At 39.3% G+C, this 71,555-nt stretch overlaps 1 protein-coding gene across 1 annotated transcript; it reads left to right on the forward strand.

Annotated features, from left to right (window-relative positions):
• The first annotated feature begins 204 nt into the window (after window positions 1-204).
• Window positions 205-28,390, forward strand: LOC120528864 (asialoglycoprotein receptor 1-like). Its single transcript, XM_039752942.1, has 6 exons — window positions 205-342; window positions 6,584-6,707; window positions 18,587-18,697; window positions 25,679-25,885; window positions 25,970-26,124; window positions 28,216-28,390. Exons 1-6 carry the CDS (start codon window positions 205-207, stop codon window positions 28,339-28,341), a joined length of 861 nt encoding a protein of 286 aa, XP_039608876.1. The 3' UTR covers window positions 28,342-28,390.
• Window positions 28,391-71,555: the final 43,165 nt, after the last annotated feature.

Raw genomic sequence — 71,555 nt, forward strand, 5'->3', positions numbered from 1 at the left:
TACCACATGTAGTAAAGACAGCCACTATAGTCAGACAGGCAGAATATGCTTCAGGAGTCTCAAATATGAGCTAATAAGAAGAAGAAGAATAACCTTACAAACCTATAAAAATTCATGTGAAGCTCAAAGCCGTGCTCTTCTGCATTAGTTTGGGCATCTGATTAGAATTCCTCCTGGACACGTTGCTGCGGAGGTGTTTCTGGAATGTCCAACCAGGAAGAAACCTCTAAGCTGGCCTGGGAACACCTTGGAATCCCTGCCCCCAGAGGAGTTGGAGGAGGTGGGAACAAAGAACATCTGGGCATCTATACTCAGACTCCTGACTCCCAACCCCACCGACCTGTAAGAGGATAAGCGACAGAAATGGATAGATAGATGGATGAATAGTGAATGCTGTGTGAGGAACAGTGACACTGTGGTTAGTACTGCTGTGTCACAGATCCAGTGCCATGGATTTGAATCTTTCTTCGTATTGTTGTCTCTGTAAAAGTGACATGTTCTCTGTGTATCTCTATGGAGTTTTTTCTGGGTACTGCAGTTTTTCTCCTTTATTTCAACACTACACATGACAGTAAAGTTCAACTCAACCTTATTTGATTAACTGGAAGTTCTAAAACTGGACTGGTGTGTGAATAAGCAGGCCCTATGATGGACTGGTGCCTTCACAAAGGTTAGCTCTCGTCTTGGACCTGATATGCTGGTTGGGTAAGCTCTAAACCCCAGAACTGTGTAAATGACTTTGAGAATGTTACATTTTTTCTTTCCTTTATATGTAGACACACAGGATCCTTATTTTCCTGTATTGTTATGCAGCGTCAACACAAGCTGATCTAGTCATTCACACTGCAATCACACTACAAACCACAGGAGAGTATTGAACTGGCAAATGTATGGTTTAAGGCCAAAGACCTTTGTGTAACAATGGCACAGCATAATTGTACTTTAATGGGATGTTACAAAACCACCAATAATGAATCCCTAGAATTCTATACACTATATGTGCAAAATTCACAGTGTTAAGGTTAAGCTGTGTACAAATTTTAGATTGGACTGAAGTAGCAGAGCAGTGGTTATAAGGCTCAGTCTTGTAGGACCGTGGTGACTGGAAATTTGCATTCCAACAAACTTCTGCTGTTAACTGGAATACAAATTGAATTAATCATACTGTTATGTCTGACTTACTTCCTTTTTTGTGAATGACAATTCACAGGTATTACAAACTTGATAGGGTAAACTCTATAGGATTATATGAAGCATTTCTGTGTAACGCAGGCATGTTTGCTTAATTTTACCTTTCAATCAATCAATCAATCAACATTTATTTATATAGCACATATTCATACAAAAAAATGTAGCTCAAAGTGCTTTACAAAATGAATAGAAAAATAGAAGACACAATAAAAAATAAACATAAGTCAACATTAATTAACATAGAATAAGTAAGGTCCGATGGCCAGGGTGGACAGAAAAAACAAAAAAACTCCAAAAGCTGGAGAAAAAAAATAAAATCTGTAGGGGTTCCAGACCAAGAGACCGCCCAGTCCCCTCTGGGCAATCTACCTAACATAAGTCAAACAGTCCTCTTTGTATTTAGGTTTCATGGAAGGACCTGATGATGGTCACGTAGACTTCTGGCTTTCAGTCCATCAATGTTGGAGCATCATGATGCTTTGAGTAGGTGGAGGTGGCGCAGGTCGCCACCACAAAGAAACCGGAAAAAGAAACAGAAGAGAGAGTAGGGGTCAGTACGGATTTTAGAGCCACTATGAATAGTTATTATGATGAATTGAATATACAGAGTATCAGGATTAAGTTAAAGTGAAGTTATGAGAAGGCCATGTTAAAGTAATGTGTTTTCAGCAGTGTTTTAAAGTGCTAAACTGTATTAGCCTGGCGAATTCCTATTGGCAGGCTATTCCAGATTTTAGGTGCATAACAGCAGAAGGTCGCCTCACCACTTCTTTTAAGTTTAGCTTTTGGAATTATAAGGAGACACTCATTTGAAGATCTAAGGTTACGATTTGGAATATAACGTGTCAGGCATTCCGATATATAAGATGGAGCGAGATTATTTAAGGCTTTATAAACCATAAGCAGTATTTTAAAGTCAATCCTGAATGACACAGGTAACCAGTGTAGTGACATCAAAACTGGAGAGATGTGTTCGGATTTTCTTTTCCTAGTTAGGATTCTGGCAGCTGCATTCTGCACTCGTTGCAAGTGATTTATGTCTTTTTTGGGTAGTCCTGAGAGGAGTGCATTACAGTAATCTAGTCGACTGAAAACAAAAGCGTGAATTAATTTCTCAGCATCTTTCAATGATATAAGAGGTCTAACTTTTGCTATGTTTCTTAAGTGAAAAATGCTGTCCTAGTGGTCTGGTGAATATGCGATTTAAAATTCAGATTACCGTCAACAGTTACCCCTAAGTTTTTTACTTCCGTCTTAACTTTTAATCCTGGTGCATCAAGCTTATTTCTGATAACCTCATTGAATCCATTATTGCCAATTACTAAGATTTCAGTTTTCTCTTTATTTAGTTTGAGAAAATTACTATTAATCCATTCTGATATACCAGTAAGACATTGTGTTAGTGAATCGAGAGAGTCGGAGTCATCAGGTGCTATTGATAAGTACAGCTGTGTGTCATCAGCATAGCTGTGGTAACTCACGTTGTAACCTGAGATAATCTGACCTAACGGAAGCATATAGATTGAGAAAAGCAGCGGACCCAGGATAGAGCCTTGTGGAACACCATACAGAATATCATGTGTCTTTGAGTTATGATTACCACAACTCACAAAGAATTTTCTACCTGCCAGGTAGGATTCAAACCAATTTAAGACACTGCCAGAGAGGCCCACCCATTGACTAAGGCGATTTCTAAGAATATTATGATCAATGGTGTCAAATGCAGCACTCAGATCTAAGAGGATGAGAACAGATAAATGGCCTCTGTCTGCATTTACCCACAAGTCATTTACTACTTTAACGAGTGCAGTTTCTGTGCTGTGATTTGTTCTGAAACCTGACTGAAATTTATCAAGAATAGCAGGTTTATTGAGGTGGTCATTTAATTGCAAAATGTCTGCACGAGTAAAACTGTAATCCGGAGGCGCAGATTCGATTAAAACAGCCGCGCCATTTGAGTTAAGCCATGTTTCATTTAGTGCAATAAAATCAATCTTTCTATCACTAATAAGATCGAGTGCAGAATGCAGCTGCTAGAATCCTAACTGGGAAAAGAAAATCCGAACACATTTCTCCAGTTTTGATGTCACTACACTGGTTGCCTGTGTCATTCAGGATTGACTTTAAAATACTGCTTATGGTTTATAAAGCCTTAAATAATCTCGCCCCATCTTATATATCGGAATGCCTGACACGTTATATTCCAAATCGTAACCTTAGATCTTCAAATGAGTGTCTCCTTATAATTCCAAAAGCTAAACTTAAAAGAAGTGGTGAGGCGGCCTTCTGCTGCTATGCACCTAAAATCTGGAATAGCCTGCCAATAGGAATTCGCCAGGCAAATACAGTGGAACACTTTAAAACACTGCTGAAAACACATTACTTTAACATGGCCTTTTTATAACTTCACTTTAACATAATCCTGATACTCTGTATGTTCAATTATTTATAATAACTATTCATGGTGGCTCTAAAATCCATACTGACCCCTACTCTCTCTTCTGTTTCTTTTTCCGGTTTCTTTGTGGTGGCGACCTGCGCCACCACCACCTACTCAAAGCATCATGATGCTCCAACAATGATGGACTGAAAGCCAGAAGTCTACGTGACCATCATCATCAGGTCCTTCCATGAAAATATGATGATTTATGTTAGGTAGAATGCCCAGAGGGGACTGGGCGGTCTCTTGGTCTGGAACCCCTACAGATTTTATTTTTTCTCCAGCCTTTGGAGTTTTTTTGTTTTTCTGTCCACCCTGGCCATCGGACCTTACTCTTATTCTATGTTAATTAATGTTGACTTATGTTTATCTTTTATTGTGTCTTCTATTTCTCTATTCATTTTGTAAAGCACTTTGAGCTACATTTTTTTTGTATGAATATGTGCTATATAAATAAATGTTGATTGATTGATTGATGGTTTATAAAAAATATCTTGTTAGTTAAAGCTCTAACATTTAATAGTGCCATATTTAATGTTTCTGAAGGTCAGAGCTGAATTTTATGCGTGTTATTGGTAATCGGAACAAAAATTAAGTTATTTTTGTTAACGCCTCTGTGTGTACTTTTATGTAATCTACAATCCGTTTTTATAGTCTTAATGCAGTGTTGATCTGAAGTAGTAATTTCAATTAAATTATTGGTGTTTATGCCGCACTGCCTAGATTTTTTACGTGCATTAAGATTTGTTATTAGATTATTAATGTTGTGCACTTTAACGGAAGACTCTGTTAAGCCATTATGTCCTATCAAAGCAGTAGCAATACGTAAGGGGTTAAAAGTAGAAGTAGACGGTCAAGATAGACGAATTACCTTAGCGATGTTTTCGGAGAGGACCCGGGCGCCAAATCTATTCGGATGCAGTCCATCCCACTTGAAGAAGCGCGGCCTTTCCCAAAAAAGATCCCAGTTGTCTATAAACCCGATGTCTTGATTCTCGCAGAAGCCTCTCAGCCAGTTGTTTAAACCCAGTAGACGACTGTAGTATTCTTTGAAACTTTGCTGTTGTATAATTTGAGGCTTTTATGTTAGCCTTTCTTTATTAGGGACCACATAAGTGAAGATGATACTTCCCTGTAACATTTCTGCCCTTTTCATTTTTCTTAGTTGTTTGTATAAGGAAAAAATTAAAGGTAATTAAAGTAAATGTCCCACTATTTCTCCTCTCTGAATATTCAATATCGACACTCAAGCGGCCTGTTAATTCAACAATGAGATGCAATAAAAGTAAGAACGACCCACTAAATTAAACCTTGCTGACAGAAGGTGCTGTGGTGTGAAATTTTACATGCAAGTTGATACATATTTTGTACAGTATGTCTTTATTTGTAATTTGGGCAAAGCAATGTAATATTAGTATTTAATTAGAGAGACGCATTCATGTTTACCACCTAACCAGCCTCCTAGAGTTAGGATAGTCAATGTTATGACAGGTTTGGGGGAGTCCCTCAAACAAGTTTGGTAAATGTTTCTCTGCTGGAGTCTCTCAGTCAACCCCCACATGAAAGCCAGACTGCCTAGCTGGCAACCTTCACCTTAACACATGGGTTTGGGGGCAGGTGTGAAGGTATTCTCTGCCCCATTGGTCTAAAGTATTGCTGTTTGGAATTGGCTAGAATCAGAAGCCTTTAAGTAACATGTCGCCCTATTGGCTGTAGGGTGTGGACAGAGAATCTATAAATTTACTTGATTTACCCCTCCCTAGCTCCTCTCCCTCTTACACTATACTGATGAAATGTGTGATATCATCTACTGTTAAATTCTGCTCTGTACTTGTAAAATTTTTATTTTTATACTATATTCAGGATTTTTCCTATTCTATGTATTGTACTGTATTGTATTGACCCCCTTCATTTTGACACCCACTGCAGGCCCAACCTACATGGAAAGGGGTCTTTTTTTAACTGCCTTTCCCAAGGTTTCTTCCATTTTTACCCTACTGGGGTTTTTTTGGGAGTTTTTTTTTTTGTCTTCTTAGAGAGTCAAGGCTGGGAGGCTGTCAAGAGGTAGGGCCTGTTAAAGCCCATTGTGGCACTTCTCGTGTGATTTTGTGCTATACAAAAATAATTTATATTGTATTGTATGAAAGAGCATCTCAAACACCATAAACTGTGAGATTTGAGGCATTCTGGAAAAGGCTACACATTAAAAATGCAAAAGGAGAAAGTAGAGTAATATATTACTCTACCAAGACAAAACAGTCTTTCCAGTACTGAAGTACAATAGAGAATGCACTCTTGTAGTCACTCCTGAAAACTTCAATGGCCCTGATTGTGGCCTTCTGCCTTTCTTTTGCTGTACTAATATAAAATCAATAATGAAACATGATGAGGGGAGAAGTTAAATAAAGAAAGAAAATGATTGAAATACTTGTTGGGCAGCATGGTGGCGCAGTGGTAGTGCTGCTGCCTTGCAGTTAGGAGACCCGGGTTCACTTCCTGGGTTCTCCCCTGTGTCTGTGTGAGTTTCCTTCCACAGTCCAAAGACATGCAGGTGTTAGGTGCATTGGCAATCCTAAATTGTCCCTAGTGTGTGCTTGGTGTGTGGGTTTGTTTCCTGCCTTGCGCCCTGTGTTGGCTGGGATTGGCTCCAGCAGACCCCCGTGACCCTGTAGTTAGGATATAGCGGGTTGGATAATGGATGGATGGATGAAATACTTGTTAGTGAGGAGGAGGCTGAACCGTGACTTTCATGTTGGTACAGTTATAATATGAGAATTGAATAGCAACAATATACGGTTTGAATGTGTGATCTGTGTGCTTTTAAATAGTGAATTAGGACCCAACTTCCTTGACAGTTTCTTCTATAAATATGTGAGACATTGTGAGCATAACCACAAACAAAAAAAAACTCATACAAAAATCGAAACAAATGAGCTTCCTCCATCTCCACAGCTCAGTTACTTTTTAGAAGCAGCAGTGATGCAGATGAATAATTATACTTTGCCTATAAATAATGAAAGCATCTATGAAAATGTTGACAATTTCTCTCAGAAAAAACCTGAAGGACAACAAGAAGGTAGGCTAACACAATTTTGCAAAATTCTAAAGATGACAAAAACTTATTTAGCTAAGACCTGTTTGATGGTACCAGTGAGCTGAAGCAAAATTCAGCAATTGCCTTACCTTTGGCAAAGTAAAGACGTATGAAAAACAGATTTTTGTTTGTTAAATAAAGACTAATCTTCATACATTATTTATTGTGGAGTTTACACCAAGACTGTCCCAGAGTAGTGAATGCAGAACAGCCCTGGAAAATTACATTCTTAAAAAGTGTAACACACCATGTTCTGTTGAAGACAGATTGTAATAAAAATCAAACACAAAATCAAATGCAACGAAAGTCCAAAGTCTAACAAAAGAGAAAAGCAGAAAGGATTTAGAATCAAAACATGCTGATGTTTCTGTGAAGCTCTCCTTTGACCAGTTTCCATACATATTGCTGTGGTCTTGTTGAAACCTTAACTCTAACTGTAACTCTTCCTAATTTGAAACGTTTTAATCGTGCCATTTCTTAATCACCTTTTGCTTAAATTAAAAAGGTTCAGCACCTTCCGTTTCTCCTCATAGCTCATACTTTATGTTCCTGGAATCAGCTTTGCTGCTCTTCTCCGGACTTTCTCTTGTGCCTCTGCATTTTTCTGACCAAAACAGAACACAGTACTCCAGGTGCGGCCTCACTAGTGATTTAAATAACTGAAGCAGACTTGACTTGACCGTGACTTGTATTCCATGTATAGAGCTGTATGACCTAACATCTTATTAAACTTATTTGGCCAAAATTTGCTTTTCTGACATTAAAGGGTTTTAATTATTTAAATAGCTCTGCTTAAACACTGTGAAGTGTATTGAATTATGGTTCGCAGATCCTAATGTTTTAGTCACCTTTTAATCTGAAATTTGTATTGATTTTTATTAAACAACAAATCTCTTGATCCTTCAAGATAATGCATTCAAAAATATAGTTATTGATGATATATGAAATTCTGTTCTTGTTCTCCGCTATTTTTAAAGTTAGCTCAGTTAATATTTGGGTACTTTAACTTGCTCATGACTATAATGTCTCCCTCTAAACTTGCTTTTTAAATTGTTTAACCACATGCATATTGATAACGTTGTGTCATTTGGTGCTGGAGGGGAAGTTCTATAATGTACCCTGATACCAGGCCTCTACCCTAATTCTTTCTGATCATATCCAAATAACCTCACTACAATAAGGCCGCTCGCCCATTTGGCACACACATTCAAATTCTGTTTTATATAAATGGCTAATCTCCCAACATCTTTTCTAAAAATGTCTACTTGTTGATGTAACGCTCATCCTCATCTCTCTGATCTAGCCAGGTTTCCTGTTATTACAATGATGTTTTATTTATATTTACTTATAACATCATATATATGTGCAGCTACCATGCAGCTCCAACTTACTAGCATCCTAGCATTGGAGCTCCTGGAATTATGACAAGCAATATTTCATGTATTTTACACATTTTACTTTGTCTTTTTTATTATAGGCCTGAAATTTCACTTGTCTTTTATATTTGCAATTAGTACTACTGTCCAGTCCATTATGTAAAGTTCTAAATTTGGCCTGTCCTAAACTCCCTGCCCGCCATTCCCAAGTTTAAACAACCCTCAACTAACCAATTCATATGCATCCCCAATTCATTTACTTTGAAATCATTAACCAGTTGAACTCTGAATCTTCTCCAAATCTGTGAAAGGGCTCCCTTGCAATCGTTTCGTCTACTATTCTCTCTAAAACCTTTCTTCAACTCTCACAGCATGATGCTCCTGCCACCAGAATTTTTTTCAGGAATGGTGCCCAGTTTGGCCAACACAGAGTACATTCTGTTTTAGCTAAACTCCATAGTCTTATTCTCTTCTAACCATAAAAGTCATTTCCCATTATGCAGATAATTCAGTTTTGTCTGATTGGGTGAACACCAAATTAGATGATTCTTTTTATCTTCCACCTTTACAGACCAGTGTCCTGCATAGACAGTTGATAAGTGCTCTTTTATTGCAGATCTTCTGAGATGATTGTTCAGTGCGGAAATTTAGGGCCAATTCTGGCCAATATGCTGAAACTTCCATTTCTTCGTTACACCCCAATACACCCAGCTTATATTATAATGGAAAAAGAAGTAAAGAGTGACACCCAGAGTGCCTCGAAAATATAGAATAATGAAATCACTGAAGCATCTACAGCACTAGTTTTTAGGCTGACATAAAAGTTAATCACATAAATGCCATTCCTTAGAATAAATAGGAGAAACAGAAGTTTGGTAGTATATATGCATGTAGCTACTATTTGTGTATGTGTGTTTGCGTGTGTGTGTGTGTGTGTGTGTGTGTCTGATTCCTTCCGAGCAATTTGATTGTTCAGTCTAGCATTGGTGGATCAATGGTAGGGATGAAGACCCAATACTTTAGGGATGGGAAGTTTAATTCCTTATTGTGACCATTTTTTTTCCATGACAACAAAGCTAATAACTTACTGAACAACATTGAGTCACTGAGTACTAACAGGCTGCAACACGAGTTGCCTTCAAAGATGAAAAGTGCTCAAAAGGATACGAGTGATGTTTTCACAACAGGTAATTGTGTCAAAAATCACATAGGAAGAGAGTAAAGTGTCTTAAAATGGCAGAGTCTGAGCAGCAGGCTTTACAGAAGTGTGACGAAGATACCAATGAAAGGCATAGAAGGAATGCTGAGGTCACACGAAAGGCAAAAAGGTCAAATATGTTCACATTTTTAGGCATAGCTGGTAAATGTATAATCAGTCAGAAGTATGATATATGAAAATATGACAACAGTAACAGCTAAAAATCATATATAAATAGATAGCTAGTGAAGGGCACTACATTCAATCCATTAGATGGATCGCTAGAATTTGACAGGTCCCAAATATAAACTTGATTTTTTTAGAGCCTCAAGAAATATTTTTTTTTTCTAGATTAGATTAGATTCGGTTAGATAAACTGTATTAATCCCAAGGGAAAATTCAAATGCATACTGCAGCAGAAACAAAAAACAAGAATACAGAGTCACAGGACAGATGATATGTCCAATGACTCAATCAATAAGCAAACAAATAAAAATAAACGTGACAAGTACCTCAGGTGGAAGCTTTGAATGGAGCACATTTTAATGCACAGGATGTACCGAAGCTCAAAGCACTCAAAGTGCTTTTCAATATAGCTATGAAAAATCTATAGCTAAAATAACAACTACAACCCCTTTGCAAAAAATGCATTGAAAAATTCAGTGAAGGACTGAGCACGGAGGTACATCAGCAGTAATTCAAATGTAATAATAATAGTTCATATTTAGTATATTTTTTATTTTAACCGATTATGAAAAATAAGTTTCATAATTTGGATGAGGGCAGTCAACAAAAACAAATATCTTGAACAGAGATCTCCACATCGTAAACAGTGAGTGCGTGAAGATTTTTTTGATGTCTCAGACTAATGATTGTTGACCTAACTCTTCCATTGCTCCTGCACACTGGGCCCAAGTGTGCAGCTGAGCATCAACACTGAGACATATTGGAACCAATGTTACAGTTATGACCATCTGATATGTGCTGATTCCTTGGATACTCCAGCAGACCTTTTAACAAAAACACAGGACAAAAAGCTGGCAACAAATACGCCAGCACAAGTGTGTGGTGGAAAAATACACTCACTGACAAATACACACACCTGGTGTACACCCCTTGGTGGTGCTAAATTCTGTCCATTACATATTACTGTAAATTTAATTTCAATTCTGTTATACAAGACTTTCATGAATTATAATTTTACCACTGAAAAGAAATGACAATCAAACCTTCATATTCTCAAGGGTCAGGGGTGGAAAATTTGTGAATGATGCTTGGACACCCTTATTGTGGTTTAATTGATTGATTGTTTTTAGGTTGTTTTTTACATGCTGAAATGAAATGTCCAGATCTGTTGACTGACTAAAGGAACAGTGAAGGTGGAGGGTTGCTGGCATAGATCCCATAGTTCTTCTTTACCAAAAAATAATTTGATATAGTATGCATTTACACAAACAGAGATGTGATGTTTGCTCTGAGGGTGCTGATGGAGAAGTATAGAGAAGCTCAGAAGGAGTTGCAGTGCGTCTTTGTGGACCTGGAGAAAGCATATGACAGGGTGTCTCGAGAGGAGTTGTGGTATTGTTTGAGAAAGTCAGGAGTGGCAGAGAAATATGTGACAGTTGTACAGGATATGTACAAGGGAAATGCAACAGTGGTGAGGTCTGTAGTAGGAGTGATGGATTCATTCAAGGTGGGGGTGAGATTGCATCAGGGATCAGCTCTGAGCCCTTTCTTATTCACAATGGTGATGAAAAGATTAACAGACGAGATTAGACAGGAGTTCTCATGGACTATGATGTTTGCTGATGACATTGTGATCTGTAGCGATAGTAGAGAGCAGGTTGAGGAGACCCTGGAGAGGTGGAGATATGCTCTAGAGAGGAGAGGACTGTAGGAACAAGACAGAATACATGTGTGTAAATTAGAGGGAGGTCAGTGGAATGGTGAGGACGCAGGGAGTAGAGTTGGCGAAGGTGGATGAGTTTAAATACTTGGGATCAACAATACAGAGTAATGGGGATTGTGGAAGAGAGGCGAAAAAGAGAGTACAGGCAGGGTGGAATGGTTGGAGAAGAGTGTCAGGAGTGATTTGTGACAGACGGGTATCAGCAAGAGTGAAAGGGAAGGCCTACCGGATGGTAGTGAGACCAGCTATGTTATATGAACTGGAGATGGTGGCACTGACCAGAAAACCGGAGACAGAGCTGGAGGTGGCAGAGTTAAAGATGCTAAGATTTGCATTCGGTGTGACGAAGATGGACAAGATTAGAAATGAGGGTATTAGAGGGTCAGCTCAAGTTGGATGGTTGGGAGACAAATTCAGAGAGGTGAGATTTGGACATGTGCAGAGGAGAGATGAGGTGTATATTGGGAAAAGGATGCTAAGGATTGAGCTGCCAGGGAAGAGGGAAAGAGGAAGGCCTAAGAGAAGGTTTATGGATGTGGTGAGAGAGGACATGCAGGTGGTGCATGTAACAGAGCAAGATTTTATGTGATACAAACCATTTTCAGTATTGTTTATATATTTTTGTCATCCACAAGTTTCTGCAGTCTTTTGGCAAGTTCCAAAAATATTCCCTCTAATTGTCCATGCCCAACTCTCAAATAACCAAAGGTGCGAAGTGCCAGATTCATGGGTCTGTAAGGGCGTCATTTTTTTTTTAATTATAAAAACAATATCAATTAGACACCAAAAATGTGACAAATCAAAATGTATAAAGCCAGTAGAATCACCATACACAAAAGGAGAGAAAATTATGTTAATCAAAGGTTAACTGTATGTGCAATTTATAGTGCCACATTCTATAAAATTTCTAGCAAAAAGTCTAAATTTAGCACCCGACTACTCATATATGTCAGCATTTACCGTTTCAGACAGCCACTAAGATGGGCATACTGTATCTTGGACTGGTCATCCCTTTGTCTAGCAGGAAAGTATCCTCAAATGCTTTAAAAGTAGTGGGCTTAGCATCACAAGGCAAAACACTTAAAGCAAATAACATTTTAACATGTAGGAGAACCTTTTCTTCATTTTAGGAATTGTCCACTAAATTACATTTCTATATTTTTCTACTCTGTGTCTTTCCAAGATGGAAAGAAGAAGCCATTAACTGTACACATTCTTCCTGCACACTCATGTCATGCCAACCTCTGGCCGTATCTGTCCAGAAAGTTCCACACATCTGAGCACACACAGCTACATATATGTGACTCACCTGCTGTAGTGTTTCATCACACCTGCGGTGCTATATTTAGAAATCTTGTCACAGCCTGTACTATATGTTCTAAAATATAAGCAACTCATTTTGTAACCATATAAGAATCTGTAAGAGGAAAAAGCTGTATGTTATAAACAAAAAAAGGCAAACTAGTAAAAGGAAAATAAGTGTAATCCATGCAGTCTAAGCCAAAAAGAATATCCATATTTTCTTTACAAAAAATAAGAAAATGCCATTTATTTTAAATCTAGAACATATTTATGTTTATTATGAATCATTTTTCTTCTTTTATTCTCCTTACAAATACTACATTTATCTTCTTACATGTTAGAAAAAGCTGCTCACTGTTCTTTTTACTTATCTAACAGGAAATGCTTCAAACAGAAGGGCGTGATGGTAGGATTCACACTCAATACAAGACCTGCATAGCAAAAAAAACAAAAAACAACAAAATCTGCAGGGGTTCAGGGCCAAACCACCAGCCCCCATTCTACCTAACGTAACTGCACTTAAATCATTCCTTACTGCTTTGTTGGCTTTATTCTAGACACAATGGGTCTCATCAACAGCTGGAATATCCACTTATGTCCCAAAATCACAGGACTTTTATTAGGCAGTGGTGGCATGGAACACCACCAAAAAATAACAAAAAAAAATATATATAGATTAGTTATGACTGGAAATCCCTGAGGAAAACTATAATTCTAGATATGTATATTCTAGTAGGAATACAACTAAAACATAGTAAAAAATAATGAAAAACAGTGTTTTTAGGAGTTTTTTTTAATACTCCATACCAGAAAGTTGCCTGACCACTTCTTTCATGCTTGGCTCTTGTATAATAAGCAGATCACAATGAGAAGATCGAAGGTTACAACATGGAGTGTAGGGGGGCAGGTATTCCAAATTATAGGAAGGAACAAGATCATTAAAGCTTTATATAGTATATTATTGATAGTATTTTAAAACCAATTCTAAAAGACACCGGTAACCAGTAATAATAATAATAATAATAATAATAATAATAATAATCCATCCATCCATCCATCCTCTTCCGCTTATCCGAGGTCGGATCGCAGGTGCAGCAGCTTGAGCAGAGATGCCCAGACTTCCCTCTCCCCAGCCACTTCTTCTAGCTCTTCCGGGGGAATCCCGAGGCATTCCCTGGCCAGCCTCGAGACATAGTCCCTCCAGCGTGCCCTGGGTCTTCCCCCGGGGCTTCCTCTCATTTGGACGTGCCCGGAACATCTCGCCAGGGAGGCGTCCAGAAGGCATCCTGATCAGATGCCCGAGCCACCTCATCTGACTCCTCTCGATGCGGAGGAGTAGCGGCTCTACTCTGAGCCCCTCCTGGATGACTGAGCTTCTCACCCTACCTTTAAGGGAAAGCCCAGACACCCTGCAGAGGAAACTCATTTCAGCCGCTTGTATTCACGATCTCGTTCTTTCGGTCACTACCCATAGCTCTTCACCATAGGTGAGGGTAGGAACGTAGATCGACTGGTAAATTGAGGGCTTTGCCTTACGGCTCAGCTCCTTTTTCACTACGACAGACCGATGCAGAACCCGCATCACTAGGGACACCGCACCGATCCGCCTGTTTCACGCTCTATTCTTCCCTCACTCTTGAACAAGACCCAGAGATACTTCTACTCCTCCACTTGGGGCAGGATCTCACTCCCAACCCTAAGAGGGCACTCCACCCTTTTCCGGCTGAGGACCATGGTCTTGGATTTGGAGGTGCTGATTCTTATCCCAGCCACTTCACACTCAGCTGCGAACCGATCCAGAGAGAGCTGAAGATCACGACCTGATGAAGCAAACAGGACAACATCATCTGCAAAAAGCAGTGACCCAATCCTGAGCCCACCAAACCGGACCCCCTCAACACCTTGGTTGAACCCGCATTCCGCTTGGCCTGCCGGTACCTATTAGCTGCCTCTAGAGTCCCACAGGACAAAAGGGTCCAGTAGGACTCCTTCTTCGGCTTGACGGCATTCCTCACCGCTGGTGTCCACCAACGGGTTCGGGGATTGCCTCCATGACAGCCGCCTCAACAATAGAGGCACGGAACATGGCCCATTCAGACTCGATGTCCCCCACCTCCCTCGGGATGTGGTCGAAGTTCTGACCGGCATCCTCCCCCACCATCGAAGCCTACTCACCACCGGGTGGTGATCAGCTGACAGCTCCACCCCTCTTTTCACCCGAGTGTCCAAGACATGTGGCCGCAAGTCCGACGACATGACCACAAACTCGATCATTGAACTGAGGCCTAGGGTGTCCTGGTGCCAAGTGCACATATGAACACCCCTATGCCTGAACTTGGTGTTCGTTATGGACATTCTGTGATGAACACAGAAGTCCAATAACAAAACACTGCTCAGGTTCAGATCGGGGGGGCCACCGGAGTAAACCCCAATGAACAGGCTGCAAGTCGGGGGACAATAAGTATGCCCACATCCGCTTGACGCCTCATGTCTCCAGAGTGGTAGAGAATCCAGCCCCTCTCAAGGAGATTCCAAGCTGTGCGTCGAGGTGATGCACTATATCTAGCCGGAACCTCTCAACCTCACGTACTAGCTCAGGTTCCCTCCCCTTCAGGGAGGTGACATTCCACATCCCAAGAGCCAGCTTCTGTAGCCGAGGATCAGACCGCCAAGGTCCCCCTTCGGCCACCACCCAACTCACACTACACCTGACCTCCTTGGCCCCTCCTACAGGTGGTGAGCCCATGGTAAGGGTGACCCACGTTGTCTCTTCGGGCTGTGCCCGGCCAAGCCCCATGTATTTAATTTGCCATCGAGCCCTAACTCCAGAGGCAGGCCCCGGTGACCCACATCCGGGCGAGGGAAAACGTTGTCCAAGGTTTTTATTTTTCATAGGAGGTTTGGATGAATAATAATAATAATGATAAAAATAATACATTTTATTTATCTAGCACCTTTCTCTTGCTTGGTGTAACATAGCTAAGATTGGAGAGAGAAATGTTCTGGTTATATATTCACATGTTTCATGTCACATATGTTCTAATCATACACCAGAAAATTGTAAAATTTAATATGAGCAAAAAATTCTGATTTGGCAGTCACAGTCACAGAATATAAAGACATCACTAGGGCTTCCACTTCAATTTCGGGTGGTGATGTGACTCCACCACTCCTGTCACGACTTCACATTCTGAACTTTCCTACACAGTCTTCTGTTTAAATCTGCTATAACTGATATAAGGCATACCACTTCATATACCAGTGTAGCAGATCCTCTCCATGTCTGCTGGATGTCAGTCCGGTCTTATTCCTATATCTACTGTACGGTTTTTCACTCTAATTCCAATTTCAGTTTATTTTCTTACAGGGTTCTGCATTAAGTTCATGTTCAAGATGCTTTCACAAATAAATAAAGTATAAAGGCTCCTCAGTAGCATTCATTGACTCACTTCTGCTGAATAATTTGTTGGCTGTAAGTCCTAAGTGTTGATGTTTCAGAGAGAGGATGTGCAGGATTCACTCTTAAAAACAAAGACGCCACAGTGGGTCTTTAGATGCCAAAGGAGAACCATTTTTGGGAGAACCCAACAGACCACTCAAATGAAGTTAACAGTAAGAACTTTGATTTATTTAGATCCATACAATAAATAACCATGGACAAATTGTAGCAGATTTGTGAAATATCAATGGCTCATGAGTTTAAAAGAACTCTTTCTGTATACAATAACACAGGATAACTCCAAGCTTTCTTAATCTGTTTGTGTCTTGCAAGGTCCAGAGTGTGCCCCATTACTGAACCTGCCCTTTAATTTAGCTTGTTGATTCGGTGAGCCTCTCCTGAAGTGACATTATCAGCCCAGCACACCACAGCACAGAAAATCACACTGACCACCACAGAGATATAAAAGGTGTGAAAGATGTCACTTCTTACATTTAAGGACTGCAGTCTCTTAAGGAAAAAGTGCTTTCGCTACCCTTTCATTTGAGATCAGTCCAACAGTTTATTAATATGGACCCACCAAGATCTTGTAGGAGTCCATTCCCTGAACAGTGACCGGACATATAGAGGCTCTTTGGTGTGGTGAAAGTCAATAACCAGTTCGCTGGTTTTGCTGATGTTAAGTTGCAGATTATTTTCTTTGCACCAAAAAACAAAACTTTCGTCTAGTTGTTTAAATTAGATTGCCTTACCTGGCTTACCTGTGACTCTGTGGAATTCCTCTTTGATGTGAGTTATTTATTAGGAAGACAGACCAAGTGTGTGTGTGTGTGTGTGTGTGTGTGTGTGTGTGTGCAGACACTGCTTCAGAGTTACAAACATTTGTATCGACCGTGTCATATTTTAGAATGTTGCTCAGATATATTAAAGTCTCAGATGTAAAACAGTAAATTTCAAACCAATCTCTGATTGGGTTCTAATTACATTTCTCCTGAAAGAATGTGGTGAAAAAGTTGTGTTTCTATGTCAATTGTTCATTCCGAAAGTGCCATGACTTTTTCAACATTTCATCATGTTTTTCTGCTTCTTTAATAGTGTGGCTGGGATCAGCATTTCTGACTGGACATTTCTAACCTTTGGTTTAATGATTGGATGCTCTACTCTTTCATTTTTGCGACCTCAAAGCATTGATCAATCATATTAAAGCTGATCTTTTGCAGGTTAGTTTCATGGCATTAGTTGACCCAGTTACTAATTATGATTTCACCAGATCGTTCCTTCTGGAGCAGACAAATCCTCAGATCATTCCAGAAAGCAGGATTAGGAAATTAACTGCATCTTCCACCTCAAGGATAATATCATTCTAGCTTAGTCTCTTCCAGAAATGCAGGTTTGAGTAAATCCAGGTGTTATGGAATGGACTTACTTTAACCAGATTTCACACTAATTCTGCATTCTGGAACAGACCCCAGGAGGTGGCTTTAATGCCAGATTTTTTTCTTATCTCTTCTTCTATTCTATTACATCCTTACATCTCATGAGCAAACTGACAGAAATTCCTATGACATGGTAATAGGAGGGGAGATCAATAATTTGTCTACCTGAGTGTCATGTATTTGTCTTATAAATCTCATTTTGTCACTAATGATCAAGACAGGTCTTGGCATGCCGCTCACGTAGTTTAAGGCCATTTCATATCAAGCACTCAGAAAGAGAGGAAGGCAAGCATATCTACCTGTGAGTCTAAGAAGGAATGGATAGATTGGGCGCATGTTCTGCCACTAAATTCCTTACAAAGGAAGGTAAGAAGTCAAAGGAAACTCAAGAGAAGTTGAATGCTGTGCATGGTGATGATGAACATTTTTTGTATAAAGTGAGTTTCTGATTGGTTCCTCGAAATGCTGACACTGGATCAGGAGAGCATGTTGCCAGAAAGCCAGTCACAAGAACCTGGACCTTCTAAGAGAAAGCCCCACTGACTTTTTCTTATGGAGTGTTACTGGGTATGAAATATGGGTTTATTATTATGACCCTGAAACTAAACAAGAATCAGCTGTAAAAGTCATGGAGATGGTTTTCTGGGATAGAAAAGATGTAGATTTCCTAGGCATTCTACACAATGCCTAATTTCAAACATTGATGGTAACATATATACTTTTTTACAGTTCATGTACTTTAATGTTATGCATATTTTCTTTATTACTTACAGAACTTACTCACATCACATTGACTTATAAAACTTATGTTTTCATGCTTAACAATCAACAGATCATGAATTATAATGAATGCTCCCTAATTTTAAACAGCATCTCTTGCAGTTTTGTTGACCTTTGCCAAACGATGAGCCAGAGTATACAGAAGTGGTTTGAAGTCCCAGATATCTGACACTGGGTCACACTGAGTAAGAAAGCAACTGACATCTTTTGCCATATTCTCAGTTTTACCTGCAAAAACTGAATTTAATAATCTACTTTTCATAAGTCAAGAACCCCAAGATAACCAAAACAGAGGATGACATCTACTATATCGCAAATGAGCCACAAATTCTGGTGAAATCACACCAGAAAGTGGTCAGAACTTCTTTTTGTTAAGTATTTCCCCTCTATTTTGACTCATCCTTATTTCTTCTCTTATCAGATCTAAAACGTCCTGTGAATAGAGACAACAAACTGCATCTGTTCAAGACGTTGTCGCTGCTGCTTCTGTGTGCTGTGCTAGTGATTGCCATCATCTTCTTGACAGTGTACCGTAAGTGTCTTATAAAACTGAGCTAATGTGATAGCGTGGACAGCATTAAAATGTACTCACCTTGTCTTCTTTCTTTATTTTTTTTTTCTCATTTTTATTTTTGAAAACCAGAACATTACAATAATATTCTACTAATCAAACAAATAGTAATATACCAGATAAATCAATTTACTTCAAATGAAATACAATAAAAACAAATGGAAACGTGAGATTCAGAAAAAGGAAAAAAGCAGAGGTTTACATCTGAAATGAATTATCATTCAGAAGACCCTAAAGTTATCTTCTGATTTACCATTTGATGGATTTGCTTAATGAGCCCAATGATAAAGACATGGTGTGCTAATCTCCTTCTCACTCCATTAATATACTAATAGGTTAATATATACCAACAGAGTTTATTTGGTAGGCTTAATCATTTTTGATTTACTGATTTATAATGTTTATATATGTTAAGATTAATTTACACAAGTATAGATACAGATTTAATTCTGATCATCTGTATTACAGTGCGTAAAATAATAAAGTGTTATTAATTCAATAATAAACCCTTAACCCAGCCCTAACCACTTGTAAAAATACAGAATATTTAAGAAAACTTTTCTCTAGAATGATTGTCACTGAGGATTTGGATTGTCAAAATGGTCCGGGACCTCTGCTTTTAAACATGTTCACCAAGGTTGACTCTGCAAGGAGTATAGAAAGTTTAAAGGTTTATCGCCACTTACAAACCTTATCACTGCAACCAGGATGCAATATAATAGAGGGTTGTGGTCTTCTCATTCAGTTAACAGCTTGGTTATGTTTGATTTGTATGAGTCTGGTTGCTTGGATTATATGGAAGTTTTTACCACGTTGCTTTGTCATATTACTTGAAGTATTACATCATCAGGCAAAATGTATGGAAGTGTCAACACAGCTGAAAGTAACATTGGTCAATGAACAAAGGGCAGGAAATAATAATATCATATTCATGGAGATACTACTATAATAGGTTCAAAATTAAGCAGCAATAACATATATCATGTTATTGCTCAAGCGCGTGCAGAAGGAACTCCGAGTCCAGCTCAGGGCGGCGAAAGAGCAGTACAGGAGAAAGCTGGAGCAGAAGTTGCAGAACAACAGCATGAAGGAAGTGTGGGATGGGATGAAGATTATCACTGGCTGCAGCTCGAAGTGGGGTGCCGCCATCGAGACAGACATGGAGAGAGAAAACCAAATGAACAACTTCTTTAATAGGTTTGATCACAGTAACCCACTCTCACCTCGGTGTACTGCATCCTCCAACCATCCTTCTGCTGATACCAGCATAGGTGAGACATTCCCACCCACAATTACAGCAGCCCATGTGAGCAGAGAGCTAGGAAACTAGGAAAAGAAAATCCGAACACATTTCTCCTGTTTTGATGTCGCTACACTGGTTACCTGTGTCTTTCAGAATTGACTTTAAAATTCTGCTTATAGTTTACAAAGCCTTAAATAATCTCGCTCCATCTTATATATCGGAATGTCTGACACGTTATATTCCAAATCGTAATCTTAGATCATCAAATGAGTGTCTCCTTACAATTCCAAAAGCTAAACTTAAAAGAAGTGGTGAGGCGGCCTTCTGCTTCTATGCACCTAAAATCTGGAATGGCCTGCCGATAGGAGTTCGCCAGGCTAATACAGTAGAGCACTTTAAAACACTCCTGAAAACACATTACTTTAATATGGCCTTTTCATAACTTCACTTTAACTTAATCCTGATACTCTGTATGTTCAATTCATCATAATAACTATTCATGGTGGCTCTAAAATCCGTACTGACCCCTACTCTCTCTTCTGTTTCTTTGTCCGGTTTCTCTGTGGTGGTGGCCTGCGCCACCACCAACCTACTCAAAGCATCATGATGCTCCAACATTGATGGACTAAAAGCCAGAAGTCCATGTGATCATCATCATCATCATCAAGTCCTTCCGTGAAAACCATAAATACAAAGATGACTGTTTAATTTATGTTAGGTAGATTGCCCAGAGGGGACTGGGCGGTCTCATGGCCTGGAATCCCTGCAGATTTTATAGTTTTTCTCCGGCCGTCTGGAGTTTTTTTTTTGTTTTTTCTGTCACCCCTGGCCATTGGACCTTACTCTTATTCTATGTTAATTAATGTTGACTTATTTTATTTTCTTACTGTGTCTCTTATTTTTCTATTCTTCATTATGTAAAGCACTTTGAGCTACATTTTTTTTGTATGAAAATGTGCTATATAAATAAATGTTGTTGTTGTTGTTGAGAGCTGAAAAGACTTCGTGCCAGCAAAGCAGCGGGTCCAGATGGTGTATCGCCACGACTGCTGAAGGACGCCTGTGCGTTGGAACTGGGGAGTCCTCTACAGCACATCTTCAACCTGAGCCTGGAACAGGGGAGAGTCCCAATGCTTTTGAAAACATCTTGTATCACCCCAGTCCCAAAGGTATCACGTCCTAGTGAGCTGAATGACTTCCGGCCTGTTGCTCTAACTTCACATCTGATGAAGACCATGGAGCGGCTGCTGCTTCACCACCTGAGGCCACAGATCCGCCACACCCTCGACCCTCTGCAGTTTGCATACCAGGAGAAGGTGGGAGCGGAGGATGCCATCATCTATATGCTACACCGATCCCTCTCCTACCTGGACAGAGGCAGTGGTGCTGTAAGAATTATGTTTTTGGACTTCTCTAGCGCCTTCAACACCATCCAACCTCTGCTCCTTAGAGACAAGCTGACTGAGATGGGAGTAGACTCACACCTGGTGGCATGGATTGTGGACTATCTTACAGACAGACCTCAATATGTGCGTCTTGGGAACTGCAGGTCTGACATTGTGTTCAGCAATACAGGGGCGCCGCAGGGGACTGTACTTTCTCCGGTCCTGTTCAATCTATATACATCAGACTTCCAATATGACTCAGAGTCCTGCCACGTGCAAAAGTTTGCTGATGACACTGCTATTGTGGGCTGCATCAGGAGTGGGCAGGAGGAGGAGTACAGAAAGTTAATCAAAGACTTTGTTAAATGGTGCGACTCAAACCACTTACATCTTAACACCAGCAAAACCAAGGAGCTGGTGGTGGATTTTAGGAGGCCCAGGCCCCTCATGGACCTTGTGATCATCAGAGGTGACTGTGTGCAGAGGGTGCAGACCTTTAAATATCTGGGAGTGCAGCTGGATGACAAATTGGACTGGACTGCCAATACTGATGCTCTGTGTAAGATAGGTCAGAGCAGACTATACTTTCTGAGAAGGTTGGCATCCTTCAACATCTGCAGTAAGATGCTGCAGATGTTCTACCAGACGGTTGTGGCGAGTGCCCTCTTCTACGCGGTGGTGTGCTGGGGTGGCAGCATAAAGATGAAAGACGCCTCACACCTGGACAAACTTTGGTAAGGCAGGCTGTATTGTAGGAGTTAAGTTGGACAGTTTGACATCTGTGGCAGAGCGACGGACATTAAGCAAACTCCTGTCAATCATGGAGAATCCACTGCATCCACTGAACAGTGTCATCTCCAGGCAGAGGAGTAGCTTCAGTGACAGACTTTTGTCACCGTCCTGCTCCACTGACAGACTGAGGAGATCGTTCCTCCCCCACACTATGCGACTCTTTAATTCCACCCGGGGGAGTAAATACTAACATTACTCTTATTGTCTTTTTTAATTTTAATTTTTTTCATTTTATTACTATTTAATTTAATATTGTTTCTTTGTATCAGTATACTGCTGCTGGATTATGTGAATTTCCCCTTGGGATTAATAAAGTATCTATCTATCTATCTATCTATCTATCTATCTATCTATCTATCTATCTATCTATCTATCTATCTATCTATCTATCTATCTATCTATCTATCTATCTATCTATCATGTATATATGAGGTAATGAGACAATATATTGGCTTTAGCATTTACACACAAAAAAAAGAAAATTTTCATAATCATTTTGAACTCTGTTTTTGTTATTCAATTCAAATTTTATTTGCTCTCAAACGTGGTAGAACTTATCTATGAATAGGGCAGCATAGTGGCATAGTGGTTTACGCTGCTAACTCACAGGTCCAAAGTAATGGGTGATGCAAGCACTGTCTGTTTAGATTTGTTTTGTACCCGCATGGGGTTTTGTCCAGGTGTTCTGGTTTTCCTCCCACACCAAAGACACACAGATAGTTTAACTGATGATTTTACATTGAGTTTGGAAGTGTTCAATAATGTGACCAGTTAAGAATAGCCTTGACCTGAATAAAAAATAATAAATCAAGAAATGATCTATTTATGACATTTCACACTTATGAGAGAGGTGCAAACAATCATTTTATCAAAAGAAAAGAAATGAGATGTGTCATTAGTGAAGACATCAGGACAGATGAGTATCCCTTGTAGTTATTGCACAATCAATGCAATTAATACATCTTTATTGGTGTGCATTTTCTCAAAGAGGCCTGAGCTGAATTTTGATTACTAAAAATCAGATCGATGTCCAATTTAAACTTCATTTTTAAAATCTCACACAAACTCAAAACTACAATGAACTCTTACCTTTAAAACACCAATCATAATGATTGCCTGTTCTCTATTATAATAAATATTTTAATAAAAAAATAAGTAAAATAAAACCTTGGTCTTCATAAAAAATTGAAGATGGGTTTTGCATAACTCACGGTACTTATGTGGTCTTATCTAATATCTCTGATTTGGGTGGGATATGCTATAATTATGCTTTTAATGATTATTTTGGAATATGTCTGTTTACTCACAGTTTCTTTCATAATGTTTGGGACAATTGGCGTCACAAGTGTTTGTGATTTGACAGGTAGATTTCATGGATTCATAAGATACCTCGGCTTTCTTCTACCCCTTGTACTCTGTAGGTGCCACTGTTCAGTATGATAGCTGTGTCAATGAAAGTCAAAGTAGCTATAAAACAAAAATAAGTCTATCCAAGACATCAGTCAAACCTTAGGATCCCCTAAATCCACCAAACTGTCTGGAATAGCATTAAGAAGAAAGAACACACTAGTGAGCTCAGCAATCACAAAGGGACTGGTAGGCCACGGAAGACCTGCTAATGACAAAAGAAACCTCACTACGGTAAAGAAAACCCCCAAACACATGTCTGACAGATCATCACAGTCTTCAGGAGGCAGATGTGTGTGTGTCATAGATGACTATCTGCAGGAGACTTCATTAACAAAAATACAGAGGCCACATGCACTGCAAGATGCAAACACTAGTTGGCCACCAAACAAGATGGCCAGATTACAGTTTGGAGAAAAAGAACTTCAAGGACCCTGCAGAACTCTGGAAAAAGATCTTGTGAATAGATACAGATTAGACAAGGAACTGGCCAAGATCCAAAACAGACCACCTTATTTGTTAAACATGGTGGTGGGGATGAGCTTGGTCACGTGTGGCTGCCATAGGTACTGACACACTTCTCTTTATTGATGATGGAATTGCTGGCAGCAGTGGCACGATGATGTGTATAAGTGTATAGAAACATCTGATCTGCTCAAATTCCAGTAAATGCCTCCAAACTCACTGGACGGCGCTTCATCCTACAAAAAGATAATGTTCCAAACATACTGCTGAGGAAAGACAGAAATTTTTAAAGCTAAAAAATGTAAAATTCTAAAATTTAAATCCAATTGAGCAGGCCTTCCATATGCTGAAGAGAAAACTGAAGGGGACAAGTCCCTGAAACAAGCAGGAGGTGAAGATGGATGTGTTAGGGCTTTGGTAGAGCAAAAGAGTCGATCCTCAGCACCTGGTGATGACTATGACTCGCAGACTTTAAGCAGTCATTGCATGCAAGGGATACACGACAAAAAGCTAAATATGACTGCTTTAATATACCTGCCATAGCAGTGGTGCCCTGAAATGAGGCGACCATATATGAAAAGTGTTGTCATTTCTACATGGTGTGACCAAAATGTGTGCAAATCCCCTTAAATGAAAGTGTGCAATGTGCACTTTAATCACATCGGACTTTGTCATTTTAAACTGTGGAGTGGAGGGGGACATCAAGGAAAAATGGGTCTTTGTCCAAAACATTATATACTGTAAATGTTGACTTGCCATCCTTACTGTAATCTTTGTATTGAATTATTTTGTATTTGAATTTTATATATATATATAAAAATTAATCACAAAAATTATTCTTTTAAAGTTAAATGCATTTATTGACACTGCTTATCATGAAATGGTGCTGAGGTGTCACCCACCGCACTCGAATCCCAATCCGGGTGGTTCGTCGTGTGGTGGTGTGGCATTTCACTGTAATCAGCGCATGGTCCCAGCTTCCTCCACCTTATCATGATATTACATTATAGAGTAAACAAATTCAAGTGTTTGATAAATAAAAAAGAAAATCTTTTCTAATAGTGCTAAAGTACCATTTCTGACATATCATTTTTGAATGTGATATTTTAAATTAATCACTTAAAGGGTTACTTTGCCAATCAGAGGCAATGATTGACCTGTGATCTTTTTGGTGGATTGTCTCATTTTTTAATCTACTAAAACAGACTACGTTTAGGCAGATTGACTGTCCTGGCCAAATGTTCCTTTTCAGTCAGAAATTAATAATATTCTCAGTTGACGGCCATCCATTTGTTTAACCTGCTTATTCAGGGCAGGATCACAGGGCAAAGGAATCCCAGCAATCATTGGGCACAAGACTTGGTTCTTCAAAAGATGAACACACACACACACACACGGGATGATCTACTTGTGCCAATTTGCCTAACCTGAATGTCTTTGAATTGTGGAAGGAAACTGGAGCACAGGAAAGAATCCATGCAGTCTCAGACAAAGCATACAAACTCCATGAAGAGAGCATTCCAGGCTCGAACCCTGGTCTCCTTGTTGCAAGGCAGTGATCCCCTGCATCACAATGCTGTCCTTAACTGATGTTTAAATGCCGTATTTCTAGTTATTACTCATTGTATTCAAATGATTTGCTTTCCTCAGATTTCAGAGCACTCAATGACAAGCAGCAGGAGCTAGAAGAGTTAAAGACTGCATATTACAACCTGACCAGTAACTTCAGTGATCATTTGGAAAGTCTTGCTACCTTTCAGTCTCAATACGAAATTCTGAATAAGAGCCACGCTGAACTGCTATCAGAGAGTAGAAAACTGAAGCAGTGCATCAGTCCTGTTATAAAAATGTCTCAAGGTAAATGCATTACTGCAAAGTGAGCTCAATTTAAGCTCTTTGGTCAAATCTTCATTTTCATATGCTTTTTGTGTTTATTATTAGCAGAAAAAACTTGCTCTCTATGTCCAGAGGGCTGGGTGAGTTTTCACTCCAAGTGTTACTTCTTCTCCACCGATTTACTGGACTGGCAGTCGAGCCAAGAGAAGTGCATGAGTATGTGTGGACACCTGGTGATAGTAGAAAGTGCAGAGGAGCAGGTACACTCTTTATCCTAGTGGACTTAAAAAATATACTTCTTAGCTGTTCAAAAAAATATCTAGATCAGATTTCTTTTGAAATGAAATAGTATCTTATTGATTAAAATGTCTGGACATCTACACTTACCTTTAAAAGAGAATTACAAGAAGAAACACTGAGACTATTAAACTCAGTGTGTTGCAGACAGCTGGCGCAAGGCTTTCAGTTTATATGCTAAAGCAGGAATCTCCTTCATAAGAAAAGTAACAATTACATTTATGGCTGATTTGGATCTTTGTGTGCATCTTTAGGTGAAGGTCTAGGACAGGAGTCAGAAACCTTTCAGCGGTGTCGTGCCGATCCTATGTTACAATGTGATTCCGACGTAATTCTGCTAATTTTGTTATTATATCATTGGTCATTCAATATTTTAAAATACATAGGATCATATGTGAAAAAAAGGTTTTGTTAATTTTTTTTATAACTATTTTTTTTTACTTTTTGAATTATTTGACTAAAATAAGTAGTTTGTTTCTTAAAGCCAGAAACAGACGTTTTTATAGCTTCACTTTTCTCATCAGAGTTTTTAAACGTGGGCAGATGTTTAGTTTGATAATGTCTTTGTACACCTGATGTACGCCACACGACACTTTCACAGCATAATGCACACACGATCCTTTTGTTGTACAAATCCATATTCATTCATCCATAAGTCTTGAAAAGAGCGAACATCAAGTTTTTGTCTTTTTTTGAGTCATTTTAGGGTAGTATATTACTTAATAGGGCGGCACGTTGGCGCAGTGGTAGCGCTGCCTCACAGTTAGGAGACCTGGGTTCACTTTCTGTCTCCTCCGTGTGCGGAGTTTGGATGTTCTCCCCATGTCTGTGTGGATTTCCTCCCACAGTCCAAAGACATGCAGGTTAGGTGGATTGGCGATCCTAAATTGTCCCTGGTGTTTGCTTGATGGGTGGGTGTGTGAGCCCTGCGGTTAGGATATAGCGGGTTGGATAATGGATGGATGGATATTACTTAATAATAACAAAAAGGTTTGTCTTAACTTACCATGGTTTCCCTTTACTGTGAGTCGCATGCACAAAATGTAATTAAAATATAATAACAAGAAGTTTGTTTTAACGTACCATGGCCTGCACTGAACACATGGTTTCCATTTCCATGTGAGTCGCATACGCAAAACGTAGGTGAGGACGAAAGCCATTGAAATCATTCTGCGTGCCATGCTTGGCACACATGTCGCAGGCTGCCGACCCCTGGTCTGCAAGATAAATGACAGACAACAAGTGCACTGTAGATCTCTTGATAAATTAGTACAAAAAGCAATTAAAGATTGGCTTTACTTTTTTTTGATGAAAGCATTCAGTAATTATCACATCACTTCAAATAAAACACTAAATGCTTCTTCTGGCTGAGCTGAATTTTAATTTGTAATTATATATATTGCAATGAGGTCACTGACAGGCTAGAACTCAGTATTAAAGTTTTCTTTGAATTCTACAACCTTGTTAATGCCCCTCAGGTCCATTCAAAATTTCCCCACGAGACACTTGTGTTTACTACGTCTCCATTAGCTCAAGAATGCAGCGTTTGTCTTGAACGTCATTGACATTTGCTTATGTGAGCCAATGTGCTCCATTTGGTATAAAAAAAAGATGGAGAACTCAGACTTTTGACATCTGTTTGCATTTTCAGGGGACATACATCCAGTATATTTAGGCAAAGAAAAGCCTACATTTTAGAAATTATTGCTTTTTAACTTTAACTTTATGCTAGATGGTGAATAAAAGCAGACAATTCTAATGTTTTGATTTAGTGTATGATTTTGAGTCTGATGCTCCTTTTCATTTTTGTATTATTTTAGGTTTGAATTTGTGTTTTATCACCCTTTTATACTGGACAAGTTGTTCAGCCTTGCCTCTTAGTCTCTAATTAATGATTTAACAAACAAGGAGTGTGTGTGTGTGTGTGTGTGTGGCAAGGGGGGTAATCTTATTTTTCTAGGTTTTTATGTCATGCAGGAATCTAACTGAACACACCAAGTTATTAGAGTTTACCTACATGAAAAAAGTCACTGAATTTTTGTTTTTCTTATCAGAATTTTTTAGAAAATAAAATGAAAGATTTTAATGATGGGGGTTATTGGATTGGCCTGACTGATCAGAAGAATGAGAACACTTTTGTTTGGGTGGACAACAGGCCTCTAGACTCAAATAACAGGTGAGAAAACTCCTTTCACACTGGACATCTTACTTTAAATTAAATCAGCAGCACACAAAATTACACAAGAATGAAGGGTGACACCTTCAGGTAACTGTCATTCTATTTTAAAAGAAACACCAACTCTTTACCATCTTATTATTTACTAAAATAACACAGATGAATGAACATGGAAAATTATTGCTGGCTTTCTAGTATGTTCTAACACAGGCATGTCAAACACGCGGCCCCCGGGCCGCATCCGGCCCGCAACGGAAATCTGTGCAGCCCGCATGATAGATCCTAGTTAGCACTGAACTTGTACAAAATGATTACTATCGTTTGTGATTGAATCATTCTGTGTCTTCATCATTACTTACTGACTTTTCTTACTTATGCCTTCTGACAAAAGCACGTTTTCCCATGGCATTACGGTACCGGAAACATCCTCTGCTAGTATAGCCATGAGCCTTGACCAAAGTTAATGAGCCGCAGTGTCACAACTGAAGTGCTAGGCTGCAGCAGGGGCGGCCTTAGGCATGTGCAAACTGTGCACCTGCACAGGGCCGCCACACCAATATATATTGAATATAAAACAGAAAGAGAAAATCATGACATAGCTGATGGCAATTTGGCCGAAAAACATTGTGTTTCTTGTTAATTAGTATGCTGTATTTACTAATGTCGCTCGAGTCGGAGCAGTAAGCTATATGTAGTATTATAACGTTCTGCCGTAATGATAATATCATGGGCCACTTGGTTTTCAAGTTACGGATACATGCATATAGAAGCGTGTCATGAGCACGAGGCGGCTATGCAGTGTCCGCAACGGACATGGCCATCCGCCGTGCATAAGATACCATACTGACATTGGCAGGCGAAGGGGCCACCAATTCTTTCTCTGCCCAGGGCCGCCACAAGCCTAGAGCTGCCCCTGCGCAGGCTACACTACTGGCTGCGCTGCTGAGACTGGCCACTGGGCAGAACTGATCATTATGAGTAGTAATAGCTTGCATATTTTCACATTTTTTTGCTCTAGTTTTTATGTAATTTTATGCTAGTATTGTAACAAACAGTTAGTGCAGACTACAGCTGAAGATCTGAAGTGGACGTGAGAAGTTGGTGAGTTGTTTATTAACAGATTTTTGTGATTTTGAGTTTGTAAAATTAGTGTAGGTCAGGGGGCTTTTTGCATATCGGCTTATTTTACAATATAAACTTTGAAGTAAACTTAGTAAAGTAAAATTTGATTTTTGGAGGATTTGTTTTCCAACTTGAATTACTGAGCAATTAATTCAGTTTTCGTGATTTCAATTCACATGAACAGGACTTTGCGTTGTTCTATCTTGAGAATGTGTCTGAGAATATCCAAATGGAATTGATTGAACTGCAGTCAGATCAGATTCTGAAGGCAAAATACAGCAAAGTTGGTGTGCCAGGCTTGTATGCTTACCTGCCACCCTGCAGATGCGCAGATCCGTAAGTTGGCATCGAGAGTACTGTCTATGTTCAGAAGCACTTACCTTTGTGAGAAATTGTTTTCGTTAATGACAGCTACCAAAACCCCACATTGCTCAAGACTTCCTGTCGAGTGCCTTTCATCCCTCATAAAAGTTGCAGCTGCACAAGATTTCAAGCCTGATATTGACAAACTGGTTACTAACAAGAAATGCCAAGTGTCGGGACAAAAGAAATAGATCTCACATTGTAAGACTCCTATATAAGCAATGAATATAATACAGTATAATAATAAAAGGACCTAGCTAAGAGGCTAAGACTCTAATTGTATGCTGTTGTACAGAGAGTATGGAAATAAATTGCCTTTCTTTAAACTTTAAACTTTAAGTGTTACATTTTGTAAAGTTTTCAGTATTGGAAAGAAAGCTACAGTAACTTTGTATAATAGTATTTGTTACAGTGCAGCCCGCTCACATAGTATGGCAGTCGAAGCGGCCCACCAATTGTAGTGAGTTTGACATGCCTGTTCTAGCATATTCTTGGATAAACATAGCATTTTTTACAGTTGACATCAATATAGTTTGTTGTCAATATGTTGACTGAAGACTTCAAATTAACTGCTACTTTTCCAGAATCCTAACAATGGTGTTGGCACTAAACAAGCGGTCATAAATCTGCTTTTCATCCTGTGAGAATCAGGGGATCCAGTTAGTGCTTATAAATGCATTATAAATGTATAACTTGGCTACTAACCTGGCCACGACCCTCCCTGATTGCTGTGTCTGTGTATAGGAGAGTGGTAGACCCCACTACAATAAACAACCATGCTGTTCCTGTTTCAAGTTGAATAAAGCTGTTTTTCTAAAGTACTGAGACTCAGCCTCATGTTTTGGGGTGCAAGGCAGGGACTCACACTTCACAATGTATAGCACATACACAGCGTCATAAATGCATACATGACCAATAAACAAAATCCACACCACCGTGTAATCCTCAACATCACACAGAACACTCACTTTACATGATATTAAAAGATGACATAATTGAAATTTTTAAAATATGAAAAGAATTGGTCCTGTGGATCCAAACTATTACTTTAAATTAAACTTGTCAGCCAAGACACAGATGGAAACTTGTGAAGGACAGATACCACACATTTTAGAAAGCCTTTCTTCACATAAAAGTTTAAATATCTAGGATCACTGGTAGTCCAAGATGGAGAGTTATAGATGCAGAGATAACCAATAGAGTGCAATGTGGATGGAGCAACTGGAAAATGGTATCAAGAATATTGTGTGATCGATGAATTAAGACAATGGTTAAAGGTGAGATTTTTAAGACAGTGGTAAGAAAAGCAATGCTGTATAGAACTGAGACATGGGTAATAAAGATAGCACAGGAGAAGAAGTTATACGTGACAGATTTTAAGACAATGGTAAGAATATAGCAATTTCTGTACTCAGAGCTATCCACACATGGGAACCAGTAAAGATAGCACAGTCTCCTTAGCAAGCAAGTTACCACTGCGCCACCTGTGAGGACGTGAGAATGTTGAGATGCATGTTAATAGTTACAAAAAAGAACAGAATAAGAAATGAGGCAATCAGAGGTACAACAAAAGTGGGAGAGATAGCTGAGAAAGGACAGGAGAGTAGTTGTGGTGTTATGGGGAAGAGATGAGGAGAGACAAGGAATATGTTGGCAAAAGAGTGATAAGAATGAAAGTACAGGGGAAGGGAAAATGAGGGAGGCCAAAGTGGATGTGGATGGATAAAGTACAAGAAGATGTGAAAGAAAAGAGTTTGACTGAGGAGGCGGTGCAGGACTGAGCTGTTTGGAGAAGGTTAATCAAGAGCATCAACTCATATGGAAAAAATGAAGAGGAACAAGACGATTAAGACAGTATTCTCTTGCAGGATTTGAATCTTAATTAAGCATATAACAAGCCTTCGGTCATGTGATATTTTTATAAAGCTTTTTTTTGTTTTTGCAAGGAGGACTATCACAGAAAATGAACTTAATGCCAGCCAGCAGAGGCAGGGGAGTTGTGTTTGTTTTTTTTTTTCAGCACAGGATTGAACCCAGTAAGGAGAAATTCTAGTTGATGACTCAAATTGACAATTCCAATAAGGATTTTACTTTGCCTGGTAACATCTTTTCTTAAATTTCCCTCACTGCCAAAAAAGTATCTATCAAAAAAAAAAAACAACTTACATTTCTCTCAGAATCAATGAAGTATCTATCTATCTATCTATCTATCTATCTATCTATCTATCTATCTATCTATCTATCTATCTATCTATCTATCTATCTATCTATCTAGGAGCTCTCCTGCATCCAAAACATCATTTAAGGAGGACTGATTAATATACATTTACCTGATAGACTGAAATCATATGGAACTGGTGAGCCATCTGGTTTCCTTTCTGTTCAGTTTGAAATAACCTTGTCATCCTTTCACCTGATCTCTCCCATCAGTGTCTGTGGTAAATGCTTCTCATTAATCATCCATTCTGTTGCAAAATTATCTTAGCTTAGCCTTGATTTAATATATTATATATGACCCTTTGTCATACAACTTCTCCACAATTAACATGATATGTGTATGAACTTAAGTGATATCTACAGTATGTTCATTTTATAAAAAATAAATGTTTAGGTTAGGTCAGGAGAGGGACTAATGCCTCTTCCTTTGTTTCAGGTTTTGGGACAAAGAAGAGCCTAGTGGTAAACATGATGAAAACTGTGTGCAGATATGGAGAACAAATCAGCAGAAAAGTTGGCATGACTACCCATGTGGAACTGTAGCAAAAAGGGTCTGTGAGACCACTGCATTTCTACTTCACAATTAAACTGTTAAGAGTTTAAGGCAAAGAGAGAGCTACCATCTTCAGGCATAATGAAGATCATTTCAACAGTAAATAATGCAGATGTTAGTTTGCGCTTGAAGTAGATGGTCACCTCACCTTGTCGTTTGATGAAGAGGTAGTGACTGCACAACACATTCTGTGTAGCTTATAAAATGAAAAGCTGTCACCTTTTTTATATCTTTGAGTTGCTGCCATCTTGTGCATAGTACTGGGAAGAGCAGATTAGAAAATGAGGAAAATGATAAAGCTTTTTGTGTGAACATTTTCCACGATTGTCTACCAAGCAAGACTTATCATATGACATTTTGACATCCATTTGAGAAAATTAACATTTTATAGATCTGTGCTTTTCTTACATTTATTTAGTTAACAACTGCCTTAATCCACAGCCTTTTCAATTCCTTGCATGTATACCCAGATAACTAGAAAGTTTTACAGATTTGCAGATTTAATTTTGTATTCTTTTTTTTTTTTTGCAAAGCTCACACAGTAAAGCTATTCTTTTTTCAGATAAGTTATGTATATGTCATTAGATAATTCAAAGAAAAAAGTAAATAAAATAAAATATACTTTTGTGTGACTATTTAGAGCCCTCCTTCTAACATTTGGCTGCAGCAACAGTTTGAAACCTTTTTCTGGTAATAGACCATTACAGCTCCAGCTCTCTAAGGGTTACTTAAAGCGTGAAAGTGAAACACAGATTCTGGAGTGTTGAACTCTGACTGGGCCACCTAGGAGCTTTCTTTTTTAATTAATCTTTTATTCCAATGTTATTTTGCTTTTGACTGTTAAAACTATTGCACCACTGAAGACTGGAATTTAATACCCACCCTCAATATTTAAGCCTGTTTTCTTTTTTGAAGCTTAATCCTTTACATTTTTCTTCAGTTTTAACAAGTTTCCCTGTCCTTGATAATGTGACCCACCTTCAAGTAGGAACCAATCATTTTTATTGCTCTTGATATTGCTGTTCATTGTCTCACCAGTGCTGAACTATGCCATTTTCGTATGCTTCTTACAATGTGCGGCTTATTAGTTTTTTTTAATCAACATTAAGTTCACTTTAACTTTTGTAGGTTCTTTCTTATGTGTGTAGTTCTATCTCATAAATGAGCTTACATCGCCTCTATTGCCATGGCTGAATTGTACTCTTATGCACATTGGAAAGCAGTTTGTGATACAGTGGTTAATGAGGATTGATTTGTTAAATTAACATTATTTATCCATCTTCCTGGCTGCCTTCACAATTGTCCCTATTTTGCACTGCTTGAATTTGGTATACAGTAATCCCTCGCTATATCGCGCTTTGACTTTCGCGGTTATACTCTATCGCGGATTTTAAATGTAAGCACATCTAAACATATATCCCAGATTTTTCGCTGGTTCGCCGCTTTCTGCGGACAATGGGTCTTTTAATTTATGGTACATGCTTCCTCAGTTTGATTGCCCAGTTGATTTCATACAAGGGACGCTATTGGCGGATTATGGCGTTATTTCAGTGCCACTATTCTGAGCACACGTAAAAAAATATTGAGCGCACGTAAAAAAAGATTGCAAGTGCAAGTGTTGCATTTTGAAGAGAAATTTATTTTGAGCGTACAAAAGCTGAATTTGAGTGAACAAAATTCATTGCTGCGTGCAAAAAATGTATTTCAGTGTTTGCGCTTATCCATATACACACACACAATAGCACCCCCTCTCGCTCAGTTTTTCATTTGCGCTTGCTCGCAATGTGTTGCTTGCGCTCACAACATTCTCTGCTGCGCTCAACTCTCTGTACACCGTTATAAGTGTGCCACAAAACCAACCAATCACAGACTTGGTTTCAAAAATTCTGATTGGCCCTTACGGTCTCCAATCAGCTCGCTAGCTGCTGCATTCCGGAAACAGTCCGAAATGTAGCTAAATCCAGCTAAACTCAGTTATTTCATGTCTAGAGGGCTCTAATAATATTAACAGGGTGGGAGAGTTTATAAGGGCTTAAAATGTATAAAAATAACCACACAAACATATGGTTTCTACTTCGCGGATTTTCACCTATCGCGGGGAGGGTTGTGGGGTATGGGGTGGGTCTGGAACGCAACCCCCGCGATCGAGGAGGGATTACTGTAGTTTCTGTACAGGGTGATATGAAAAGTTTTACTTTATAATTACTGTAGAAACATTGCTCAGTTTTTCTGTTTGTAAAAGCCATGGAAAAGGATAAAGTGACTCTGGAAGAGAAAATGACAAACTTCCTTCTAGACTATTGAAGCACAGCTCACTCAACTACAGGTCAGACTCCAGCAGCACTTTTCATGGGAAGAAAAATAAGGTCATGTTTGGATCTGCTGAAGCTGGACTTGTGCAGACATGTGCAAATGAAAGAGAGCCTCCAAAGTCGACAACAATCTAAGCTTAGAACATTTGAGTTTCGACAAATGGTGCTTGCCAGAGACTACCAATATTCATATCAACAATGGCAACCTAGGCCTGTGTGTCACAAACTGGTCCACTGATATACACAGTGAAGACTGGACTTGATACACTCTGGTGCATACATGTTGACCAACTGCTAGATGAGCAAGCCTGAGATGTCGCATCAGGAGACACTGCTTAGGAGCTGATCATTCCTCGAGACTCAGATGTGTTTATCTATCAAACATTTGATGTATCTCTTACTGCTATTGATTCTCAGCATCAAAAATCTGTTGAGTCAACTTTGTCTTAATTGCCTGCTCTTCCACAATAAAGACGCAACTCTGAGAGAATTCATAAACCTGCCAAAAAGCTAAATTTGTTGTTTGGACATCCTGGGGCATGACGGTAATAATCTGGCCTTGTCAGTAACATTAAATTAAAATGGCCCAACTTGTACTACAGTATATTTGTATTTAACACAATATTTATTTGTCTACAGTTGAATCGGGGGATACATTCAAGAGGTACTTTTACTTTAATACTTTAAGTATATTTACAAGCAAAAACGTGTTTACTTTTACTTAAGTAGAAAAGTCAAAGGGGTATGTAAGAGCCAATCTTAGAAAGTTGAAACTCATATTAATTTATGCTTAATTTGAATAGAACATAAATTTCTTTCATAGTCATAACTTATGGTATGGTCTTTTCCCCCTATAAGCTAGAAAGAGATAGAATCTTTTTACTATAACTGAGAAACAGTGTGATAATGAGCTCAGTTGTGGTAAGAACAGGTCCCAGTAAAGAGGGACTTGAAGGGCCCATTTTCTACTCAGAGATGGGATAAGCATACAGTTTTCTGACCGTTTTGAAATGGTTCAGAAATGTTAAGTAAATAGTAACGATTTGAGATTTAACAAGATTTAAGCATGGAACTGAACTTTTCTTAACATTCATTTTTTCATTTTTTTGTTATTTCAATTTTCTTTTTTGTGTGAACCGTTTTACTTTGAAACTTAACTAAACCTTTAAAACGAAGATATTTTGTCTGTGGAATCATTTCTGCGTGTCAGGCTTTTGTTAAATCCAATTTTTTGAGTTGAAGCTGCTGAACTGTACATTTTTGCTGATTTATTTGCACTTTTACTTAAGTAAATTGTATGAGCACGTTCCTCCACCACTATTGAAGATGGTTATTGACTATTGGTAAGTACACTTACAAGAGTTCTTGCTATTTGTGTATGTAGGTTATGGAAAATCCATGACAGGCCCAGAAATCCAGTGCGATCTCACCACTCTTAAGGCTCTTAAGGCAGGCTGCTCCTCCCAATCACATACCTTCAGGTATTACTGAAAGCTCCCAGTAAGACTATGCAGTTAGTAGATGGAACCTTTCCAAGCACCAAACCCAGTGTCTCTACAAAGTCTGAATACTAATTGTTGTTTGGTGCAAGCACACAAACATCAGTCAAAGCTTTAGCCTCGGCAACATCTCACCAGAAATAAACTTCAATTGTATGGCACACACCCACCCAGGGTTACTCTTGCTTGGCAATTGCAGAGTAAAAGAATGACCACACTTAATCAAAGATTCTGGAGATATTACCATGCACAGAGCTCCGAGTATAGTCATTTTTTTACAACGTCCTGTGTGAGTTCTTGCTACTTAGCCCTCCAGACGTAGAATGTTTAGAATTCCTTACTTTGAGTTTGTTACATATTAAGACATGTGATGATTAATAATTGAGTTTTGTTCTTCATTCTTTACTGTATTACTTGTAAATTACCAACTAATCAATTTGTACTTTCTTGTATTTACTAATTTATTCTGTATACTGTATTTCAGACTACACATCCTTTACATACTTACCCATTTATATACCTTTGTGAATCTGAATATATCTGAAAATGTTCTTCCAGTCTACCATCCAGCAACTCATCTCTAAATTCCTCTTACGTTTGGACTGACACTCAGAAGCAAACAGTTTTAGTCACTGGCTTAGTTACTTCTCACATTGATGTATGTAATGAAATTCTCTCTGGAATCCTGAACAAACTCCTTCACAAATTACGGTTCATTTAAATCTCTGCCACCAGGATCATCACACACCCCAAGTCCACCAGATCATGTTACACCTCACCTTATTCAGCTCCACCAGATCTCTGTGGTATTTTGGATTAACAGCAAAATCCTCCTCACATTTAAAGGTTTATATAACCTGGTCCCCCGCTATATCACTGGCCACCTCCAACATTACACTCCTGTTCATTCCCTGCAATTGTCATTTACATGTTTCCTAACTGTCCCACCCATTAACCTCAGTAGTATGGATGCTAGGGCCTTCTCTGTTGCTGAGCACTTTACCCTTTGACCTCTGAAATCTGGACTCCATTATAAATGTTAAAGCTGCCTTGCAGCATGTATGAGAAGGTAAAGGGACAAAGCTTTTGGGAGCGTGTGTGTCTACTGAAGACCTGAGTGACATGGCGTTATCAATGTTGAAAAAGCCAAACTGTCTTTTTTAGGGCCATTACATTAATGTACTTACTGAAGTCAAATTGATAAATAAGAAATAAACCAGGCAAGGACAGTTGCTTTGAGTCCAATGTCATTTTACATCCTGTGTAGTAGAATGGTCAATGGAGTCGAACGTTGTGTTTAAATCTAACATAATTATGGTAGAATTTCCTTTATCAGAGGATATCACAATGTCCTTTACAACATGTATTAGTACTGGTTTTGTACTGTGACAGGTATGGACGCCAGACTGGAATTTCTCAAATATATTGTGACACGTAAGGTAAGACTAAAACTGATTGGCAAGTACTTTTTCAAGTATTTTAAAGAGAAACAGTACATTTGAAATGGGTCTATATTTATTAAGTGTATGTGGGCTGAGGTCTGATGTTTTTAGTAATGGCTTGTCTGGCTGACGGCCATGATTCCACTTCAGAACCTGTGACCTGATGGCATCAACTGAAATTGAAAATGACGTGGGTGAGTCCTGTCTGACAGAATACACTCTGCTTTCTGTAATACCCGCTGATTAAACAGATCTGTAAAATTTGAGTATTGAACCCTTTGTCATTTCACTGTTTCATTTTAAAGTCTGATTTATTCTGTTTTTGCTGCTGACATTATGATTCCCAAACCAGGCCTGCAGAATATAAGTAAAGACAGATTCAGTACAAGGTTTATAAAAGATTGACACAATGGAAGGACTTACATTAAAAGGACTTGGCTTCCTTAAACAGTAAAGGCACTGCTGTCCCTTTTAACAGACAATTTTTGTATTTTCATTTTAAAATGTTCACTTCTGACACATCCTCTGGCTGTTTCTCTTCACTACAAGTGGCACTGACTCAAGATAAAGCACCTCTGAGATGATCTGAACTGTTCTGAAGTGGACTTCATCAGTTTACTTTGGATTTTCAATTCAAGGAGCATGATACAAACACTTTGAACTGTCATTTGAAACACACATAGTCTGAACTACTCTTTGATATGAGTGATTGTTTGTTCATTTCTATATACAGTATAACTATTATTATACACTAATGTTCAAAAGTTTGGAATCATTTAGAAAGGTTCATGCTTTTGGTAGAAATTGAAACCTTTTTAATTAAGATACCACTAAATTGGGCAGGCAGTGTGGTGTAGTGCTTAAGGCTTTGGCGTTGTGGGTTTAAATCCCACTACTGAAACCGCGTGACTCTGAGCAAGTCACTTGACCTGCCTGCGCTCCAATTGGAAAACCAAAAGAAATGTCTCCAGTCATTTCATAAATGAGGTAAGTCACCTTAGATAAAGGTGTCAAACAAATATGTAAATGTAAATTGTTTTAAAAATATAGCCAAGACATTAGTATTTCTTCTAATAGCTATTATTGCTTGAATAACCATTGACTAATTCATAATTTATTATTTACATATGACTGTGAACTGTTCCTTCATTCCAGTGTCTTAATGGTAAATGTTCGTAGCTCATCCAGAATTAACTACTAGGGGGCTTTGCCCCCTGCTCGCTTCACTCATCAACCTGCTCTTTATTGTGAATTTCCCCTTGGGATTAATAAAGTATCTATCTATCTATCTATCTATCTATCTATCTATCTATCTATCTATTGTCCTGCACTACGCGCCGGCCACTTCGCATCTCTGCCACTCGCATATGTGGATTTCACATTCACCAAACAGCATCACGGATACGCCTCTTCATTGGCAACATGAATTAGACGATCTACAAGTCTCCGACTTAAAGTTTTATTCTGAACAATATATTTGATGTCTTTTCGCTGTTATGTTATTTCACCGAGTAATAATTTCCATTTGTTTGCGCTAATGCGAACTTTACTATCATTTTTTTGAGACTTTCCTATTTAAGAACTTTCATTATTGCTAACCTGCTCTGCATGTGCATCGCGCCAATGCTTTTGAATCTCTTTACGACGTTGTATTTTGTCATCTACTCTTTGTCTTTTATTTCCGGCCCCGGGTCTGGTTGAATCTCTTAGCACAAAGTCTCGTCTCGCAGGACATGAAAGTATCTCCCTGAAAAAAATCACATCTCGTCCCAGGCTAGAAAGTCTTGTCTTGTCCCAGGTTTTTTTTTTATTATTTAATAGAGAGATGTTTAAATGCTAATGAGTTATCAGAGAAACCTTTGTGATTGTGTTAGCATAGCCTGACGATATTATGTTCAGTACATCAAGTAAAGTGACTTACCTTGTGATTCAAGGTACTGGCCTTCCTAAAGTTCATTTCTAGGTTCCAAAATGTCCAACATAAAACAACTTTCTCAAAAAACATGTCAGTCTTTTATTATATTAATAACATGTTGTTATTTTCTAACCCACTTCATCCTGAGCAGAGTCACACTGGTATCTTAAGGCTATCATTGCCAGCTAACACACTCACTAAAAACACACACACAAGCTAATTTACTGTTGCCAATCCATCTGATCTTCATGTCTTTGGACTGTGGGAAAAATCCAGACCACCTGAAGGAAACCCACCCTTACACAGGGGAAAACATGCAAACTCCATGCAGGGAGGACCCAGAATGTGAACCCTGGTCTCCAGGTAGCAGCGCTACTGCTGTGCCACTGTAGTCTATTGTTTTTCTTTCCTTTTCTGTACAATGAAGGTTGTTCCACGTGACAGATTGCTAAGAAACAGAAGATTTCACACAAAGATGCCTTTAACTATAATAGAGAGAAGAGGGCAAACTGGATCAGAGCAGGATAGAAAAAGAGGAGCAAGGCCTAGATGCACCAGTGCTCAGGGGGATAAACACATGAGAGTGTGTAGTGTGAGAAACAAACACCTTACAGGTCCTCATTTGGCTTCTTCCTTAAACACACACCAAATCCAGCGTCATCTGCAAGAGTTAAAAGACACCTCCAGGATGTTGAACCTTAAGACGATTGTCGAGTCATCCACTGTACAAAGTCTATGTTGTTTTGTCCGTTTTCACCATTTCTTTTTATTTGCTAGTTTTAAGAATGTCTTTTTCAAAAAAAAAAAAAAACTCTCTCTAAGACTAGCATCTTGGAATCATCTTTTCAATGTATTAATTAGAACAATTTCATTGGTATCTTAATAAAAAAAATAACAATTTCTGTCAAAAACTTGAAGTTATCTGGGTGTAGCCGCCGGAGTGTAAGGTGAGTCCAAGCACGGGTAAAAAGCGTGCCGAAAGAAATCTCTCAGTCCAATAGTTCCTTTTAAAGGTAGGCAATGCTCAAAAGGCATGAGAGGCACAGTTTAAAACCATGTGCTCTCTACACCTTACACATAGCAAGGCCGATCACTAACTGAGAATAATGTTTAGTCAGAGCAGTTAGAAATAGCTAGAATATATCAATTCAATTCTACTTCTATAAGAACCTCCCATAGATGATGTTCATTTATTAGGCACTATCATTTATCAAAACATTTATGATTCTTATGTAACTAGGAAATGGCTCTTACACTTTACATTCCAAACATTTTAATGCTAGTGTGACTGTTGTGGCTTTAAGCATTTTTGAGTATTTTGTTTGAATACTTAGTATTAAGCACATTTACTCGCTATTTGTAGATAATTATAGGGTTTGTTTTTAAGTGGCAGTTACTGTGTTTTTTTTGTGAAACACAAATAAGCTTGATGGACTTGCTAAATGTCACACAGTGAGTCAAAAGTGGGAAATTAATTAATCTTTTGTGGTTTAAACTGCACAGTTTTAAAATACTGAGTGCATTTTCACTTTCTGAAATGCGTGCTGGAGCACAGTAAATAAGTTGAGCTGTGAGATGGGGCTCGAAAATGCAGAGAGTATGTAGAGAATGCAAACACCACATGAATAGCTGCTAGGCTGCAGACTGAATGGCTAAGGACCCAGTGAAGCAGTTCAACGCCCTTGACACCTTACCACTATTTTTTTCTTTTTTTTAATCATGCAAAAATATTTTTTGCTGCCCTGTCCTGGGTTGTTTCTGGCTTTGCACCCAGTGCTACCAGGACGGGTTCTGAAGATGAAAAAATAAACACATAGAGTAGATGGAGAACTACCCATGTGACTCCTACTAACCCTCTGAGGTGGTACTTCCTATTTAGCAAGACACCATTTCCAGTAAGGTTTAAATATTTTTTGACTGCAGCAAACCAGCACTTCAATTTCTGAAGAAACTGCTTCTGCCAACCACACCACACTACAACACTGAAACACTGCAAGTTCAGCAGAAAGGTAGATTCAGTTCTGTTCAGTTCTTTTACCTCCTTCAGTCCAAATTTAAATTATTTTATCATGTAATTCAGCTAGTGGTGCGAAGGTAAGACCAGAGGAGAGACTGGCCATTTGGGACTATCTCACAGTCATTTACCTAAACTTACAACAATAGTTCCCTGGTTGGTGAGTTGGTATCATAGATGTAGAACAAATCTGTCTGAAATTGTATCTAAAAGAGGACACCCCATGGAAATAAACGGCTCAATTCCAAAATGCCAGTAAACATCTTAACGCAGCTTTGCAATCACATCCTCTACTCACCTACCAAGCAGACCCCAGCAATGTGGACATCACTATCATGCTCACCAAGTAGAATGGATAATAAGTAAAAGTCAATGTCTGTGTATCCTGGGTTTTAAGTGAGGTTATTATTGCTAACTGAATACTGAAACTAAAGTGAAATTAAAACCACTCACTGGAAAACTAATTGCTGTTCTTACTTTTTAAGTATTGTAAAAGGGAATGGCATACCGGCACTCCTTTTGGTAGTCAGATATCAAAACTTAGCATGGAAAGCCAATAGATGAATGCTTTGAAATATGACATTACAGTGATCCAACTCTTTGGTCTTATTTTACTGTCACATGTGTGTGTGTGTGTGTGTGGATCACCCACCTGACCTATCTTGATTAAGCAATCCCACCTGGGATAAGAGGAGGTGCTGTTGCCAATGGTATTGTCTCTTTCGGCTCCCATGGTCAGGAGAAGGCACCTAATGAGGGCAACTGACTCCACCCCTTCCTGTCAAAGAACTACACACTACCAGTCAAAAGTTTTAGAACACCTAAATTTTTCCAGTTTTTAATCAAATTTAATCAGTTGAAATGCAACGAATGACCTAAAATGGTAAAAAGATAAGTAGTAAACTGCCAGAGGTTTAAATTTAAAGTTTAGGTTAGCAAAGGTTTGGGAGCATGTGCTGATTTTACAGCCCGTTGTTGCACCTACCACACGATGAACCACCCATGTGCAACCATGCAACGGGTGACACCTAGGCAAAACTGATAAAAAAAAAATCAGGAACAACTAATACAACCTACAGATGTTCTGCAGAAATTAAACCAAATGAAGCCTTGCTAGATGAAGCAACCAATTTGCACAGGTGTCCCAACTTCTGTTGATTACTTAAAAACCTTCTGTCTGTCTTAAAACAGACTGTGTTACTACACACTAGTGTACAGTGCAGTGTATATCAGAGGAGCTCAGAGAAGTTAGTATCTCATTCTGGACTGCTGCTCAAGAAAGATGGAGCTCTGAACCAGATCTGATCATTACAACAACATTACACTTTGTGTTACGCACCTTATATGTGCCATTGTGCACTGTTTCTGTTAAAAGTTACTTTGATAATTAAATGGCCGGCTGGAATCAGTTTTCATAACTCACACAACCACACCACCCATCATGCACATCATTCATACACCTTATCGTGGTTATTCACATTGAAGCAAAGGAAAACTCAATGACCATATATTTAAACAAATAACTCTGATTTTAAGAAAAGAGCATTAATGTTAGATTGGAGTTCAAGATGTTGAATCAAACAAGAGCTCTGAAGATGGCAGTTTAGGATGAATTAAGTACACCACCAGGCTGACAGTATGTTAAAATTAAAATACAGGGGGTCCCGGGTTATGACACAGTTTCGTTCCTACAACAGTGATGTAACCTGAATTTTGGTGTAAGTCGAAACACACCCTAGCCTAAGTCACTTACCTATCCTAACACATTTGCAAAATCATATTCTAGAACATGAAAACACAACTAAGCCACAGAAAAAGAAAAGAATAAGTAAATATACTGTACTGTACACTGTACTGTAGTAACAGAAAAAATGACAAAAAAAAGTGTAAAAAATTCCTTACCTATATTCCTTCTGAGCTCTTTACAATGTCTAATTTCACTTCCTTCGTGATGGCTTTCCTCTTCTTTGAAGCACTGCCACCTGAAGACTCTGACTTTCATTTAGGAACCATGATAAGTGCCAAGAAGTCGCCAAACAAAGCAACACAAACACTTTCTCTGCGCGTAACGAAACTAGTTTGCCAACTCCCTCACTCATACGCTGCGTTACTGCGTATTATTCCTCTGAGCACAACGAAACTAGTTCGCCCACGTAGTCTGTAAGTATGATGCTAACAGCGTAAGCCGAAACACTCACGTCTCCATTTTTTTAAGTTTTAATGGAAGTGAGCGTTGTAAACTCAAAACATCGTATGTCGAGATGTTGTAACCTGAGGACTCCCTGTATTCTGAAAAATCTGTCTGTTTTTGTTGACAAAGATATCTGAAGTGTAACCATTTTGAGGACAGCACAACAGGCCGTGTTCTGTTGTAAGAGAAGACAGACACAACATCAAAAGTTTTGGGGTGCCAGTCAGGTAACCCGGTTTAATAATAAAAACTCATATTGGAATCAAAACACAAAAATGAAAGGCCTTCAGGCCCTGAGGCACACTGGAGCCTCTCAGAGATGCAGTAGTTAGGCTGTCTCCACTGTAGATCAACTCTCTTTGGCAGCAAGGTCCAAAATGCACACCAGAAAGTAGTGTAGTAGTGGCAGAGCTTCTAGTAACACAGTGGTAGTGACATCACAGCTCTTTCCTCCAATCATGGGTAAAGGAGGAAAAGCAGTTACCTACCCTGTCATGTTTACCTGACCAGAGCCAGTGGAGTACTCCTAAGGCTTGCAAGTTGGACACTTTAAAACATGCAGAAACAAATACACACTGGAATGCTATTTTTGAAATGTACACAATACGGCCCAATGTATGTGGACAACCCTCCAAATTTTTGAGTTTAGGTGATTCATTGTTAACAGGTACACAAAATCAAGCACATAGCCCTGCATTCTCTATTGACAAACATTGGCCTCTCCTCAGTGGCATCACTCACAGCAGAGTTCAAATCAACTTCTGGAAGCAGCATCAGCACAAGAACTGTGCGTTGGGGGATTCATTAAAATGGGTTTCCATTGCTGAGTCACACAATCTCCATTGACCAACATTGACAGTAAAATGGGTCATACTGAAGAGCTTGGTGAGTTCAAATGTGGCACTGTCAGAGGATGAAACCTTTGCCACAAGTCAGTTTCTGCTTTTCTAGAACAGCCCCGGTCAGCTGTAAGTGACATTTTTGTGAAGTGAAAATGTCAAAGAGTAACAACAGCTCAGCTGCAAAGGGGTAGACTTTGCAAACTCACAGAGAGGGACTGCAGAGTGCTGAAGTGCATGGCATGTAAAAATGGCCTGCACTCTGTGGCTTCACTCAAAACAGAGTTTCAAACAGCCTTTGGAAGCAAGATTTGTGCATTGGGTAATTTACTGAAATGGTTTTCCATAACCGAACAGCGGCACACAAGATTACACTCGCTATTTGCAATGCCAAATGGAGGTTGTTGTGGTGTAAACACACTGCCATTGGACTCTGGAGCAGTGGAGGTGTGCTCTTGGTAGTGATGTGTCATGCTTTACTATCTGGCAGGCTGATGGACCACTCTGGGTTAGGTGGATGCCAGGAAAACATTACCTTCTAGATTGCAGTAGTGTCTACTGTAAAGTTTGGTGGAGAAGGGATAAAGGGTTTGAGCTAGGCAACTTGGTTCCAGTGAAGGGTATTGCAAACACTATAGCATACAAAGACATTTTAGACAATTGTGCACTTGCGATTTTGTGTTAACAGTTTGTTGAAGACCCTTTTCTTTTCCAGCATAACTGGGCCCCTGTTCACAAAGCTAAGTTTATAAAAACTCTAAGGAACTTGAGTGGCCTGCACTGAGTCCTGACGTCAACTGTACTGAACACCTTTGGGGGGACCATTTCTCCAGTCTGTCAACTTACTTAAGCAAACTGATCTTCTAAGTTACTTCCTTTTTTGGGAATGAAAAGTCACAGAAATTACAGCCTTGGTTTGCTAAATTTTATTAAAATACATTAAGCAGTTGTGTGTAACAAGGAATGAAATGTTTTATTTTTTTTTAAAGATTTTACTCTTGTGTAATGTGCTGGTTATTGTAGCCTTTCTTTACTAATTAGCACATAAAAGAATATAATAGTGTAATTGCTACTCCCCTTTAACATTTTTGGCTTTCTTAATTGTGAATATGTGGATAAAACAAAAAGAGTCAACTTAAATCTGTAACTTTTTCACCTGTCTGAATAGTCAATAATAGCACTAAAAAGTTAAAGTTGAAAAATAATTTATTTGGTCTTAGATAGATAGATAGATAGATAGATAGATAGATAGATAGATAGATAGACACAGATGATGAGACGAGAAGTTAAATAAATAAATAACACTACATCTGACACTGAAATGCTTATTAATGAGGAGCAAATTGGACAGCAGGTTTCATTTTGTTTCAGTTAAAATGTGAACTGAATAGCAGCAATATACGTTTTAAATGTGTGATCTGCGTGCTCTAAAGCAGTGAATTAGTACCAAACTAACTTGAGAACAGTTCTATCAATTCTTTCTATAAATATGCCAGAATGCTTGACCACAAAATAATAAAAAAAAAAAAATCATACAGAAATGGAACCAGTGAGCTTCCTCCATTTCCACTTCATTGTTCAGTTATCGTTAGGCACAGCACTGAGGCAGATGAATAATTATACTCTTCCTCAAAATAATGAAAACGTCTATGAAAATGTCAACAGTTTCTGTCAGGAAAAGATAAGAGGACAACAAGGAGGTAGGTTAACATAATTTTGTAAAATTCTAAGGTGACAAAAGTTTATTTAGCCAAGAGCAATGTGATGGTGCCAGTGAGCTGTAGCAAAATTCAGCACTCCAAGTAATATGAAAAAGTGATTTTCCTTGTTAGTTGCAGGCTAATCTTCCTACATTTTTTATTTTGGGTTTTACACCAAGATCTTACCAGAGTAGTGAATGCAAGAAGTTCTAGGCAAATCTACTGTAACTCACTTTTTTTCTAAATAGTACAATTCCACTTATAAATCCAGCACACTATGTCCTACTGAAAATAGACTGTAATTAAAATCAACACAAAATCAAATGCAATAAAAGCCTAAAGTGTATCAAGTGAAGTCAACTTGGGGAGCATGCACTGATACAGTGTGTTGCCGTACCCACTACAAAATGCAAAATGATTCATTCTACTGTTTGAGTGAAATTTACCCTTGACTGCTTTCCATACATGTTGCTGTGTTTTTTTTTTTTTTTTGTAGAAAATGTATTTTAAAATAACAGCTGGGATCTGCTTTGCTAATTTCCTCATAATTTTTTACAGAAATTAAATATATTGCAATATACCATAGAATATGTGGACATATCCTGCAGTATAAAGTACATATAGTTGAAATATATATATATTTGGAAGGCCATATTTGAAATAAGGTGGCACGGTGGCACAGTGGTAGCGCTGCTGCCTTACAGTAAGAAGACCTGGGTTTGCTTCCTGGGTCCTCCCTGACTGGAGTTTGCAAGTTCTTTCTGTGTCTGTGTGGGATTCCTCTGGGTGCTCCGGTTTCCTTCCACAGTCCAAAGACATGCAGGCATTTAGGTGCACTGGCGATCCTAAATTGTCCCTAGTGTTTGTGCTTTGTGTGTGTGTGTGCCCTGCAGTGGGCTGGCACCCTACCCCGGGATTTGTTCCTGCCTTGCACCCTGTGTTGGCTGGGATTGGCTCCAGCAGACCCCAGTGACCCTGTGTTAGGATATAGTGGGTTGGATAATGGATGGATGGATATTTGAAGTATAATCAAACATACATTTCCCTTAATACATTGAAACAATCATATTTGTTAAGACATTGTTAATAATTCCAATATTCCGTGTGTTCAGTTCCACATTTCTGAAAGATCATTCATGACTTATGTTTTTACCTGGAAAAAAAATAAACAGAGGCTTCCAATTTAATGTTGTCAGCATATTTGAAACATATGTACTTTAAACTTGATATTTTTTGACATTTCAGGAAGACAATTTAGCAATTTGTTAAATGTATATCTCTTAAATATTAGTTTCTATAAGATAAATAAATCTATTGTCAGGCTTTTAGTTTTTATTATAAATACATCTGCAATATCAGAGAGTCTGTTTCTAAGCACATTTTCTAAATGTTAACATATAAGATAGACAAATAGTGTATATTTTAAAACATATTGAAATGTCTATAAATTTGAAAAAAATTATTGTGTACTGTACCATAACTGGAATTTACATTGTATATCAAAGTATGTAGTAATACATATGATTTGTGGCATATTATTTCTACTATTCTAAAATAAACTGAGAAATATATTTTTATATTTTGGAAAATATATTGTAATATACAAAAATGGCAATGATTGATATATTTCACAATATATTTCAGTATACAGCATGATATTGTAGTATATTTATCTATGAAGTATATTGTAAGATATCTTAAAATAAATTCACAATATATCTCATTTTTGTTAGGGATCTTAAACTTTTTAAGCATGTCATCTCTTAAGTTCCTTCTCCTTAAATTAAAAAGGTTCAACACCTTCTGCTTCACCACATAGTTCATTCCTTACATTCCAGAATCGGCCTGGCCACTCTCCTCGGGATTTTCTCTAGTGCTGGTTCACCTTTTTCATGTTGGTGTAATACTCATCCTAATTATTGCTGTGATATTATACTTACGTGAGTCTGTCATGCAATCCTAACATACTTGTTTTATTCTTGATACCCCTAGCATTTAAGGCAACTATATTACAGGCAATGTACATTTTACTTTGGCTTTTCTCCATACGCTAGAAATTTCAAAGCTACTGTATCTTTTGTATCTGAATTAATGCTACTGTCCATTCCTTTATGTGAAGTTTTAAATCTGGCCTGAAACTCCCTACCTGCTATTCTCTACTTTAAACAATCCCCTGCTAAACTAACCTCCTCATAAATCTCCCCAATTCATTTACTTTGAGATCATTGACCTGCTGAAATCTGAATCTTCTCCAAACCGTCAGATCTCTTATAGACCTAAAAAGCTCCCTTCTAATTCTCTCATTTACTATTCTTTCTAAAACGTCCTTCAGATCTCACAGCATAATATTTCTGCCACCAGTCTTAATTGCAAGGGCAGTGCCCATTTTCGCCAACACAGCACATACCATCAAAAGCTTGCAATCACTAATGAAAGACTAGCCCACCTGGCCTCAGATTCTGTTGTATTCCCAGGGGGGCTCTGCACATCCCACCTCATAACCTCCGGAAGTGTTCACACTAGTGATGGGCCACTTGATACTGATGTTTCAAGCTTTCAAAGCACAGATGTTCGAAGACTGTTTCAAATACACCTGTCACATGATCTTGAGGAAGGCTAGCGCCATGGCGTCAGTGACATCAGAACAATGAGAAACCGATTTGGTCAGAAAGACAGTTGTGAATCTTTGTTAGCTTTAAAGTGATCCCTGTTGGTCATGTTGGTGGGGCTCGCTCATGAAGCAAAAATCAAGGCATTTAAAAAGTTATGCAATGCGTATTTATAAGTTAGGAAATACTTTTGAAAGACATCAAGAAAAATTCACTCAGAACACCACGTTCCTTGGTGTGGAGTCATATCCTTACAAAATTTCCATTAAACCGATGAGCATATTTTGGGTAAGGCAGCGTGCGCATTGCAACAATCCAGCTTCTGTTTTACCCCATCTCAATCATGTCAGAGAGGCTAAGAGATGCTCCATGTTAGAGTTTACAAAGCCGACGTGATCATTAGGACAGTATATGCGCATAGCATTCCTCAGTAAACATTGTTAGTGCTCAGTAAATTTTCAAAGCTGTAGCTAATATGTAATATGTTGATTTCCCAATGTAATGTAAATAAAAGCATGTACTGCATAATAATTACAGTTGACCTTCATAAAGAAACAGTGCAGTCAACAGCATTTTCTACAATTTGTGGGACACTGCACATGTCAGCATACTGCTTCGAATAACTCTCCACACCTTATTTCCACTGTGCATGTCAGTTTAGTTCTTCAAACCACACTTGGGGTTTCATTCCCACCTCACGTGTCAGTTTACAACAACAGCAACATTTATTTATATAGTACATTTTCATATTCACATATTCATTCACAAATGATGTAGCTCAAAGTGCTTTACAGAATGAAGAAAGAGAAAAAAGATAAAATATATTAAAAAAATTAAATTAGGCAATACTAATTAACATAAAATAAAAGTAAGGTCTGATGGCCAGGTAAGAAAGAAAAAAAAACTCCAGATGGCTGGAAAAAAAAAAATCTGCAGGGTTTCCAAGCTACAAGGCCACTCAGTCCCCTTTAGGCATTCTACCTAACATCAACGACCTTAATCAGTCCTCATGGTATTCAGGGTTCACATGGAAGAACTTGATGATGACGGTCATGTGGACTTCTGGCTTTTAATCCATCAATGTAGGGCCGGCACGGTGCTTTGATCAGGTGGTGGTGGTGTAGATCAGCATCACAGAAAACTGGAAAAAGAACAGCAGAGAAAGTATGGGTTTGGATGGATTTCAGAGCCACCATGAATGATAATGATGATTAAATGCATATACAGAATATCAGGATTAAGCTAAAATTAAGTTATGAGAAAGCTATGTTAAAGTAATGTGTTTTCAGCAGTGTTTTAAAGTGCTCCACTGTATTATTCTGGCACATTTCTATTGGTAAGCTATTCCAGATTTTAGGTACATAACTGCAGAAGGCTGTCTCACCACTTCTCTTAAGTTTAGCTCTTTGGAATTCTAAGCAGACACTCATTTGAAGATCTAAGGTACGATTTGGAGTGTAAGGTGTAAGACATTCTGAAATATAGGATGGAGCAAGATTATTTAAGGTTTTGTAAAGCATAAGCAGTTTTTTAAAGTCAGTTCTAAATGCTTGTTAGTGCTTTGAACCACACTCGGGGATTTCATTTCCACTGCGCATGACAGCCTACTGCTTCAAACCAGGCTTGGGTTTCTTTTCAACTGCGATGTCAGCTTGGCATTTCAAATTCTTATTCATGGAGCTTTTTTTTCAACTGAGCATGGCATAACCAAGGATTCAAAAACTCAACAGAATTGTCAGGCAAAATGATTGCATGTGGATCATCACTAAATTTTAAAGGATTATGCCCAGAAACTAAATCTAAACATTTTACTTGTTACAAATGCAGACTAGTAGGATGGGACAATGGGGTCTGTAAATGTGTTAGCAACAGGGATTGTGCTTATGTAACTGAAAAACTAGTTAGGAATGGTACAGAGTGGAGAACTTTCATATTTCATTAAAGAAAGTATTTATTTTACTGCTGTTAAAATGACTTTGTCAAATGCTCACATATCCTTGTTGATGCAACACTTCAATGGATCTTCACACCAACCTCCCTAAGAATCGCAGAGTTCTCTTTACACCACAGAGACATCTACAGAGGCTGCTGGCATTCCGTGCTGTCCCGCGTCAATGGCAGTTGTAATTAGTAATGCAGCACATGCTTTTATACACATTACACTTTATATATATATATATATATATACTGTATAGTGATGTATGGCCGGCCGTTCATCCCGGCCAATACCCCCACGCCACCAGGTGGAAATCTCCCTGCAGTATGAAGGTGCCCTGAAGACCAGCAGGGCATCATGGACATTGGAGTCTTTATGCACAGCCCTGCTGGATACCATGGGGGCCGCTAGGAGACGCTGCAGGGAGGAACAACGTTTAGTTTCCTTACGCCCCGGAAGTATGTCCGAGTCACATGGACAAGGGGAATGACGTGTTTCCGGGGTGAAGAAAAGGGTTTTTGATCTGACCTGGAAGTGATAGGAATCATATGGACTGAGGATTGGAATACTTCTGGGTCAAGGAGTATAAAAGGATTGTGGGAGCTCCCAGACGGTCAGCTGAGCTGGGTGGAAGGGTGGCAACGCATCTGGGAGTGGAGGATTGATATATATATTAGCATGTTTAATTTTCTAAGGCAAAAAATAAAATGCAAAATTTTTGCAGGCTTTGCTTACGCCTCGAGTCTCAGTGATATAAAAGATATATATGCCAAATTTCAAGAACATTGGATAATATTTAGAGGTTGCACACTTTGATCAGTTTTGTAAAAGTAGGCAAAAAATACAATTTTTCAATGTTAATTACTTTTATTGGGAAAACTAGAAATCACAAACTTAAAATAATATTAAAACTAGACACTAAGATTAATAGGTAGTATGCAAAACATGTTATATTAATTAACTTTGAACGATGCAATCCCTTCTTTTGTTTGCTTGGTGACGGCTTTTCTGTGATGCTTGACTACCCTCAACAAGAATTGTTTTTGTTGTTCGTCCCTGACCGATTCATTAAACTTTTTAATCAGAGCAATTCCTCTTTCTGTGGTATCATTGACCACCTTAAGAGCGTTCACAAGGCTTCTTAGAGAATCACTGCAGTATTCTGTCACGTTGTGGATCCCAAACAATTCAAAGAACATCTTTGTTTTATTAGTAACAAAATGGCTCAGGTCTTTTCCTTCAAAAACTAGATTTTTACCCTCTAATCGTTTCATTTCCTTTTTCTTTGCAGGTTTGGTTTCTAAATTTTTAGTCATATTTTCCTTTTCAGCCTGAGTAATACATTCGTCCAAAAAAGCCAATCCTACGTTTGTTTCTGACAGATACCAAAGGTGTCTCTTAGCAACTGTGAGAGCAATTTTTTTGACGTCTGCATCTGGGTAAGTTCTAAGAAGCTTTAGCATATCCAAATCATTCTTTGGAGCCCATCGACTTACAATTGCCATTTGCCAAAAGCGAACATACATGAGGCTGACAAAATGTGCAACCCGTTTCATTCCTTTCAATTCTCGTTGAGGAATATTCAACTGTTTAGTGAAGAGGACAATTTTAAGTGCATATATTGCCTTTGCCATCCACCTTGCTTGATGCAGAGCCCCTGGGATCCTGAAACTGAAGTCATTTTTAGACCAACCTCCTAGGTACAGGAGTGAGAGTTGTAATAACTCTTTGTAGTCTTCTCTTGGATGACTTCCGTCTTTTAGGACATTTTGGATGTAGTTAACCATCTTCACTCATTGTTCTTCTAGAAAGCCTTGAACGGGACTTTCTTCATCCAGCATTGTCGTATATGACTTCTTTTCAAGTGAAGCCCACAGACTTTGGATCTTCCGACAAATCTGGATGTCAGGACCACTTGATGGTATGCCACAACACTCCTCAAACACTCCTTTCAATATTAGTTCATGGGTGTGATAACGGCAAGCCAACCACAACAATGTTCGTCTGAATTCCCTTTCAATTCTGGTACATGCCCCTTGGATCAGTCCTGTATTAGATGCTGTAGTATCATAAGATATACCGATGATATTGTCACGTAGCCCAAATCGGTCCACTTCCCGAATAACTTATTCAGCCATCTGCTCACCAGTGCCTTTCAGGGCAACAGGTACGCCAAGCAAATGCTCAAAATCTTTGCCAGTAACTAGAACTGCAACTCTGTCTTCCAAAGTTTTGACACTCCCATGGGCAACTGAGGACAACAATTTACTATCCCAATGTAAGACCAAAAGAGGAGGATTTTCAAAGAGTGACTCTTCGATTTTCTTTGCCATTTCTATTGATCGCCCAAGCTCGGTAAACGGTAGATGGAGATACGGAAATCTTTGAAACATCGTAGCGAAGGCTTTTTGCAGTTGCTATAAATGAAGTACTTGCTTGTCGAATAGAGAGCTGTTCTCGATCCCAAGTAGACGTGAGTGTCTGATCAAGAGGTTTTAATCTAGGACTTGAACGTAATGTTTTCGTTGCTGGAGGCGAAAACTCGGCCTCTTCGTAACTAGGTGCTGATGATGATGATGGAGATGAATCTTCCAGTATAACTGTCTTATTGATTTCAGCGATAGCTTTGTAATGTTTATTCTTATATGAATCTTTTTTTTCTTCTTTTGTACACTTAGTTTTTATTTTCAAGGCGAAAACCTTGTCTTCTCCACTCATTGACGAACTCATACAATCTTCTCTGTGTGACCTAAGAAATTCTTTATCTTCTTGTGATACGCTAGCCATGTCCATCACATTTTGCCAGGAAATGTCAAATAACTCGACGAGATCACCTTTCCAAATCTGCCGTTTCACATTTGCTTTTTCCGTGTTTCTCGATTTCTCTTTACCCAGATTTTGGTATTCTTTGTACAGCTTCTGTATACCAGCACGGATATTCTCCTCTGTCTTAACAGGGATATTTGCTTTCCTCCAGACTTCCTGTAGTTTAGTTCTGATAGATTTAGCAGCATCCGAAAGTGTTTCTTTCATTTCCTTGTGATGGTAAATAAAAACTAAAAGTACTTTTTCCTTTGAAGGGAGCCAAGCTCCTAAAAACTCACCACTAGGCACCTTTTCTAGCAGCCAAATTCCTCTTTTGGTTTCCATTTTAAAGTTCAATTACCTGCAACAGATGAAAGAAATACATGAGAAGTCCATTAGTACAAAGCACTTCAATATTAGAAATTTCACAAGTTTGAAATAAAAGTGATCAATGTGTGCAACCCCTAAATATTATCCAATCTTCTTGAAATTTGGCATATATATCTTTTACATCACTGAAGACATATGAAAATCACATCTTTGGAAAAATGAAACACCCCTATATATATAAAGTTTGGATCACTGAATATTAAGAGTGCTCACCTTTGAGTGTTTTGTGTGACAGCTTGTTGGTGACATCGTCGGAATCTGCCACAGTGGGCTTGTTATCATCATTTAATCCACTTGTCCAGGGCAGTTCGTTTATCTTCTTCATTAATACACAAAAATACAGTCACCTCTCTGTTTTTGCAGATTAGCTTGTATAAATAATAATAACTTATTCCATCCTGCACAAAGCACCTGCAGCTACAGTGCCTGAGAGATGGACAAAGACTGCTGTAGGACTCCTTCCCACTGGAGTCTGCGCCAGATGCTTGTGATCGCCATTCAGCAATGTTAAGGATTATTTGACAAAATCATTCCAAGTTGATGTAAACTTGTTAATGAATTACAACTCTGTATTGGCATAGCAGCCTAAAACTAGAATCACTTTATCATATTATGGGCTTGAATACATTACTACGCACAAAAAACAGTACAAATTATTTACTAGTTTTACTTACTCAAGCAAGCCCTCCCTGATATTTCCTTTCTCTGCCATATTCTCAGGTAGAGCAGCTTAGCTATTTGTTGATATGGTTCCAGCTGCACATTGCAATTTTGTTTGCCTTCCTTGCCGTCAGTGTTGTTCTTATAGTGGAAACAACTCCACACATAAAGTGTGTAATGGTGTGTTGTTTAGTACTGTGAACTTAGTAGAGACTTATGGGCAGTGGTTAGCTTTTGAAAAGATAAAACATTTTGATTAGAAAAGCAATGTAGTGTAAACAGTGCAGAGTATAACTCACTTTTTGTTGCCATTCTTGAATAATATACTCTACTCCCAACTCTATTTCTATGTCCATGTACTATATACATGTTGGAGCAATAAAGTATAAATAATAATAACTACAATTACAGTATATTGTGTTGTCTGGAAGCACAACAACATCTTTTCATTTCCTTTGAATTTTACATTACTGTTTTCTTTATTCTGTCATTAAACTCTAAATGCATTACCACTAAATGTCCCTTAAAATATCAGAACCATTGCCATCTTCACCTGACCTGCATTGCTGTTAAATTTTTTAAAAAGACACCATACTTCCACTTCAAGGAGGAATCACATCCCATAGAGTCTTGACACCATACCAGCTCTATTCTTTCTCTTGCCGGGTCCAACATGGTGCGCTGTTCATCGTGCCTCCTTTTAAGCCACTTCAACATGTGTGACTCTACCCTCTTGCCTGCTGAACCTCACCTCCCTTGTAAAGTTGCTACAATATTGTATATTTATTCATCACAGTATAAGGTTTGTACCATCCTTTATTATACCATAATGCAGGGCGAGGTCCCATTATATGATAACAGTCTGACTTCTGCCTCCACCCCATCCACATTCATCTTTATGGCTGCATGGTGTCCTGTACAAACCTCAGTCATACCAGTTCATGTCTCCTATACCTTGACTTCGAAACAAGCAAGTAGTGTTCATGATCTATAAAACTAAATATAAAAGCAACTCAACTTATGTAGATATGTATGAAAGATGACTTCATGGCACTTTATGCTACAATAGCAAAACATGTGCTCTGTGTTTCTGTTATGCTAGAAATATCCTTAATTATAAAAGTACTGCAATGTTCCACTGTCTATCCTGTTTAGGTGCAGCCAACATTTCAGCACAGATTTTAAATTTCTAATTAAGAATTTTAATTGCATGATTAGAATTCTCATCAAAATTAACTTCATATTAATTGTAATGTATCACATATCCTTCAAGCATATTAATATTTTCCTATAAAGCAGGAATAATTCAGTGATTAATTTCTAATACAAAATAGTTTTAAGAATCACTTGCCTGTGCATATTAAATTATTCCAGTTTATTTATTGAATAGGTTTGCGTAAGAGAAACAATGCCCCATGACCACCAAACACCCTCACCCCATCTGCCAAGGGTTGCTATAATATTTGATAAAGCCAATACTTATGGTTTGGTCTGCTGTGTTGCAAGACAACATACCTAGAGCACAAATATTAAAAACAGAACTATCGAATCCTGGTTCAGCTTTTGTGCACAATCATAGGAGGGCCCATTAATTAGATTTAAAATATTTAAAGATCAGGCTTTTAAGCAATAAAGGATAAAATGAAAAACTTCTAAATATGTGTCTGATAAGGTTATTTATTTAGTCAGTCATTGTCCAACCCGTTATATCTTAACACAAGATCATGGGGGTCTGCTGGAACCAATCCCAGCCAGCACAGGTTGCAAGGCACGAGCAAATCCCGGGCAGGGCACCAGCCCACCGCAGGGCACAAACCAAGCACACACTAGGGACAATTTCGGATTGCCAATGCACCTAACCTGCATGTCTAGTTCTTATAAATTTTACATTGTCAACGATTATATAATTTATGAATCCATATAACATATGCAAAATCAGCCCTTATCAAAACTGAACAAGCAGCACAACTTCTTTTCCAGGCTTTGGTCATGTCATGTCTGGATTACTGCAGCTCACTAGTAGCAGGAGGGGCAGCATTTGCCATCAAACCACTGAAAATGGTTCAAAATGCAGTAAACCATCTTGTATTAAATGAGCCAAGATGTGTGCATGTCTCTCTTCTCTTCAGGTCACTACATTGGCTCCCCGTAGCAGCTTCCATTAAGTTCATATCCTTGACGCTTGCCTACAAAGTTGTTAGTGGGTGGGCACCTGAGTACATGGAGACACTGGTGAGATGCTCTGCTCCTTCTTGCCAGCTCAGGTCTGCCAGTGAGCAGAGCCTGATGGTGCCACATCTGTGTTGTATCAAATCTTAATCCTGATGCTTTTTATGTGTAACTCCTAGAAGGTGGAATGAACTGCTCACCTCCTGTTGGCTTGCTTTATGTGTTTAAGAAATGATTGAATATCCTACTGTGAATATCTGTCAAATTGTTAATGAATAATTTTGCTCTGTAGGTCATATTATTTATTAATTGATATTTTTTGTTATGCTACAACTATATCTCTTCACTAGTGATCAACTTTGGAAACCTAACCTGCTACCCTTGTTCAAAACCGTCCCTAGACTGATGCTACTCGATTATGTCTGCCTCCTTTATAAGTTGCTTTGGATTAAAGCGTCTGCCAAGCAATCTTAACTTTCAGCCCAAATGGATGGAAGTGTTAGCATGATCAATTTGAACTGATAATTGACTGTTTTTATTAGTTACAGTATAATGTAGTCTAATGTAGGTAACATACAATTAATTAAACAACAACGTACCATGTCTGCTTTGGAAAAACTCTGAGTGAGGTAAAGAAATTGAGCGATTCCACCCTGGGCCATCTGCTCTTTATCTGCTAGTACATGAGTAGCACCTGTGCCATGCTGTTGGAATTCCCTCCATGGGCGACCGATTAAGCTCTGCAGCATGCATATTCATCAACAGGGACAGGGCTGACCCACTGACATTCTGCCTTCCATTCAGACCTTTGCCTCAACAGCCTCTTAAGTTTCACGGGCAGACTTGCATTAGCAGATATCACTTCTTGTCTTGTTCTGGATGTTCCACTGTGCTGGGAGATGTGACTGTTTTTGGTTTTATGTGTGAACACAGCATAATAGAAAGGGTGACAGAGTTTGTTTGCAACGTTAGCGCGACACGAAAATGAACTTTATTCCCTCCCCTTGTATAACTGGTTTGATTTTAATTGTAATCACATTATCCTCTTACCTTTGAAAAAGTAGTGGATATATGAAACGATGTGTACGAAAGTATGTGGCAAATTGCATCCTTTATTGATTCAACATGGTACACACCATTTTGTGCTCCAATACATGACAATCCTGTATTATAAGGGACAGATGGTCTGATTGAAGTTCCTTATTAAGAAAAATATAGACAACAATACATACATGCTACAGAGTGTGGCCAATCAGGGAACTCGAGCTCCCCAGATACCCTTCCACAGACAGGCTTGGACACAAGTATAAAGCACAAAGATTTTTTTATTTATGGGAACGCCTTCTCAGGTAAGCGTTTCCCACACCACAGCACACAGCAGCTCTTTGTCTTCTTCTCTCTCTCCCGATTGCTGTTTCCTCCACTCGTCTCTGCTAGCTTAGTCTTCCTTCCTCTTGGCTCTGGCCCCTCGCGTAGTGGTAGGCAGCTCCTTTTATGTTACACCTAGAAGCACTTCTGGTGTTCTGAAGCTGCGTGAGAGCACCTCTTGGTGGCACCCATGGAATCCAGCAGGGTTGAATTCAAGAACTCCAGTTCCCATGATGCCCTGTGGGAAACTGTGGTGTTGCCGGAACCCAGGGGGGCTTCCATCTGGAAGTCCAGGAAAGACAATGCCCAGTGCATGCTGTCTTCTCATGTCCTTCCATCTTGGGGGAATCCCAGCTGGGTAACGATGCTGGCCGTCCCTCACCAGAGTAATAATAATTTATGATGACTGGAGAAGTGAAAAATGATGATAGCCTAAAATGTACACTGTATACCTGGTGAATCGCTATTAATAGACTTGGATTTACTGTATCTGGTGCTGCTTCATAATTTCAGAATAAAGCACAGTTAAATTAACCAGATAAAAGTAAACAATTTAGGACTGTGTTAAAAATTATAATCGGTTAAAGGCAGCAGCTCTTAAAAAAAATAAATGTGTGTGTGAGGGTGAGGATGTGAGGAATAGAGACACTTAGAAATGTGTTAGCAGACATTTAGAACTAACGAGAATTTTCATAATTGTAGGATGATGGCAGTAACAGCAAGAGGAAATGCTGTGGTGTTTGTGTAGCCCTGAAGGACAGGAAGACACAGTTTGTATGCATCAAGTGTAAAAAATACATTTGAAATGCGCACACATTAAAAGTCTGTCTTCATGTCATGGTTAGATTTCATGAATTTATAGAATGGCTGGGATTGGCTCCAGCAGACCCCCGTGACCCTGTATTTGGATTCAGCGGGTTAGAAAATGGATGGATGGATGGATTTCACAATAACACTGTATGTAAACTTTGTCCCTTCAATTTGCTCAGTTAGACAAAACAATAAACATTAAAAGCATTTGAAATCTTGTCTTATTTGTTCAAGATTAATATGATATATTCCACCTATGTCTACACAGAGCATACATTTTATCACAAGAATCAACAATAAATAATAAATATGATCTAGCTGAGGTAAATGATACATTTTTTCTGCCTATATTGTTTATTGTTGAAATAAAGTCAAAATATGTTAAGTAGTATAACATTTTTTTTGTATTATTAAAAAAAACTGTAATGTTGCAGGCCTACCTGACCTATGAACACCAGCTGGGTAACAAAAATATAAAATACCACACAAGGGTTAAGAATTTAGAACTACAATTAGCCAGAGGCCCTGCTCATCCAACACCAATTAACTTCAGCACCTGAATCTTCATCACTTACGAGGATTTGGATATCTTTGAAAGCAACATCAGCCACATGAAGTTATTATTAAAATATTATTAAAAAACATATACATACTACTAATACACACAATTACATTATGTTGTCACACTTATTTTTGAATATGACTCACGGTTTAAGAATAATATAATAATAAACAAAACTGTGATACTCTGATGACTAGAACACATAAAAATGCTCCAACTTTCAAAGCAGCTAACCAAGGCTCAGATTGCACTGGACTGTTATGCCTTGCATATATTGTCTTACTTGTTAAACTTCTTATTTTCCTGTGAGTGCTGATGAATTACAATAGTTCCTTGTGCTTTCATACTAATTATATTAATTAAGTATTCCGGTAGTATTGTGCTTAATGGAAAAAAAAAAACAACTTTTTTTTCATAGTGGGGCTCGGTGGTCTTTTGGCCTTTTTTTTTGGCCAGATTTAGTTTTTTCTCCAGCTTAACTGGAATTTTATTTATTTATTTATTTTTTGGTTTTCTGTCTTCCCAGCCATTAACACCTTATCACTGGACTCAACTTTAGAGACCTACATCATGAGATCTCTCTATATATATAAAATCCAACGTCTGTCTGTCTGTCCGCTATTCACGAGAGAACTACTTAGCAGGTTTTTTCTATAATTTGCTTGAACATTCCAGTTGATTTTTCGATTTCTCTCACCACGCTAAGAATCATAGTTTGTGTGCAGGAGCAATTTATTCATACTAATCCGAAACAGAGGCTGCAGGCCGAGGGGAAGGGGAAGCATGACATCAGGAGTTGTGGAGCCGGGTGGGCCTTCCTCACTCACGTGCCAGCCTCAGAGTGTACCTTGCCTTCAGCTAAGGTAGCAAATGAGAGAACTACTTAATTGATTTAGATCACATTTTTTTCTATAATTTGCTTGAACATTGCGGTGTATTTTGCGACTTCAATCATCGTGCTGAGTATCATAGTTCATATCCACGCTAATCCAAGACAGAGGCTGTGGGCCAATGGGAAGGGGAAGCGTGACGTCAGGAGTGGGGAGCTGGGCAGAGTCCTCCTCACTCATGCGCCAGCCTCCGTTCAAATCGTTCTACCTCTGACCACATTTTGGAGCGGACCTTGCCTTTGTTTAGCCAGCAATACCTATTTATTTATTGATCTTTAAAATTTGTCCTGTTTCACTACTACGCGGGCTGAGCCACGGGGGACTGCTAGTTGTATATAAAGATGCTTCTCTTCTAGTTGATATATTTCTTTTTTAAGATCGTATAGATTTATTTATTTTTTCTTTATTGTTTATTCTTTAATATCATTGCCTATTCTTATTTGTTATATTTTCTTGTAACTTTCCCCTAGACAAAAAGCTCTTTGTAAAGCACTTTGAGCTACATTGTTTATATGAAAATGTGCTATAGAAAGAAATGTTGTTGTGTGAGTGTGTAGTACAAGTGCTACAGAGCAAGTTGTTAAATTAATAAATAGTTAGGAAGGGAAATATATAAATACAAACACAGCCACAAATTGCTTTCATAAAATGTGTTGAAACATTGAACATCTTGGTGTGTCCCTGCTTTGGTTTTCTCTGCCTGTCAGTGGTCTCTTTCCATTTACAAACATTGAAAATGGCTTTTTTATAAGTAGTTATCTGTGGTATCTTCTGCTTGTCTAAAGTATTGTATTACTTGGGGTAAATAGTGTAAGCTGGTTAGTATCTGCAAAAAGTTCCAAAACATTTCCATATAAACAAGTTGCAGTGCTAAAAGTCCTATTCTGACTACATTTTGAATGCATATGACACACCTAAGTTGCCTGAGGACCTCAGATATGTACTGATGTCTTTTAGAATATTCAGTGTTATTTGTAGTTAAGCATCACGCCTTTAGACTTCAGTTAAGGATTTGTGATGCACTGAGGGATCAGTAATCTTGGGTGAAGTTACAAAAAGTGATTAAAATAAACTGCTTAAAAAAATTAAAGGAGTGCTATGAAAACACATAAGATCTCAAGGGGAAAAAAACATCCTGCTGGCTATCTCTACTGATATGGACTGAAATGGTAATGTGTTGGTGGTATGCTCCTAATGAGATGATGCATGTTGTCCTGGGGGATCTCCTCCCAGATCTGGACCAGGGCGTCAATGAGCTATTGGACAATCTGAGGCATTGGACGGACCGAAACATAATGTCCCAGAGGTGTTCTATTGGATTTAGGTCAGACAAGCGTGGTGGCCAGCCAATAGTATGAATTCCTTCATCCTCCAGGAACTGCCTGCATACTCTCGCAAACACATTAGGCTGGGCATTGTCCTGCACCAGGAGGAACCCAGGAGCCACTGCACCCACATAGGGTATGACAATGGGTCCAAGGATTTGATCCTGATACCTAATGGCAGTCAAATTGCCGTTGTCTAGCCTGTAGAGGTCTGTGCGTCCCTCCATGGACATGCCTCCCCAGACCATCACTGACCCACCATCAAAATGGTCATACTGAACAATGTTACAGGCAACATACTGCTTTCCACAGCTTCTCCAGACCCTTTCACATCTGTCACTTGTGCTCAGGGTGAAGTTGCTTTCATCTGTAAAAAGCACAGGGTGCCAGTGGTAGACCTGCCAGTTCTGGTATTCTATGGCAAATGCCAATCGAGCTCCATGGTGCCGGGCAGTGAGCACAGGGCTCACTAGCGGACGTCTGATTCTGATTGTTTTGTCAGAGATATTCACACCAGTGTCCTGCTGGAGGTCATTTTGTAGACTTTGGCAGTGTTCATCCTGTTCCTTCTTGCCCAAAGGAGCAGATAGCAGTCCTGCTGATGGGTTATGAACCTTCTACAAGGTATTTGGTGGCAACCTGCGGGCCAGTGGTTGAGAAACACTGCTTACTTCAAAAAATGCTGCTTGGAAACACTCGCACATATACAGACACATATTGTATTGTTAGAACCATCCATCCATTTTCTAACCCGCTGAATCTGAATACAGGGTCATGGGGGTCTGCTGGAGCCAATCCCAGCCAACAGAGGAACCAATCCTGGGCAGGGTGCCAGCCCACCACAGGACACACACAAACACACCAAGGACACACTAGGGCCAATTTAGAATCGCCAAACCACCTAACCTGCATGTCTTTGGATTGTGGGAGGAAACCGGAGGCCCAGGGAGAACATGCAAACTCCACGCAGGGAGGACCCGGGAAGCGAACCCGGGTCTTCTAACTACAAGGCAGCAGCGCTACCACTGCGCCACCGTGCCGCCCCTATTGTTAGAACCAGTTTCAGAAAAATTGATGAATGTTCTGAATCCATATGTTCAAGACGTGTAATATATTCATGTGTGGAGTGTTCCTTTTTAGAGTCTGTTGTAAGCATTTGCTGCATGCTGAATAAAGGTATTTGGAATGATCCTATTTTTTGGTAAGTTGCATGGTTGTCAACACTTTAGTGTTCCATCAACCTGTCCACTTCCTGATTCGATATAAATAAATAAATAATATGGCTATGTTGAGCAAAAATTTAGGCAGGAACCAGTCCTGGACAGGACACCATCTCATCGGAGGGTGCAAACATGAAAAATATCTCAGTTCTAATTTTGACCAGTGCATTTAACTGTAAGGTTTGAAATAGCAACATATACATTAATTAATTAATTAATTGATTAATCGATTAATCGATTAAATCGATTAATTAATTAATCAATTGATTGACCAATTAATTAATTAATTAATCGATTAATTAATCGATTAATTGACCAATCAATCAATCAATTAATTAATCAATCAATCAAAAGGAATGCTGTTTTGTGCTGCCTTTTACATTTATTGAGCTGATAATCCTTTAATACTTTAAGGGTTGCAAACTGAACAGCCGTCCTCCATGGGACAAGCTATGTCCATGATTACAACATCAAGCCAGCTACAGTGAAGTGGTTGCACAAGCAAAGCAAAACCTTTTATTTGGGTGGCCCAGAAACGCTTTGTGAACGTTGTAACAATTCTCCATCCATCCATCCATCCATCCATCCATCCATTCTCTTCCGCTTATCCGAGGTCGGGTCGCGGGGGCAGCAGCTTAAGCAGAGAGGCCCAGACTTCCCTCTCCCCGGCCACTTCTTCCAGCTCTTCCGGAAGAATCCCAAGGCGTTCCCAGGCCAGCCGGGAGACATAGTCCCTCCAGCGTGTCCTGGGTCTTCCCCGGGGCCTCCTCCCGGTTGGATGTGCCCGAAACACCTCACCAGGGAGGCGTCCAGGAGGCATCCTGATCAGATGGCCCGAGCCACCTCATCTGACTCCTCTCGATGCGGAGGAGTAGCGGCTCTACTCTGAGCCCTCCCGGATGACTGAGCTTCTCACCCTATCTTTAAGGGAAAGCCCAGACACCCTGCGGAGGAAACTCATTTCAGCCGCTTGTATTCGCGATCTCGTTCTTTCGGTCACTACCCATAGCTCATGACCATAGGTGAGGGTAGGAGCGTAGATCGACTGGTAAATTGAGAGCTTTGCCTTATGGTTCGGCTCCTTTTTCACCACGACAGACCGATGCAGAGCCTGCATCACTGCGGATGTCGCACCGATCCGCCTGTCGATCTCGCGCTCCCTCACTCGTGAACAAGACCCCGAGATACTTAAACTCCTCCACTTGGGGCAGGATCTCTCCCCCAACCCTGAGAGGGCACTCCACCCTTTTCCGGCTGAGGACCATGCTCGGATTTGGAGGTGCTGATTCTCATCCCAGCCGCTTCACACTCAGCTGCGAACCGATCCAGAGAGAGCTGAAGATCACGGCCTGATGAAGCAAACAGGACAACATCATCTGCAAAAGCAGTGACCCAATCCTGAGTCCACCAAACCGACCCCTTCAACACCCTGGCTGCGCCTAGAAATTCTGTCCATAAAAGTTATGAACAGAATCGGTGACAAAGGGCAGCCGTGGCGGAGTCCAACTCTCACTGGAAACGGGCTCGACTTACTGCCGGCAATGCGGACCAAGCTCTGACACCGGTTGTACAGAGACCGAACAGCTCTTATCAGGGGTCCGTACCCCATACTCCCGAGCACCCCCACAGGATTCCCGAGGGACACGGTCAATGCCTTTTCCAAGTCCACAAAACACATGTAGACCGGTGGGCAAACTCCCATGCACCCTCCAGGACTCTGCTAAGGGTGAAGAGCTGGTCCACTGTTCCGACCAGGGACGAAAACCACACTGTTCCTCCTGAATCCGAGGTTCGACTATCCGACGGACCCTCCTCTCCAGAACCCCCGAATAGACTTTTCCAGGGAGGCTGAGGAGTGTGATCCCTCTATAGTTGGAACACACCCTCCGTCCCCTTTTAAAGAGGGGACCACCACCCCGGTCTGCCAATCCAGAGGCACTGTCCCGATGTCCATGCGATGTTGCAGAGACGTGTCAACCAAGACAGTCCTACAACATCCAGAGCCTTAAGGAACTCCGGCGATCTCATCCACCCCGGGGCCCTGCCACCAAGGAGTTTTTGACCACCTCGGTGACTTCAGTCCCAGAGATGGGGGATCCCACCTCAGAGTCCCCAGGCTCTTCTTCCTCATTGGAAGGCATGTTAGTGGGATTTAGGAGGTCTTCGAAGTCCTCCCCCCCACCAACCCACAACGTCCTGAGTCGAGGTCAGCAGCGCACCATCCCCACCATATACGGTGTTGACACTGCACTGCTTCCCCCTCCTGAGACGCCGGACGGTGGACCAGAATCTCCTCGAAGCCGTCCAAAGTCGCTCTCCATGGCCTCCAAACTCCTCCCATGCCCGAATTTTGCCTCAGCAACAACCGAAGCGCTTCGCTTGGCCTGCCGGTACCTATCAGCTGCCTCCAGAGACCCACAGGACAAAAAAGTCCTATAGGACTCCTTCTTCAGCTTGACGGCATCCCTCACTGCCGGTGTCCACCAACGGGTTCGGGGATTGCCGCCACGACAGGCACCGACCACCTTGCGGCCACAGCTCCAGTCAGCCGCCTCAACAATAGAGGCACGGAACATGGCCCATTCGACTCAATGTCCCCACCTCCCTCGGGACGTGGTTGAAGTTCTGCCGGAGGTGGGAGTTGAAGCTACTTCTGACAGGGGACTCTGCCAGCCGTTCCCAGCAGACCCTCACAACACGCTTGGGCCTACCAGGTCTGACCGGCATCTTCCCCACCATGAAGCCAACTCACCACCAGGTGGTGATCAGTTGACAGCTACCCCCCTCTCTTCACCCGAGTGTCCAAGACATATGGCCGCAAGTCCGACAACACGACCACAAAGTCGATCATCGACCTGAGGCCTAGGGTGTCCTGGTGCCAAGTGCACATATGAACACCCTTATGCTTGAACATGGTGTTCGTTATGGACAATCCGTGACGAGCACAGAAGTCCAATAACAAAACACCGCTCGGGTTCAGATCGGGGGGCCATTCCTCCCAATCACGCCCTTCCAGGTCTCACTGTCATTGCCCACGTGAGCATTGAAGTCTCCCAGCAAAACGAGGGAATCCCCAGAAGGTATGCCCTCTAGCAACCCCTCCAGAGACTCCAAAAAGTGTGGATACTCCAAACTGCTGTTCGGTGCATACGCACAAACAACAGTCAGGACCCTTCCCCCCACCCGATTCTCATTTGGTTTTATTTATTTTGTATGGTGTTTTTCCTAATAGAACAGTCTCAAAGCTTTTCATTACCACTTGTACCTTCACCACCTGTGAGTTTAGATCATTTAGATTATTATCAATAATTAACAACAATGCCATTTGACATTTAAATAAAAATATACAAAGAATACTTTATACATAAAGTATATGACATGTCCAGAACATTTTGTTTAATTTTTGGTGTAAAAATGCAGTTAAAATAGGGCATGTTTTTGATATAACTTGTATGTTTCCAGATGTTTTTGAAGTGTCCATGGACTGCCAAAATTTCCACTTGCTGCCATCCTAAAATGAAACAAAAGAATAAAACTTTTACTTGTATCATCTTCTTAAAATGGGATAATAAATCCTGAAAATATATTGCATATAATATATGAAAACCTCTACATTGAACTAATCACATTTATGCAATCATTCTTCCACCTGTTAGTTTTAACCCATTCAATCAAAATGTAGTGCTTTTTGTTTTTCTATAATGAACCAATGAACAAAATCTGAAGTAAACTCTCTGTGATATCAGGTAAATAAATGTTAAAAGTTATATGTTCTTTTTTTGAAATGTGCATGTAAGGAAGAGTTAAAGAATGCTCAAGTAGTACCATCCAATCTTCTTAAATCAGATATCAAGATATACCAACTACAGTGCTGTTATCAAAGAACAACACAAAGGAGCAGACAATGATCCTTGCAAAACATAATCATTAAACCCTTTGTCCACTTCTACCAAACTCTGACTCAGCTTGCTTTTATGTCAGACCCAGGAGTACTTCTTGTACTGGGGAATAGCCTGATGAAAGCACTTCCGGGTTAGATGGAAGCTTCCTCAAACTGGAGGTCCTGGACCCGTGGTGGCACCCAAGGACCCCAACAGTGTTATCCTGCATGACTACGAGGACTACAATTCCCCTAAGGCCCTGTGGACATCCTTACTGGCTCCATGCCAGCAGAGCACTGCCACCTATTATAATGGGAGAGGAACTGCTCTTCATATCCCAGCTCCTTCCTATTGTCCAGTAATTTATCCCTTTGTATGCAATGTGATTCAGTCCCGTCCCAGCTGGATTATGCCTCCTTCAATTTTGTCCTTCCATTTTGGCGTCCCAGCTGGGAAAGGGTCCATCACAGCATTTACAGAAACATTAATTTCCCTTAAAACGTATCTGCATGGGTTTCCACTGGGAGCTCTGGTTTCCTCTACATTCCAAAGACATGCAGTTTAGATAGACTGGTGATGCTACTGTATGTGTTTACATGTGTGTGAGTGTGTTCACTCTGTGATGAACTGACACCCCAGCTGCATATTTCTTAAAGGTCCTACATGATGTTGTGAAAGTACAAGACTTCAGACATGTTTAAAGTTTGGGGCAGCCACCCATATTAATATGTTCCTGGCTGCAAAAATAAAGAATTGTAACGCAAGAGTAGTTTGCAAGACTGAGTTCAAAACAGAACTGAAACCCAAAGGAGGGGAGTGAGGTTTTATAGGAAGTCTTGGGGAAGTGATGTCGTCCTCGGGGCCAGGACAGAAAGTGAGATCTTCATTGTTGAGGCACCGGAACCTGGCGGGATTTCCCAGGAAAGGTCTCCAGAGAACTTAGAAAAAAAGTCTGTGCACCCCAATGCCAACTGGTCAGGTGAGTCAGTACCATTCTCTAAGCCCTTTATCTGCCTCCTTCCTACTCGCATGTATGTGACAACATATAAGGTTTATCAACTCAATAAATGTAAAAGTCAGTACAGAAAAGCATTCCCAGTGACAAATACATACATACATACATACATACATAAATATTCTATATGTTGCTATTTCTAATCTTACTGTTAAATGTACTGGTCAAAATTAAAACTGAGATGATTTCAATGTTTGTGCCCTCTGTTGGGCTGGCCTCCAATGATTCTTATTTTTGAATGTGACCTTCATTTCCTCAAACTTTTTATCATGATCTTTTTATGTAAAAATTTTCCAGGTTAAAAAAAAAGGTTGACTTAACAAAAGGACAAACAGCAGCAATTTATGTTACATTCATTCTGGCAAGAAGAAAGAGAATGTTGCCATAGGGTGTGGCATTACGCAGTCAACTGTGCTGAAAGACTGCGGTGTGTCCCAGTTCCATTTTAAAAAGCACTTTGACCTGTATATTTATTTTTTTACTGTTATGTACTTTTTGTGCTATATCTTTTCTCTTTGTTATTTATTCAATTTACTTATATCACATTTATTGAACCTTATGTTTTCATGCAAAACAGTCTAATTTTCATAATGCAGAATAAAATGTTCCCTGATTTTTATCAGAAGCATTTGCATTTTAGTTGACAAAGACCGTCTACTCAAGCTGCTGCTGTTGGTCCTGTGTGCTGTGCTAGTGGTTGTCATCATTTTCCTGGCAGTGTACCGTAAGTGTCTTATTCTGTAGAACTGAGCCAATGTGATGGGGTGAGTGTATAGTACTGATGCTGTTAAACTGTACTGGCCGTGTCTCATTGATCAGCTCCAGATATACAAGCTAATAAATTACCATTCAGAAGAACCTAAACTCATCTACCGATTCTCACTCTAATACAGGGGTCCCCAACTCTGGTCCTGGAAGACCACAATGGCTGCAGGTTTTCATTCTAGTTTTGCTGCTAATTAACTTATTTTGAATTAATTTTAATTGACTCTTGAACACTCAGACCCCTTATTTTTTTTCTTTTTCCTTAATTAGCAGCCAAGTAATAGCAAGATACAAAATGAGCCAAAACATGACCAGCTATCTGTGTCCATCATACAATACCTGAAAATAAAAAAAGAGAGAAAGCTCTCCGGAACATTGGATCTGTTCAGGTCCCCAAAACATTTGAACAGTGTTCTTAGAAAAGTAGGCTATTGCATAATAAGAGCAGCAACAACCCATGGGTTTAATAAATGACAAGACTCAGCGACTAATTAAGCAACTGGTTTGAGTGAAATTGGTTGGAGTTTGAGGCCCTGACTTCTGTTGGCTCTCTCACTTCACATTTCATTTCTGTTTGGGTGCCATTTAAGGAAAGAGATGAAGTAATTCAGGGGAACAAATCTTAAAAAAAGTAAATTAGAATTAATTCAAAAGCAGTTATTTAGCAGCAAAAACAGGTCACTAATTAAGGAAAGGGTTAGAATGAAAACCTGCAGAATCTGTGGTCCTCCCAGACCGGAGTTGGGGACCCCTGCTTTAAGGTACAACTGGTGCATGAGCCTAATGATAAAGATGATGCCACTCTGCTGCCCACTTCATTCATATACTGATAAACAAGAATGTACCCACAGATCCTACTTGGAAGGATTAATCATCTAGGATGTATTTCTTTATAATATTTATACATGTTAAGAGTAATTTACATAAGTACAAGATACAGATATAATTTTGATTTTCTCTCTTACAGCATGTAACGTTGTGTACTGTTATTTATTCATTGATGAGCCTTTAATTGAGCCCTAACCACTTTTTAAAATGCAGATTTTTAAAGAAAATCTTGCGCTGATATGATTTTTCTCTGAATGACCTGTAATTGAGGTGTTAAATTGCTGTTTGACTGGAGCCTCTTCATAAACCTGTTCACCATGGTGTCTTCCTGCTAAGAATACAGTTTTTGTGACAAAGTATTTTAGAGTTCTTTATTCCATGCAAACTAAGACAGGTTTATGGCATTAAAATTTAATTAAAAATGTTGTTTGATTTACCCATTGTCAATGAGAAGACACAATACGGAAGAGAGTTGGGACATCAAAATCCCTGGATATTATTAGAAAAAATTGCACAAATTGGAACTGGCATTAAAGCAAATTTGTCTTTTCCATCAAGTCCATCCATCTATATGTGTTCTACCCCGGAAGGGACAGTGCTTGGTGTGGAAGTGGGCATTTCTTCAGTTATCCTTAATGTGTGGATCCTTAGGTTTACAGATAAAAAATGTGTAAATGTCAGCACCCTCTCACATCCCAGAGTGCTATTACATTTGACACACGAGCCCATGACTGTTTTTATCACACTGTTTTAATATGATTATAGCCCGAAGTATATCATCATGAGGCGAAGTCTATGGAAGTGAAACACAGCTTAAAATATCATTAGTCAAAACACGAAGGACTGAAAGTGATGTCACTTTTGTGGAGACAGGTACTATTTCAGGGTCAAAATAAAGCATTATTCACATTTATCTTCTATACGTGAGGAAATAAGACAAATTTAATGGCTATATTTTAACAAAACAAAAAAAGCAGTAATTTTTGTTAATTATTTTAAACCGGTTTGTTATTTACCACAAATTTCATTTGCACTATCAAATTTGGTAGAACATATCTGTGAATGGGGCAGCATGGTGGCATAGTGGTTTACGCTGCTACCTCACAGGTCCAGAGTAATGGGATTGAATCCTGGCATTGTCTCTGTAAAATCTGAATATTTCTTCTGTTATCTGTGTGGGATTTAGTCCAGGGGCCTCATGTATAAACGGTGTGTCAGACAGAAATGCTGCGTAAGAACTTTTCCACGTTCAAATCGCGATGTATAAAACCTACACTTGGCGTAAAGCCACACACTTTTCCACGGTACCTCATGCCTTGTCGTACGCAAGTTCTCCGCTCGGTTTTGCAAACTGGCGGCACCCAGCATCAAAGCAATGGTACTGTTCTTGTGTGATTACTCATTATTTTCATGACGCGGCTTTTATAAATACACAGAAACTAACCGCATATTGTTTATTAGTGTAATGCATCTGATTGTAATTAACTCGTAACAATATAATGGTCCAGGGAACAGCCATAGTATTCCAAATACCATAACTGCTTTAGCGTTGTTACTCTCACTTCTTTTTCTTCTTCTTCTTCTTCTTCTTTTCTTCTTCTTCTTCTTTCAGCTCCTCCCGTTAGGAGTTGCCACAGCGGATCATCTTTTTCCATATTACTCTCACTGCACGACTCGGAGTATTTATATCACTGTATCTGAGTGTGAATCACAGCAGCAGCTGATCGGAAAGAGAATTATCGGTATACAGCTTTAAGGACCAGCCACTGCAAAACATTTTAAAGCCTTTCCTGTACAGACCTCGCGGTTCAGAAACAG

This window comes from Polypterus senegalus, chromosome 4 (assembly GCF_016835505.1).
Source record: "Polypterus senegalus isolate Bchr_013 chromosome 4, ASM1683550v1, whole genome shotgun sequence".
In the NCBI taxonomy this organism is placed as follows: domain Eukaryota; kingdom Metazoa; phylum Chordata; class Cladistia; order Polypteriformes; family Polypteridae; genus Polypterus; species Polypterus senegalus.

Coding starts and splice junctions, on each gene's coding strand:
- LOC120528864 (XM_039752942.1), top strand. CDS start 205: ATGTCCAACCAGGAAGAAACCTCTAAGCTGGCCTGGGAACACCTTGGA. Junction 343..6,583: donor ACTCCCAACCCCACCGACCT/GTAAGAGGATAA, acceptor CCATCTCCACAG/CTCAGTTACTTTTTAGAAGC. Junction 25,886..25,969: donor TGTTATAAAAATGTCTCAAG/GTAAATGCATTA, acceptor GTTTATTATTAG/CAGAAAAAACTTGCTCTCTA.